The sequence below is a fragment of the Urocitellus parryii genome, chromosome 1, assembly GCF_045843805.1.
Source record: "Urocitellus parryii isolate mUroPar1 chromosome 1, mUroPar1.hap1, whole genome shotgun sequence".
Lineage (NCBI taxonomy): Eukaryota > Metazoa > Chordata > Mammalia > Rodentia > Sciuridae > Urocitellus > Urocitellus parryii.
The window spans coordinates 75,554,555-75,626,643 of record NC_135531.1 but is presented as its reverse complement, the minus strand read 5'-3'; the positions used below and the strand labels follow the sequence as shown (position 1 = coordinate 75,626,643).

At 40.9% G+C, this 72,089-nt stretch overlaps 1 protein-coding gene across 1 annotated transcript; it reads right to left on the bottom strand.

Annotated features, from left to right (window-relative positions):
• Positions 1-23,022: 23,022 nt before the first annotated feature.
• On the bottom strand, positions 23,023-32,555 carry Nr2f1 (nuclear receptor subfamily 2 group F member 1). Its single transcript, XM_026385902.2, has 3 exons — positions 32,090-32,555; positions 29,125-29,652; positions 23,023-24,029 (listed from the first exon to the last, which is right to left on the bottom strand). Exons 1-3 carry the CDS (start codon positions 32,553-32,555, stop codon positions 23,749-23,751), a joined length of 1,275 nt encoding a protein of 424 aa, XP_026241687.1. The 3' UTR covers positions 23,023-23,748.
• Positions 32,556-72,089: the final 39,534 nt, after the last annotated feature.

Genomic DNA, 72,089 nt, shown 5'->3' with positions numbered 1-72,089 from the left:
AAGATATGTTAACTATGTTATCACTGCTAATAAGTTAGAATTTATTTTATGTTTCTCTGGATTATGTGGACACATGTATGTGTGTGTCTTGTTATAATTGTAGTTTTTACTGTAAACTGATAGGTTCCTGTTGGTAGCTGCACTCCTAATTCATTTAAGAAATATTACTATTACAGCAAGTGTAAAATTTTCTCAAAAACTTTCCCCATGACACTGGGGGAAAATGTCTTTAAATAAATGTGAGATAGTCTCATCTTTGAAATATGGGTGGCGGGGGGTGGGGGGGGTAATGTGATTTTATGATTACTTATTAGGGGCTGTAATAATATAAAATAAAAGACTCCAGGAGGTACTCCCTTTCAAAAATTGAATACTTTCCTTCCTTCCTTCCTTGTATAGAATGACTGAGTGGGAGTCTCTTGAATTGTTCGTCTTCCTTTTATCTAATATTCTATTAATCTCCAAAAAGATCAGTTTGAGTCTGGGAAAGGGTTTTTAATCAACACTTCACAAAGCTTAAAGCTACCCTACCTAAAGTATCAGCTTTGTTAGGCGGTTTTAGATTTAAAGCATTGCAACTGTCATGCACTGTACTAAAGTAAAGAATGTACACCAAGTGGAAGATGTTGAAAAGAGGGAAATAGCACAAAGTCGATTAGTGGAGATTCAAGAACAGAAGTAGTCATCAAAGCATTCCAGCATTTATCTCAAAATCTATGTACGGTTAAAAAAAAGCAACAATGATAGTTTTAAACCTCACACTTAGGAAGGATGAATGTTGATTTAATTGATTCATTTGGATCGATGTTTTTAAAGTTTCACACCACTGATCTTTCATGTAGTGATGTCTTTAGCAGTCAGTGGTCTGACATGAGCCTTCTCAGATTTCATCAGTGGAACTCTCCATGACATCTAAAATTATGCAACAGCCTGTTCAATGTTAACTTTGGAATTGAGAGACCTCAATGCCAAAGTGCATATTACATTGAAGAACTCTAATTCTTAGAACAAAGGTTTTATAGGAGTAATAACTGTAAATGAGCCACAGAGGTTAAAGAATTGCTAGATAGAAGAAAGCTGTCCTAAAAGTTTGACCATTAAGTGGACATCACAGTGTGACCAATATTTTCCCCTTGAATGTAAAAAGGTTCAAAATGGAAATTTGGCTTAATCCATGAGACCTTCCAGGCAACTTTTCCCAATCATTTGCTTTGAGATTTGTGGAAAACCTTTCACTATATTCTCTGTATTGTTGGGATTGGGTTCTGTTTAAAACACATGAAATATGTTTTAGAAAGAAATCTAAAGAAGTCCTGCATTTTTCCCCCAGATGATTCAGCTTTTTCTTTGGCAATTACATTGGATGATATGGAAAACTATCATAGGTAAAATAATGTTGAACTGTACTTTGTGACCAGCCTGCAGTACCAATACAAAGAATCTGAAATGAAAAGACAACCAACACCCCAAGAATGATATGTCTCTTTTTAAAGTTTACAATTTGAATAATGAACTTGGATAGAAACTTGGCAGGAAAACAAACCATGGCACCATCACATCACCAACCATTTTCACTTTTCTGTCCAATTTCAGAGTGCATGTGTTTGTGAGTATTTCACTAGATCAGTGACAGCTCTTTATTTGCATAATTATATGCTCTGGTCTGAAGAGAAAACTAACCCCCAAATTTCATGGGTCACCAAACTGCAACAATCAATGTTTTATCACGTATGCTAAGCAAAATCTAAGAAGCTATATGAAGTTTCTTGGGGAGTTTTTACTCCTCAGAAAATTAAAGAGTTTTCCTCTCCTGAATAGATTCAAAATCTTTCCAAGTTCTTTGTAACTGAATTCTGTTTGAAGGCAAAACTAGAGATTAACATGTAGATCTGGATCGTAGACTCACTAGCATTACTTCAAAGTGGCTTAAGAGGAACATTTTTTGGTGCACTAAACTTTTAAATTCTTAATATTGCCCTTCATGCTTTCAGGAAAAGTTATTGGTCAAATTATGATTAGCCAAAATGGAAGTCCAAGCAACTATCATTGACTATAAAGTTCACTTTATAAAACAGCTCAGGGTTTTTTAAAAACACATAATAAAAAATATGTCTATAGGTACATATATGTATATGTCTCACATACATAGATATCCATCCATGGAATGCAGACATCTTTTCCTACACTCCACCTGAAATATACAGACAGCATAAACTGTATGTGTATGGTATGTCTATTCGGTGCCTGTAACACAGTATGTGTTGGTCACCATGAATGTTTGTAAACATATTTTCCGTTAAATAAGTCTTTCATGTTCAAAATCTGCAAGGCATTGTATTCAATATTTTTAAATATCTCAAGTTCATTTGCATGTATAAATACTCTTTGTATGTAAGCTCTATTTGTATGTAAGGTTGGCTTTATTTCATTAAAGGAAAAAAATTGATTTAAACTGTTGATGTCTTTAGTTTGTAGGCAGTCTGCCAAATCTGAAATACAATAGAGCACAGAGACACAGACAGTGACTTTTCATGGAGTTATTAAAATCCTAGAAACTATGTCTTCACCTACATTCTTGAGAAATACACTACAAGTATGATTTAATTCTTCAAAAGTACTTAGATGTGAATTTCATTTAAGAGCATATACTGCAAGTGCCTTTTATTTGAAGGGATTTGTCAGTTTTTTCATCAGGCAGTTTACTGTCATCCAACAGAACAGGAAAAAGAAACATTTGAGGGAAAATTTAAGAATCACATAGTTTTGAAGTATTTTATTCTCTAAAAATGAATGAAAAGTCTTTTAGATCAGATACCAGAAATTTCCTTAAATGATACTGTTATTTCAAGTGAAAAGGAAAAGAATTTCTCCCAAGTTTTAATAAAGTTGAATTACAAATTAGACATTTACTTGGTTTTATAATCTAAAAATCCTCTACTTGTCAGGATCACCACCCCTCACCTTTGTTACTGTTATTATTGAAACGTTCACCTAATTACATTCTCTCTGACACTCTCCCCCCATCCTCTACCTGCCCAGAAATGCTGTTGGAACTGAAGGTCTTGGATTCCTCTAGGTGAAAATTCCTCAAAATTGAATCTGTAAAAACAAATAAGTAAATCAAAGTTCAGCATTTTTATCAAAATGACTTGGTAAGCAAATGAATCAAAGTTTAACTATAGGTTTAGAAACTATGTGTCTCTGAGTTAGATGGATTGCATTTTATTTTTTAAAGCATAAATTCTTCTAAGGAAAATAATAGACAACAGTCATGCCTATTTACTTTTTTTGCCTCTATTTGACCTTTGGGAATATTGCTTAGAGTTTCAGAAAGAGCTCTCAGTTTTTGACTCTGCCAGAAATGAAAAAAAAAAAAAATCTGTTATTTTCCACTGAATTCTACAGATGAGGGGATTGACCCTATACCTAAAAGGCCTAGGTTTCCCTTTTATCATTTTCATTTCTTATTGCTCAAGTACCACCTAATTCCATTGTTTCTGAAAAAGACAACTCTGATCCAGTTCATCTTCATGTTCCTCCAAATAATTTTCCAAGGTTTATTTTCTTCTCCCTTTTTAAAACCACAATCAAATAAATGGCTTTTTTCCAATAAATGTTCACACCTTTTCTGGGTACTTAGATAATCAGGATTTACCAACTGAAGAAATATTGATGGTTGTTGTGGCGGTTTTGTTGTGGATTTTTGTTCGTGGGTTTGTTTTTTGCTTTTGTTTTTGCTTTTGCTTCAGTAAATTACTTAATATCATCCCCTGGAATAACCAGCTCTAAAAATAACCCTAGCACAGAGTGTCACAATTTGGCTTTCATACAGTTTTGAAAGAAAACCATTAAAATTGCATTGATCTTACAAATATTGATCTAGTGCTTGATATCAAATATCAGATGAAATGCTGTCAGTTGCTGCTGATCATTGTGTCAGCTGTTTGAATTTACATCCTCTTCTTTCTTCATTGTCACATGGATTCAAATTGTTGAGGCTAAGTAAGATTTTCATGATTAAAACAATTAAAATCAACTCTTTTCCTATTTTTCTCATTTCTGGTTTGACCATAGCTAATAGTCTACTTGTTTGTCACATGATGTGTGTGTGTGTGTGTGTGTGTGTGTTTCACAAAAGTATGACTGCTTACTAAGTAGGTTATGTTTCTCTGTAGTCCCATACCTAGCTTTCAAAAAAATTTTTTTAAATCTGTATCCTGCTTTCTTTCTGGTTACTGGTCTTTTAAAGAATCAAATGTGTGTGTGTTTGTGTGTGTGTGTGTGTTTTAATGCAGTTGTTAGAGTACTGTTTTAGAACTCACAATGAAGTCATAGCCATTTCTAATGTATATACACACACTACAATAGGTAAATTGCTCATTTCATTCTTGGTGACAGATATACAACTATAGCCTTTAGCAAATGTGGACTTTACAGAATTATTAAGGTGAAATACAATATATAACATACTATATGTATATTCATAAGTTTCTCAATAAACTCATGTTATCTAGCAGGTTAAGTCACACTCGGCTTTTATTTCCTATTAAATCTGGGGAAAAAAACTAATTGGGAGTACGTTTCGAGTCTCAAAACATCTTTTTGTTTCCTCTTTCCACTTTGTGTTGTATATCAGCGATTGCTGATTGAATTACTTTGAAATATGGAACACTTTAAGGATCAGTTAACATTGCTGTTTAAGCTGAAATGACTAAGAAAGAGCAGAACCCTCCTAAAGCACTGTTTAAATTGTACGGCTACATTCGTATTTCTACTTTTACGGAGAGAAGAAACAACCTAGCCGCACGAGTCCCTTTCCCCTTTTTACACCTGAGCTACAATGAGGACAGAGAAGTGAAGCGAGTTGAAGCCGCGCTCTTCCCAGCACCATGGACAGCGCCCAGCGCGCCCCCTTCCCTCTCCCCTTGGCCAGAACCCCAAAGTTCAGGCCTCGCCAGATTCCTCTCTGCGACCACTCCCCCCTTATAGGAAACTGGCTGCTAAAATCTTAGGATCAGAGCCTAAAACGACAGTAGGTTTAAAGAAGATGCATTTGTGAGTGGAGAGTCTTGCACGCTTCATGCCCCGTGTTAATCAGAGCGCCCAGAATTGACACACAATTTGCCTGCGTATTTCCCCAAATTAGCATCTAAGTCTACCCTGAAATGAGCGCCGCTCTCAGTCATTTCTCTGGTAAGGGTCTTCCCTTCCCTAACCCTAACTTTTCTTCCACAAACTTTTCACCACCACCCCTTAGCTGTCCAGATCTGTGCCGACTCTGATTTCTGTAACCAAGAGCTCACTCTCCCCTGGCTCTTGATCTCGGTCGCGACAGATCTGCGTTCCAGAAGATGTGCGTCCAGACCTACCCGGCCCTTGGTGCCATGGTTCTGCCTGTGGCTGGAGCTGTCGAACTAGCTCCGTGAGCCCAGGCACTGGTTAATTACCGCCCCGAGAGAGGCGGCTCGGCAGCAGGCGCCCTGCCGGCCGCGCGCTAAAAAGCCTGACAGCAACTTATTTGACAGCACCAAAAAGGGGGCGCGACTGGCTCAGTATCCATCACCTCTTCTCCTGTGCAGACCTCAACTCCTAGCTGTGCTTTTCCGCACATCTCCCTGTTTGACTTTCTCTTTTACTGTCGCCTTAAGCAAAGTACAATAAAGGAAGATCACTTTCGCGTGGTATCTTTTCCATTGCGTGGTCTCCCTAGCAACATTGAAGTCGCCACTCCTAAGACAGGACGAGTTTTTAAAGATTTCGAATTGCACCTTGCTGTATTGAATATCGCCTCATTTGTTCGGCTTTAAGTGAAATCTCTCCTCCTACCAGGACCTTGTTCTGGCCACCCTTCCCCTCTCGAATCACTTTAGGAACGAAAATCCTACGTTTAGAACAGGTTCCAACCAAATTTCTATTAAAGATCGATTGTACAAAAATAGTTTCGAACAACTTAATCCAAACTTTTCTAGAAAGGGTGAAGAATAAATGAAAAGGGGAAGACCCTCGTGTCTTAAAAGTGTTTCTTTCCTGTGAGACACACTCGATAAACTGATTTCAAAATTGTTTCTGTATAATAACATGGATTGTGATTCATTTCAGGATAAAACTATTTTCTATTTGGCATGGTATTACAGTAAAAAATTTTCAATGAGTTTCTCTGTTTAGCAGCAATTTAGCAGCAATTTAGTTCTCCCATCTCTTAAGACATACAAATATTTAAGTAAGTCCTTCACTGGTCCAATTTAATTTGTTTTCTTTGAACAGCCATAAACATATTTTCTCATACAGCACCACTTACACAAACTTTTGGCCCTTTCCTAGTTTGCAAGTCACTGCTGAGCTCTTTCTCCCCTAAGATAATTTTCCCTCATGATTTGATCATTCTTTCAGCATCAAGAGTCGTTTTGTTCAAATACTAACACAAATCCATACTACCAGAGAAATTCGGCCACACCAGAAGCTATTTAAAAGAGCGACAGGACCCTCCTAGGAAAACTGGGGGAAACTCAACTTGGGGTAATGCAATTTGGCAGCTTAAGTGTTCAGGGTTGCAAAGGGGACCTGTTGAATAATAGTGGCTTGGAGGTAGTCATATTCTAAGCTAGGGTGCACCTCCCACTTTCTGAACCCGCAGCTGAAATATCTCCATATGCTGGCTTGTGCTTGGTTTGTGTATTTTTTCAGGAACCCACTCCATAAACTGAACTTTCATTTTTTAAATAAATATTTTATTCTAACCTTCTGGAGTTCAAGAGTCAGAAAAGGGAATCAGGTGCAGTGAAGGACAGGAGTGTGGTGTCATCTCTGTCAAGTGGCAGGGGAATCGTGCGGATCTGAGTAGACAGCATTTACTGAACTCCTGGACACCTAGATTTTGTTCTCAATCTGGGTTTTGGGGGATCTCTTTCTCTCATATCTGGGGGAGGGAAGGAGTAGTTAAGATCTTTATTTGATTAATCGGGAATTTCTTACTTTAAAGAAAAGTGTATTTCCGATGTAGTTTCAGGATGACTTAGATTATTTTAAATTAGAAACTCGTAGACCTGAATTGATATTTCAGGACCATTTTTTTTTTTTTTGCCAGAGAAAAGTATTAAGAAGTTTGAAAAGCTCACTTTAGGTATACTAAGTCAAAAATGGTCAGATCTCTCAAGAGGACCTTCTCTAGCGTCGTTTACTCACTACCTGCATGGGTTGCCTGGAGCTTTAAATCATCCTAAAACATAGAAGCATAGAAGACCATTTTTTAAAATTATCCAAGTTTCTTTTAACTCCAACCCTACTTTTCTCTAAGATTGATGCTGTTCTATCCATTTTCCCCTTCAAATCCTTTAAAAATAAGTTTCTTTGTCTCTTGTCTATATGTCTATATCAGATGTACACTGCCTATTTAGTTAAAGTGTGTACTTCATACATTATAAAAGAACTTCTTTATTTAGCTTCTTAGAAATTAGTAACTTCTAAACATTTTCCAAGATCCCTTGAGGAAGGGAGAGGTGAAACCCCTAACTACCAAATTTCAACAAGGACAGTTTTGGTTAAATTCTGCAGAATGATCATTTGAATGCGAGGTTAAGGAAATGACTTCAAACTCCCCCTGAATGTTCTCGCATAGGAAAGCACCAGAGGTGTCTGACACCTGGCTCCCTCTTCTGCTACTTGCCCCAGGAGCTATCTATCTTGAGGAGTGGGGAGTTAACTCTAAACTTCTTTGCCTGACATCTTAGTAGCCAAATTGGTCTTCAAATAATCGAGTTGGGACAAGGCTGGATGACCACAGAGAGGTGGCAAAAGACAGTTACCCCCATTAAAAGAAACACCATGATTTCAGTCTTTCCTGACATAATTAAAGACTTTGGTAACACTTCTTTATTTTGTCTCATGCTGTAAAAAAAATCACCTACTCCTCCAGTGAATGAAACTTTAAAAGAAATTTAGAATAAATTCTGCAGTTTAATATCTGCCCTTTAAATTTACTAGGTGTGCAAAGAAAAAGGCAAACCATTACAACAACTGAATTACACTTTAGCTATTTAGTAGTTTAACATGAGAGAGAATGAACCCAGTTTTCAGTTTAGTCAACTTTTAAAGCTACAAGTATTCCTGGAAAGTAATATCTAACTGGATTCAGTTTGTAGAGGATTCTAAACTAGAATCTCAACAAGGTAAAATATATCAAATCTCTTGAACAAATGATGGGGGGCGGGCTTTAAGCATTTAAGAATCTGTGATCCACTGGAAGCACAGCACAGAACACACTTCAAATTTTTATGATCAACTTTCAACCCTTAACAATAGAGGAGAGAGAGGAGAGAGAGGAGAGGAGAGGAGAGGAGAGGAGAGGAGAGGAGAGGAGAGGAGAGGAGAGGAGAGAGAGAGAGAGAGAGAGAGAGAGAGAGAGAGAGAGAGAGAGAGAGAGAGAGAGAGAGAGAGAGAGAAGCCATTTGCTTAACTTAATCTGGAACATATGTTTGCACCAGTAGCAGGTTTTTTGGTGTGTGGCTGGGGCTGATCAAGTTGTAAATTTTCCTCTTTAGGTTTTCAGCGCCTGCTAGTTTCAGCCTAACACCTAGAGAGAAACTTTGCGGGGTTCTTCACTGAAACAGCCAAGATTTAACAAAAGGTTTCCAAGCCACCCAGCTGAGTGTTCCCACAGGTAGAACATTTCTATACAGTTAGTTCCCAAAATCCTAAAAACAACTAACAAGTTTAACTCCCCTTTGTTAAAGTGTTGTTAAAATGTCTATAAAGAGAATTTTGTCTTTCATTTGCAATCATTGCCTTCCCTCACCTGCAACCCATTCTTTAAAGGACAATGATATGAGAGTAGTGTGTGCTGTGAAAATGACATCTTCATTCCACAAAACAATGTTCAGGTCCTTTTGATTCATCTTAATTTTTCCCATCAGAAACTTAGAACTATTGATTTTCCTTCTTTGTGTTTCAACACAAAGGAGTTTTTAAAAAGTGTCTTAACTATCTGAAGAGAATCATTTAGTGGTTAAAATAAATGCATATTTGAATTCACAAATCACCCTTCATGTTAAACAAAACTTGTGGTGACTTTTATTAAAATACTAAAACATGGACATGAATTTTTAGTATTTGGTGCATAGATAAATCACAACACTCTTTAAATCAACTAATGATATCCCATAATGACAAATGAAAGTAAAAAATTTCCCTAAGATCAGCTTACTTCATCCTGAAATGGAAATGAGGAGTAGTGATAGGAGTGGGTGGTGGACACTGTTGGTAAATCTCCAGGATTGTAAATATTCATCTGGACCTGATGATTTATCTTTTTCCTAAAAACCTCAGTCAGATTAATGGAGGAAAAGTTAACATGTCTTTTGAAATGTATCACAACGAGTAATTGAGCCATAAATGTGCCCTACATTCAGGTGCACAATTTCCTTGAATTTTTTTATTATATTGATTAAGATGGGCAGCTCACTCCTGGATATTACCTGAGTCAAAAGAAAGCAAGGGCAATAAAATTACCAGCACTGTGCTAATCAAATGCTCACAAACTACTTCAGAACAACAGTGCTAAAAAGCCACTTTAATTCTGAAATGAAAGGTCCTGAGACACCGAGCGCCATCTAGCAAGCAAAGTTAGAATCAAAATGTGCCTGAGTGAAGCACTGTGCACCGAGAGACCAGCGGATAGGGAGGCAAACAGGGATTTGCAGATGCACTTGCTGCGATTTAACAACCAGACCAATCTCACCTAAGCCCAGTGCTACCCGAAAGTTCCTGCTCTTGGACCCAATGGCCAATTCAAACAAACTTAACTACTAAGGTGAGAAGGACTGTTTCTGCCTCAAGCAAAGGCTAAAGGACAGCTCCTCACAGGATTGCTTATTGTTTTTAATTAGAACAGGCGGCCTCTCCATCTTCTCCCTCCCTCTTCCCCAAAATCAGCCCTTTGTCTAACTAGCCCTGCACCTCCTATCCAGATGAGGAAAAGATCGGAGACTGAAAAGCTCACCTTGGGCTGATATAGCTCCCAGGGCTTCAGCGCAGAGGAAAGCGCATTGCCGGGAAAACCTAGCAGGGGTTGAGAAGTCATTCTGAGTTTATAAGGCTGCCCAGACTGCTCCCGACAGGCACTCTGAGCTATCTCTGAGTGGCATAAGACAGAGATTTACTTAACAAGCCATGAATGGTCATGGAAACTGAAAGCTGTCTCCTAAATATAAACAGTATAACTTTATTCTTCTCCAGGCAACCTAGTCTTTGATATTTCTTTTGGCTGAAAGAAAGTCAAAGGTAGTTAGGATGCTGCCAAATACCCCTGTTAGTTTATAGCTCAAGGGGCTAAACAACACTTTTTCCATTTTTAAAGTTTTAATGATGTTACCTAATTAAATGAATATTCTTTGGAAGTGGGTTAACAATATAACTACAAAATAAAGCTTCTGGGTTTCGATATGAAGAAAGTAAAGAATAATCTGCTTTCTGTATAGGCAAGTGCCCCACATTTTTCTTTTAAATCAGTCAATGTGAATTCAAAAGAATAAGAAAGTTGATCTCAATAATATTTCTGTTTTCTAAAGAACTATTAATCTTACTGGAATTTCATTTTAAAGCTGGAAAAATGCATTGTATGTATGTGTTAGTCTTAAATTACTCCTATTTTCCTGCTATTGAATATTGCCTCTGTAATAGCTCATTGATTCACATTGTTTTTAGAACAGAGCCAGAGCTTGGGTTTTCTATTGTTCTCTCTCCCTCCTCTGCCCTCATCTACTACAATTTTTTCCTGTAAAGAACTATGTTTAAAAAAAAACTTTAAAAATAAAATATTAAAATATTTCAATTAGCTTTAAATGCTGCTCAATCTCAGGTATGTTTCTCAATGAGAATATTTATAATAGATATGAAATAACATTTCTCTTTATTTTTTTACTATGTTATTTACTGTCCAAAACAACCACATGAAGAACAAAAGAACCATCAGATAAGAATATACTCAATACGCTCATTAAAGTATCTTCACAGGTTATAGTATTTACAGAAAAAAAATCAACGAAAATCACAACCCACCCAACAAACCTTAGTCAATAAATAAAGGACTCTGGATCTTAACTGACAATTTAGAAAACATCTAAAACATTTCTATAAAATCTTCTCTCCATGTGCCTGAAAACAAGTACAAAAACCTCAGGATGGACAGTAGATAAAATTCTCACTTCCTCTCCTTGCCCTCTTCCTGTCTAAAGTTCAGAGGAAAAGTTTCCAGGTTAGTCTTGCTTCTGAATTGCAATAAAAATCTAACTTTGGATGTATATGTGAGTCTTGTTAAGTAGCTCATTTCTCCCATCAAGGTCTTCTTTAACATGGAATCTTCTCCTAGACAGGGTACCCAGCTGTTTAATTTAACATTGATTTATTGCTTTTAAAAGTAAATTTACACACATGCCAGCAGCGCTCCGTTTTGTTTCCCCAGACTCTGAGATTTATTTTCTACTTAGCGCTTGTCTGACAAAACAATGTCCTTTAACTTTATTACACATCGATGAGGAAATCTGTCTTATTTTTGTTCAGATTTATTGCTGTGTTACTTGTGGGGACTTCTGTGATCCAAAAGGACTGAGGTCTAAAAATAAATTAAAAATTAACCAGAGTTGATCACAAAATAATAGTAAAAACCATAGAATATGGCCCAGCATATACCGACCTGCTGAGTTGCGGGCTGGTGAGGTGGGACACAGGATGAGCTCCCCTAGTAAGCAAAGTGACCAAGGAATGGGAAAAATTAATGGGCAGGTAGTGTTGGGGATGGGTAACTAAATCTGGGTTCTGTAGCATCTCCAAGTTCTCAGTTAAAATGTTATCTGGAACTACACGACAGGGCATCGCTGTGTAACTCCTCACCCTGTGGCTGCCTTACCTCCCTGCAGAACCCCCAATTATCACATGTTCATGAAGACTGAGCCCAAGGGAATTAAGATGGACTTTGAAGCAGCTTTTACGGTACACTTCATCTACATTTGGGTTTTCTTTAGTTCCCATTAAAAGGGCCACTTTCTTCTTTTCATTGATATATTGTCTTTGTATCCTTCATTTCACACTCTTTAAAAAAAAGTTCTCTCATCAGATCAAGTGCAAAAAGGAGGGGATGACATAATATCCATCATAATCATGATAACAACAACAACAACAAACAACTGGTACTGTGGGTTTACATCTGTTCTACGAGAAGGTTTTCTCCTAAGGCATGATCCTTCAATTTAAAAAAAAAAAAAAACAGTCGAGAATGGAGATGATAAAAGTGTTTCTAAGGTTAAATTATATGAAAGCAGGCTTAAAACACACACACACACACACACACACACACACAACTATGTGAGACAAGCTCTCCCCTCTTGTTTTCTCACAGAGGCACTTAATATTAATCTAGAAACTTTTGAATGAGGAAATGAGGACACTGTATCTTTACTAGTAAGAGGTAAAAATGTGATGGGTTTTATTGGTAAGAGGGAGAACTTTCTAAGATATTCACTTCCTTTCCTCTATAAGCATACCATCTTTAAAGATTTTTATCTGAAAGCTTGATTCTCTGTTGCCTTATCCACTCTGATCAGTGAGTCCACAAAACACGTTAATATGATTCAATAATTTTTCCAACACCAAAATGATTTTTTTGGAAGTTAAGGGATCACTCTCTTGAAAACACATCAACACATGCTTGCGCACGCACTTCAAATCTAACCAAAAAGGAAAGAAAAGGGGGGGGGGGAGATGAAAGAAAAGAAAAGGAAAAAAAATGAGAAAAAAAAAAGAAAGGAAAATATCTACAAGGGGGAGGGGAAGTAACTGGGAAACACTGAAAATTCTCCTATTCATATTAGGAGTTCCCCCCTCCCCGTTTGCCCTTTGAAAAGGGGTCCTGTCATTCAGAAAGGAGCCGTTTCTTCAACCTCCTCCCCATCCACCCACAAGCCGGCCCCCCTCAGCCTCGCAGCCCGGCCCCGGCCCACCCTGCGGCCCTCCCCGCACACACACAGTTTCTTCCGAGAGCTTTTTCAAGTAAGAGCTGGAGAGATGAGAGGTGCGGCTTCTCCAACGCGGAGCCAGACAAGTACTTCTCATCCCGGCAGAGCGCTGCCCGGCGCGGCCCGCCCGAGGCCGGGCACTTCTTTTTATGTCAAGAAGCCACCCGGTATCCTGGGCTGGCCGCCCCTCCCCACTGCGGGACCGCGACGCAGCGCTCGGGCCCGTCACGTGGCCGCGCCCGGAGCCCCCGCGGAGCCCTTTGTTAAGCCCCTCGAGCCCCACGCGCGGCCGCAGAGGTGGGGGCGGTGCGGCGGGAGGGGTGCGCCAAGGTGATGACCCGGCTACCTCGGCTTTGCCTCTGCTCACCGGACGGCCCCGAAACACTTTGGGAGGATGCCCCCAAGCATTTGGCAAACCAAGATTCTCAGCTCTTTTGGAGGAAACGAACCTGGGCCACCTCCAATGTTTCAAACCAAAAGCACAAAGGGCGAGGGCTAGGGGCCCAGTGGAGGGCGCGCCTCAGCACAGGAGTGTAACCACTGAGCTGACTTCCCCCCTCCTTTCCATTCCGCCTCACTAGTTTCTCTCTCTCTCTCTCTCTCTCTCTCTCTCTCTCTCTCTCTCTCTCTCTCTCTCTCTCTCTCTCTCTCTCTCTCTCTCTCCTCTCTTCTCTCTTCTCTCTCTCTCTCCCCCCCCATCTTCTGCCACGCTCAGAGGCTCAGTGGGTGGGAATGTGTGTGTGTAAAGTGATTGTGTGTGTGTGAGCGTACGTAGTTAGGTGGAAATTTCTAAAGAATATGTCCTACACTTATAAACTTGCTAGGGTGGGGGAGGATGCTCTCCAGAAAATGGACTGGTGGGAGAGTTTAAGGGACTTATTCGGGAGGAAATAGGGGGTCAGATTTGGTCTAAGTGGAACATCTGCAAAACATTCAAGCAGCTTATTCAACAAAGAATCTAGCCATTTATTGTAGAAATAATAAAAAGCCACTAATGATTATGGTTCCCACCCCTTCCCCCAAAAGGCCAAATCCTAATGAAATAATTCAAAGGTAGGCCTCATTTCCTAATAGTGGAATTAAACAACAACAAAAAAGAGCCCAACTAAACTTTCCAGCTCTGCCTTCTTAAGGGCCTGGGAACCTTGCTGAGAAATTAGGTAAATAAAAGGCGAGTTGGAATTTCTCTTGAGCTGAAGCTGCAGTGCCCCGATTTCACATACTTCTGCCTTGATATGCAATTAAATTACAGTAAATTCCTCTTTAAATAATAAAATTTGGAAGCCTCTTCAGGATTCAAAGATGTCTAGGGTTAAGGAGCTTTTAAAACGTCAGTTTTTAAATGGCTTGTGCAATGAATAGCTACCTTTAAATCCTAAGACCATTATAAATATGCTATACATCTGGGTGTCAGTTTATCTGTCCATATTTCTTTTTAAAATGAGAAAAGCATTCATAAAAAGCTACTTGGCACACTTTATTTTAGGAAAGCAGATGTTAATTTTTTCACGTATCATTTTATGACCAAGTACATGTGTAACGTTGGAAAGCATCCAGAATGCCTCTATTATTTGCTAAATGACTGTTAGTTGAGGCATATTATTCTCAGCCTAACCATGGTATAGGTTATATCAATAAAGTAAACATCTGTGGGTTTTTTTTTTTTTGAAACCAGGGGAGGGGGATATAAAGAGTCGCTATGAGAGAAAGAGGTGTGTGTGTTTGTGTGTATGTGTGTGTGTGCGTAAGCGCGCGTGCGTGCGTGTGTGTGTGTGTGTGTGTGTGTGTGTAGAGCACACCTGCATTGTAGCAAATAGGATATTTATATTGTTCAGTGCAAAACAAAGTCCCTCAGTCGGGCACTCGGGGATATTTACATGGCGGGAGATAAAGTTGAAAGCCTTTCCCGGCGTGCCAAATGCGATTCTCCCTGTGGCCTTCTGCGTAGCAAGATAACAGGTACTGAGCGCTCCTGGAGGCGTCAGGCCTTCTCCGCCGCCCCTCCTTCCTAGCAGCCGGCCCCAGGCCCAGCCCGGGTTGAGCCAGGCGTTCAGGCTCTAGGAATTCCCAAGCACCGCGGTGATTTCAGCGGGGTTCCCAGCCTAGAAATATGCTCAGGAAGCGTCCTCATTTGCCCTGTGTCGCTCGAGGAGCCGGCGCCCAGGATAAGCCAGTGGCGTGATAATTAATGGAATACAATATTTATGGTCCGATGTATTGACTCTGAGGCAAGCGCGCCGTGTAGACAGTCCGTGGGGGTCTGACAAACAGGGGGTGAGTGAACAAACATAATGACCAAAGTACTTATGTCTATCGGGTTTACTCACTTAAACCCGAGGTATGTAACATCGTGATAAATATTAATATCTACCTAGACAGCCCCACAGCACCGCTGTCCTCCTAAGCTCTCCCTTCCTGAGCGCTGCCCTTTTACAGAAAGGCCAGAGAGGAGGTTTTTAACATAAAATGCTGCAAATATGAAAAATAGGTCACCAATAAAATTGGTCTCAGCATGGAGCGTAATTGCAACAAAGTGCCGCCGAGTAAAATCGAGAAGTGAGCTGGCTGAGGCGGCACAGTCGCGAACCATCTGGTGTGTATTAAAAGTGGTGCTGTAAATATTGCTGAGAGCTAATGCATTATCGGCTTCTATAAGTGCACAGGGCCTGTAAGCTTTCCATATGTTAGAATATGTAGATCGAGTGAGAGTAGGGAAAGGTGTCCTATCAATCACTGGCTTCTAAATCATTGTTTTGCCCACTCTTTGTGGAATTTTGGCCCAAAACGTAGGATATTCATCCTCATTCCCCCACCCCTCATTTCCTTCTCTCAGCTCCTCTTTCTCTTTTTCTCTAGCTTTTTCTTCCAGCTCCCTTGTTCCATCCCCTCCTCCTCTCTCCCTTCTCTCCAAGGGGATAGGGCAGGCATCGCTGACGTCACTTCACATCAGTAAAAGAGAGTAACTGTTTCAGAGAGAGGGAGAAAAATTCATCTGTTTTTCATCAGTGCTAAAGTTTGCCTTTTTAATAGAAATGAGCTGCCCAGCCTGAGCTGTACCCCTTCTGTTTTGAAACTTATAACCACCTTTTGGGGGGTGGTCCAAGAGGTTGGGAGGTGTTCTTCATCCTGGGAGCCAAATTGTCCTATAAGTGGTTCTAATGCCAGAATCAGCTCTTATAGATAAAACTAATTAAAATAAGGTGCAAAGATGATGTCTCCTAGAGTAGATGTCACATACACACTTCCTAGGCAAGTTTTGCCAAAGAGAGTGGATGACTCCTGGCTCCCTGACATTTTCTCTTTGAGTCCTGGAACTTCTTTCCTTCTCCCTCCATAATTCCACCCCCCACACACCGATTTGCCACACACAGCACAGCTAATAATTTTCCTGCTGTCACATTACTTTTCTAGTGAAAATAGTCCTCTTTTTAAATTGATGATACCCCCACATTTAAGGGTTTACTATAATTATCCCTCATCACCTCTGAGCCCCCACCCCATATCCTTAGCTACAAGTTTTTACCAGGGCTAGGAAATTTCTCTACATTGTCCCACAGAGATCATTTTCTCTGTCCCAAAGTTGGCCTGGTCTTTTTTATTCTTCCTATTCCATGTCATCCTCCCCTTCCCCTTCCTTTTCTCCCCTTTTCTCCCTCCTGTACATGCATAGTACAAGCCTCCAGCACTTGCCAGTGTGGATAAACCTGCTGGTCATGACAACCCAAGTTCAATCAGCAAATAAATAAAGCTCTTACTTTTTTTTGGCTGCCGGCTGCATTCCCCCTCTGGCCGTTGCCTCCTTTAATTATAGGAGCTATATTTCTTCCCTGGGAGACATTCGAGGGGATTTTTTGTTGGAAACTTGTTTCTGCTGAGTTATTTTGGAGCCAGAACCAGTGAGTGAGTGGCCGGTACCCAGAGGCTTTGAGTGAAGTGCAGATTGAGACATATCGAGTTCCCTCTAAAAGGATCATTTCATGTGGGAGGTTGGACACAAAGTTTGCACTCGTGACTGGCATTCCAGTGAGAGACATGCATATTTTAAAACAACAAAGCAAGCTGGAAAGAAGGCTTAGGGGAGGGGGAGAAAACTTGGAAAGAAGTTACTAAGTGACAAACATCTGTCAACATGGGATAATTTGTACACTCCAGTGTAAAACTATCTGCCTAGTTTAATGGAGTTCAAGGAACAGTATCTAGGAGAGCAAAGGGCTTATATATTTACCCTGTGAGAAAAGGTGGAAAGACACCCCCAAAATAGGTATGAAGATGATTAAAACTACATGAGTGAGTATAATTTGAAAATGTTTCTTAGAATAGTGAGTGTATCTTAAAATTAACTTTTTCTGATGGTTAATACAAAATTAGATCCTATGTGATTTTGAAAGACATACTTTATTTGAAAACAATGAAAAGTGATAAAGTAATAATCAGGATGTTAATTTTATCTTATAGTAAAACAAAAGAAAATAGAAGAGAAATAAAAGCTTAAGCAACCTCTGGTTGCCATGTTCCAGAAATTTCTAGAAGTACCAGCTTTACATGTGTATGTGAGCCAAACATAAACATCTACCTCTCTTTGCACCACAAGAAGAAATGGCAAAATGTTTTCAGAGTATTTTCTCTCATTTAAGCTTGGAGTTTCAACAAGCATAGTACACTTTGAGAGAGAAAAGAAAAAAAAAGAGTTCCCTCTTTCGGAGGGAAGTTTTAAAAAGCAGTGTGAAAGATCAGGCCAAATGCTGATTATTTTTTTTTTTTTTTTTAAATAACCTGACTCTCCAACAATCACATGGAAGTTCAGGCTCCAGCTTCCATGGAGAAATCTTTTTCTTTTCCAGATCTGAAGACAAAAGGAGAGGAGGCCTGGTGGTGAGCGGGATATCTCTGTTAGTTGTCAGCACAGGTCCATGGGTTAGGAATGCTAATGAGCCTCTTGGCCAGCTGAAGACTTGGTGTCTCTCTCTCTCTCTCTCTCTCTCTCTCTCTCTCTCTCTCTCTCTCTCTCTGTGTGTGTGTGTGTGTGTGTGTGTGTGTCTGTGTCTGACGCTCAGCTCACACACACATTCGAGCTGAGCTCCTGCCTGCCGACTGACAAGCACACAGACCTACCCTCGTGCACGACCCTGTCTCTCTCCTTTTTCCTCTGAGCCCAGAGATCGATCGCTGACCCCACGATTGGGCCAACGCTTTATTTATCTGGCTGCGCAATGATATTATCAGCCTTAAACGTTATATACAGCAAATGTCTTCCTAAATCAACACAATAGGCTAGCTTGCAGAGACCAGCCTGGTCTGTCTTAAAGAAATCCTCGCTCTTTTTCTTTTTCTCCCTCTGTCCCCCAGGTACTCCTTCTCCTTTCTTTCCTTACATTTGGGAATATTTTACACTCTGGACTAGGAGATTTGATCCTTTGCTTTCAGCTTGGTTAGGGGAGGCCTTAGCAGTCCAGGAGATGGATAGACACCATTATCCAGCTATCACTGAGATTCCCATCAGGGGTTCCCTTGCCAGCGGGATCTAACTACTCAGACCCACTCTATTCACATGATCCGGATTTCTCAAAATTGGGGTAGGAGGGAAAGCGAGGGGTGGGGAACCGAGTTGCAACCTTGCACCGTGTTAATTGTTTTCTTTCCTCTCAATTACATTCATAAACCTATTTTCTGCATTGCATGTTATTTCTTTGTGCTTCAAAATTGAAACCACGTGCAGCGCCTTCTCTCCTCCACACACACAATAAATGCACTGCCCCCTCCCCCAACCCATCACGTAACTATTTACATCTTGGTTACTCACTCTATGCTCAGACCCTGGGAGAAGAAATTGGCCCCGTGGGACTAGGTGAGGCTTTGTGAACAGCATATCTCAAATCAGAATCTCGGGCCCCCATCTCGGGAAAAGGCTCCTGGGTTCACCTCTCGCTCCCCCCACTGCCCCCCTCAAGGCCCACTCTTCGCACAGGTGGTTTAAGTTTTCACTGGGAGAGAGCGAGCAGGGGGGACATCCAAGGAGAAAGAAAGTTCTGCAGTGTTCGGCCAGGCCCAGCCGCCACCTACGCCACACCCTTGTTTGCCTGCCAGTCGGGGCCAGTCCGGGTCAGCTCTGGCAGCGTACAAACTTCTATTGCTCACAGACCCCTGCGCCCTGACGCAGCGGACCCCGCACAGGGAGCCACAACTCCCCGGGGAGTATTCCAGTCCCGGGTCTTCCCAGGCAAAGAAATCCCACAATAAATAAATAAATAAACTCCAAAGGGGGGAGGGGAAGCTGGAAAATGGATTCGCTGACAAGGAGAGATAATAAATGAGAGGCGCTTTCAGATAGATATCTCAGACGTGAAATTGCGCCCAGCTGGTTGTGTAAGCAAACAAATAGTTTCATGTTAGGAACTCTCAACTTGTGGCTTGATGAATAGAACACGACAGAGGTAAATGGGTCTTTAACTCATTTAGGAATACAACTCTTTGGCTTCGCAAGTAAAAGGCCCAGTGACGCCATAGATCCTGAGCAGGCCCTTTAACAAGAGTTTTATTAGTTCCCACTTGTGTCCCCCTCCACTCCCTCCTCATGCTCCTCATGGTCTGCTATTTGCAGAGACATTGATGATTTGTTCTGAGGAATCCAGGAACTGACGGGAGGCGATTCAGTCACTGTAGGAGATAAAAAAAAAAAAAAAAAATGCCTACCGGTGGAATAAGAGGAGAAAGAATATTTTTTAAAAATAACTTTATTTTTTGCACATCTAGAGTGTGCAAAATCTCAGGTGGGTCGGGAACCTCGGGGATCCAGTTCCCAGCAGCCCTGAGGGCAAAGCTGAATGATGAGGTCTCCCAGACCCTACAAAGACCCGTTGCTGTTGCCAGAGACCAAGAGTCTGCCACAACCGGAGGGGTGGAGTCCCGGAAACATGACAGGGACCGCATCTTCCTCTCTAGTATTCCTTTCACCTAGCCTGGTCCCAGATTGGAACGTGGAGCAAGGGGGACAGCAGAGGTCTTTTCATCCTCAGAGCCATACCTTATACCCCCGTGCAGAAAAGGCGCGATCTTCTTCCCTAGAGATTCCCTGAGGAGAGCACATCCTGGGATATAGCTTTTCAGATGTTTTAGGCAAAGATTATGGCTAAAAGTAGTTTAAACTAACTTCAAAGTTGATAAAGTTCTCAGCTGTCCAGCAAGTGTTTGGATTAGAAAAGAAAAAAAAAGTTAACTTTTCCTAGATAAAAGTTAATTTCACGAGGGAAATCACCTTATGTGAGCTGCGGTCCAACTGATAAGATGTATTTCCTCTGGACCTGGGGAACCTCTTGGTCCTACTTGGACAAGTTAGCTCAGCTCTACTCTTCTGATCTTTTAGGACTTGAGACAGCTTTGACAGGCTGAGGTAAGGCTACATGCCCCATGACAACCGTCTAGTCTACACCTGCCTGCAGCCTTACACCAGAGTTCCATGGCTCCCCCTGGCGCATGGCATGAAGGCGGGCTCAGTACTCAGGAGCCTCCTGGCGGCCACCCAGGCGGAGGAAGCCTGCTTCTGCTCCACCTCACCTCCTCTTAGGGTCTGAGACGTCGCGGCAACCAAGGCCTGAGAAATCGCTGTATGTGGAACCGGGGGAGCCCGGTCGCAACTGGAGCCTGCCGCTTCGCTTCGCACTCTCTGAGACCTCGGGCTGCTTGGCCGCTCAACCCTCATCCCTCATCCCCTGAGACGCAGTAAAGAGGAGGAGGGATATTTTAGATTGCCCGGAACAGAAGGACCTTTTCGGCTGTCACAAGGTTCAACCCACGGTTTAGATGCTGCCGTCTTGGTTTCTAAACTGTCCCTTAGCGCAAGTTGATTCTTGAGTTCTTTCTACACTGTGAGAATGGAAAGCCTTTGGGCAGCCTGTTGGTCCCAGCAGGATTAACCAATGACTCCGGAGTCCCTGGAAGCTCTGATTGTGCAAAGACGACTCTCTGTGCAGGCCAGGGCCACCCTAGCCACCCAGGAGATCACAGGAGAAACCCACAGCCCCAGCCTCCAAATAGGTGAGGAGTATGTGGAAACTCCTTTCTCTTGGTTTCCCCACAACCCCAAGGCACCCTGGCTCCTCCAGGAACCCAAGGGAGTCTATGAGGCCATAGGAAACCCTGCTTCTCCCTGGGCTGTGCCGGTTGATTCTAATCTCAGCTTGGGCCCAGCCTTAGAAAGGTGGCCAGGATTTCCCAGGCCAAGAGTAACTCTGGACCCTGTGAGCAAAAGTCAAGTCACCACTGTTACCTCTGAACACTGGAACAAAATCCTAGCACAACGCACTGGGTACCTTGTCCTTGGGCCTCGATGTTGAAATTAATTGTAAAGTACGTTTCTGACCTATGAAATTGTTTATCTGTTTTCATTAGAGGGATCACATTGTAATGAATATATTTACATCTCATTTCAAGAAACACAGGAAAGATCGTGAGCTCTCTGAGGCTGCTGGCTTCCCCAACACCTGGGCACCCTAACTGCAGCTTACCCCATCCCTATCCCCACAAGCTGCTCTTAGGCAGCAGGAGTGGGTTCCTAATACCTCCTGGAAGGTGATCAGGAATTATATTAGCTCTCCTCATTCCCTCCTGCCTTAGGTGTCCAACCTGCAAGGAATTCAGCTTGGCCCAAAGAAGTTCTTGGGTGTGGTGCAGAGGATCTCTCCAGGGAGTAATTCTGGCTGCTCCAGTGCTCTGCACCCTGCTGTCCTACCTCGAGTGGTCCCCAGGCAGCCTGGTTTCTGATCTTGAACCTACAGTGGTTTCTCCACAGTGAGCTAGGCACTGCCCATGCTGTGTTGCACTCAGAATATTAAAAACCTCAAGTGGGTTGGAGTACAGGAGCTTGTTAATGCATTTTGGGGGGTAGCACCTGGAGACTTCTAGATAGCAAATTGAAAGCAAAACATTGCCAGTGATTTCTGAAAGTGAGGCTCTTGCCTCATACGGGCCTGTCTGGGGCTGGGGGGAAGGGGAGGGTGAGAGGTGTTATTTTTGAAGATCTGGCTTTATTAATACGCTAAGAAAGAGCTCCCTTGGCAGTATGTGTTCTCACAGCTCCAGCTCAGATCCTATAAAACATTCATGCTCCGAAAGCTGTTACAGAGAGCTGCCCCCCACGCACACCCAACTAGAGGCCTCAAGGGGAGGCTTCTGCCCTCAAAGAGCCATAAGGGTCCAAATGCTTTCTGGGAAGAACTCCTCCAGTTCAACTCCCAACTCCTAGGTTTTGGGTCAGCACCCTACTAAAAGCCACAGGAGCAGAGTACCCTTCAGTCCACCCACCAGATTTCCAGACCATCTTAGGAGCCCTCATCATAGGGTATGGAAGGAAAGGGTAATCACCGTCAGATCTTCAGAGGTTCAAAGTCAGAACCCTGATGTAGAGGGCCTGACAATATCCTAGAGCTGGGGAGAAGTGGACCCCCCCCAGCCACTTGCCTGCACATATAAGCCCAGGGCTCGCAGAGGTATCTGGTTATATATTACCCCGCATGTTTCTTGCAAACCTCTCCAACTCCCACCAAGTTCCCACCTTCAGTGAGAACCCAGGTGCTGCCACTGGGTCACTGAAGCAGACTGTGCCTGGTTCTTGGTGCCTACAGACTTAGCCCCAGTGCCTAACTCAGACCCAGTTTGCTCCACTTCTCTACCCAGATGCATACAGGGCTACCTTCAGATCACACAGTCGCAACCACTCTTGTCCTTCGTCCTCCACCAAGGCACCCTATGCTGCTTGAGGACTCCAGCCTTTATAGAGCCCAGACCTTCACATTTACAAAACCGAGACAGTGGCTAGTTTTAGGAAATGAATGTAGTCAACTTGGTATTGGACCATAAATTTTCCTACTTCCCCAATTCTGGTAATAATTGAGCTGGAAATTAACCAGGGGTTCTCTTGTACTGATGACATTGGCCAAACAACCACACACATGGGTTTTGCTAAATTCTTTTATTTTTGTTTAAATTTTCACTTCAATTTTAATTCTTGAAGAACAGCCTCGACAACATATATCGCACTCATTATAAGAAGCAAAGGGTTATATCAAAAATTATTAGTATAGAATCACAGGAAATCTGGTTTGGAACCAGAAAAAAATACAAAACAGATATAGATACATAGACACAGGACAAATTTTTTATAATTATTTGGAAAATGTTATTTTCCCCTAATTCTTGTTTCCTTTTTTCTTTATGCGCATACGATGTTTAAATTTTACAAAAAAATGAAAATAAAGACTAGTATTTTACAAAATGAATAACAATGTTCAGTGTGTGTGTGTGTGTGTGTGTGTGTGTGTGTGGTGTGTTTCTACATAGGATTCAGTCCATTTCCATATGTGTTGTTTTTCTGTACAGAATATATCCACATCCGTCCACAATAAATCCTGGAAGGTCCATTGGTCTCCTTCTGTTTTATTAAAATTCTTATGGTCCTCTCTTCCAAAAAATGTTTTCATTTTCTCACCAGACATAAGATCCTTTTTTCTTTCCTTTGCAACGTGCTTATAGATCTGATCCTAAAAGAGTTTCTTTTTCTCCTGGTTTGCAGCTCCAGTTGCATTTCTGCAGGGTGGGCTGCTCCTGTCCCCAGCATTCTTTCCCCTGCCTGGTCTGCCTGGCCTGCCTGGTCCTCCACACCCGGAGAGTCCCCGAGGCGTTGGAGTCCTTGGCCCGGATGAGTCCTCTGAGTTTCTAGTGGGGGCAGGGGCAGGCAGGAAGCACCCAAGGTCTAGGAGCACTGGATGGACATGTAAGGCCAGTTGAAGCTGCTCCCAGACAATAACATATCTCGGATGAGAGTTTCAATAGGGGTTTTACCTACCAAACGGACGAAGAAGAGCTGCTCGATGACAGAGGAGGACACGGTGCGCAGCGAGGGCAGTCGCAGCAGCAGTTTGCCGAAGCGGCTGGGCTGGTTGGGGTACTGGCTCCTCACATATTCCTCCAGTGCGCATTGTGATTTCTCCTGCAGGCTTTCGATGTGGGCGGCATCCGACAGGCCACAGGCATCTGCCAGAGCAGCCACAGGAGGGAGAGACAGGGAGAGGGGGCACATGGTTAGCTGGAGAGCAGCAAAGGCACAAACAACAAGCCATTAATTTTTTTAAAGAGAATGAAATAAGGAAGAAAAAGAAAAAAAAAAGAGAAATCTTCCCCTCATACCTCCCCCCTCTCTTCTTCACCATTCCTTTCCAGATACAAATAAAAATAAATCATAATCCCACTGTAGCAGAGGGGTGTTGGGGAGAGATGCACACTCATGCAGAGGCAGCAACCTCTCTAGACTCTTTGTTTTTCCCCTTTCACTTTGGATTAAATAATGTACGATGCTGGAGCCATGTTTGCTGTATGTAGCAACCTGTCCTCGCCTGCAGGGGAGCATCCTTCTGGCTGTGCTCATTAAAGGGAAGACTTTCCCCATTTTGCCCCTAATTTGGGGGTGTTCAGGACTTCTGAAAAAGTATATAGCCTGGAGGCAGTTCTCAAAGGCTTCTTAGAGTCCCCTCTCAAAACCAAATGACCCCAACTAAAAAGCTCAAGGAGAACCTAGATTATGTACTGAATGTGTGTGTAGGGGGGCAGGTAAGGAATCATGGGCTGGCAGTGCCTAGAATCAGATCAAGCTCATGCTTTAGCAATATAGGATTTGAGATCCACTATCTATGCAAGCAAAGACTCTGCAGCAAATCCTCCATGAGAGTGTACACTTCTATCTATGCCTTAGATCAAGTAATTGAAAATTGGTCACATCTCTAAGCTGTATACTAATCAGAGGAATATGGCTCAGTTATACTAGGCTGCAGAAGAGACATCTTTGGTGAGCAGACACAAAGCTGGGCTAGAGGCAGTAGCAGCTGCTGCCGGTTCAGAATCAGGGAATAGGGAGTTAAGGGGAAACTTGGGGGAGATAGGTTTTCTGTGGTAAGACCTAAGGAGAAAAAGGTACCTCTGCAAAATGATGACATTTCAAGATCTGTGTGCTTATTTCATACCAACCAAGGCCCTTATTGGTCTTCTAAAGACATTTCAAGACAGCAGATCATACTTTATCAACAAACTTGAGGCAAGGAAATGGAGGGTTTAGGTGGAATCAGAGGAATAAAGACTTCCATCTTAGTTCAAATACTCATGTTGTTTCTCACATTAATAATAAATATTTTAGAAATAGGAGGATCACAGAGGAGCACTTAGCTAGTCAGGTTGACTAGAGATCAAAGACATAGTTTGCTAATATATAGACCTGTAAGAAATACATGCATGGCAATGCCCCCAAAAGGATACCATATGATTGTGAATGGGCAAGTGTGACCCTAAAGAAGACATCACAAATGATTCAAAGAGAAACCTGCATCCACTGAGTTCCTAAGCTTTATGTCCTTATATTTCAAGAACTAGGATTTACAAAGCATTCTAATACCTTCTTCTACAAGGCTATGGCCTCAAGCAAAAATACAAATAAAACTAGCAATAATTCAAGACCTTCTGAGGCAAGTCCCCTTTGACCTCAGATTCAGACTGGGTTCCTTTCAGATGTCTAATTACTCCAGCCACCTGGTTGGATGTATCCACAGTGGCTTGAATTGGGAAGTCTGTGAGATTTTATGGCCAGCAGGACCAGGACAGAAGCTCTTTGGGGTTTCACTATTTAGAGAGGTCTGCCCTTGGTTCTACTTGCTTACCTGATCCAGCTGAATGGCCATCCTGCAGACCCATATTTACATATATCTTGCTTTACATGTATTATCTTTCATTGTGCCATGAATCCCTTTTAGCCCAAGACAATATGGAAAGAAACCATTGCTACCCAGAAAAAAAATTAATGATCCATATGGCAACCCCTCAGATCAGTAAAATAGTTATCTAATATTTGCAAGTAGGGTTCCCAGAGTGCAAGGTCATTCTCCTACTCCCAGATAGGTCACTTCAAGAGAGAAGCTCAGGAAAGTTAAGCTTGAGTTCTGTGCTTTCTGTTTCCATTTCTTTCCTTCTTTGGGAATGCGGTGCTTCTAGCTGGGCCTGTGGTCTCCCTACAGCAGGAGCCCTAATTCTGGACCTGGCTTCTCACCCTGGGTATTCATTAACCCCATTGCAACAGAATTTTCCCAAGTGTGGGCTGAGGATATGCACTCTCACATCAATTGGGGGATTGTGGTGGAAAAGTTAGGTAAGCAGGAGGTGAAATGCAGTACATATTTACACTCCATGAGTTATACTTCAGATAAGAAAAGGAGATGGATTGTGCAAAATTCATGTCTCACTTTTTATATGGTAGTGTCAATGTGGGAACCCTCAATATTTCTTCTACAGTGTATGGAAAAGAAATTATGTAAATAAATAACCATTACTGCTCAGGCCCTCCCGGCTTAGCCTTTGTAGTGCAGAGAATGTATTTCATGTTGTGCATTCAGAAGAGTTTAGTGTTCAGGAAATATAGATGTAATCAGCTGCCATAACTAGAAATCAAAGTTATTATTGTGCTGAAAATGGATTTATTGTATTTATGTTAACTAGATGACTCCTTTCAGAGATGGTCTCATTTATTTGAAGGAATATTTAGGTGTATGAATTAATGAATTTTTTTTAAAAAAGTAAGTTTAGGTCACGACCTAGTCCTTGGATGCTGTCCAGAATATTAAGGATTAAACATACCATCCGGAGGCCAAATGTGAAAACCACCACAGGGGACCCCCCCGTGCCAACTTCAAATACTTGCCAGAGCAAACCGCGTTGGACAATATGTCTAAAACTGTCTTTTCCATCATTCAAAGTTTGCTTAAAAGTTGGATGACTTTGAGAAGGCTACCCATGAATTCCCTTCTGGCTGGCAATCAAAACAAGTTTAGTCAAAAGTGGAAATGTTTTGTATGGGGGGTGGGTGGGTGAATTACTACTGACAGCTCTATTTCCATTTTCAGATATTTTTCCTTGCAGTTTTCCAACAAAATATTGTTAATTGTTCACTTTTAGGCATCCCTTGCACCTTGAAGACTTGGTTCAAGAAACTTCTTTGGAAAACTTTTTTTTTTTTTTTTAAATGGTACACTTTTCACAGGAATATTTTAGGATGGAAAGTTAAAAGAAAAGCATGAATAATTCCACAATGTTCCCAGCAGCCGGCACAGTCCTTGCCTCTCTCTGGGAAAGGGCATAAGATCAGTAGAGTCAAGGGGAGTCAAAGAATCTTGGGGGAACAAGGAAAAGGGAGGGAAGACCTTTCTTGAGAAGACCTCTGTCCAGCTCCAAGTCACATTTATGCTTCAAGACACCTCGCTGGATAAGATTTTAAAATCCTAGCTTCCCTGACACTGGCTTGCTTCCTGATGAATTTGGCTAAAGAATCGGGTAGTAGAGAGCCAGCCAGGCCCCATGCCTGCCAGAGCTAAAGCAGCCTGGTCGCTGCTTCCCAGGCTCTTTGTCACTTTTGAAAAACACGTTTCCATCAGGAAGACTTATTAAGATAAAATGCATTCAAACACCAAGGAGGCTATTCAATAAATCTTCCATTTGTTTTAAGGTTTGCACTTTATCCTCTTGCAAAGAATACTCCTTCTCTCACTAGCAGACCTGCATTTTCACTGAAAGTAAAAGGGGGGCAGTCCAAGTCCATGGCTCTGGCCACCCTGCATACAAATGAGATACTCTTGTCTAAATAAATTATCTGCTGTTCAGATCGATATTAATACTACATTTGCTACATTACAATATTGTGCAAATTTAAGAGTCATTTTAATACAATGTAAATACGATTCTTCACGCATGAAAGCCAAGAAATATTGATAGATTTTACCACTGCTTACTGTTCAACAAGGCCTTGGGAAAGTGGTTTTGCCATCTCTGCTCAAGAATGTTTTTAATTTGGCTTTTGGAGGGCCCGACTCTAGGATAGATTCATTAGAATGGTTTATTTGTTCCCGAATGGAGGAATTAAAAAACAATAGTGCCAACAATGGTGATAAAACTGCAGCTACTCCTACTCACAGTGGGCAGGGCCCAAGACCTAGTCTAAGCAGCACTGTTCCCCACCAGCCTCCTTTCTGGCTTTGTTTATATTTCCCCCCATTACCTGCTGTACAGGGTGTTTATATGTTTCCCTCTTACAGGTTACAATAATAAAAGGCGGGCAGTGTTCTCAGAGGCTCAGACCAGAGCCCTTCAAAGAAAACGTTAATGCACTTTCCTGGAAGTTAATTTGAACCATCTATCATAAGAGAAATTGTTAACATCCATGTTACCACCACCTACACTCAATTTGATATTTTCAAGGCACTACTTTAAATTTTCAATATTCAGTATATTTTGCATAGCTATGAAATTTATCTGCAGGCCCGGAATCCTCTCTTATTTGCGGATTCTACAGTATTGCTTTTGTTTTTTATCTTTCTTGTTTAGATCGAATCCGTTTTTTATGACCCTCAATAACCTCAGCAACTGCAAACATGAATGGTTTCCGATAAGGGAAAATCAGGCAGCAATAAAGTAGGATTATTTATGATTTATTTGCGTGTATTCTTCTCTTTCCACCTCTGAGTGTCTCTTTCTGTCGGGAAACTCATCCAGGGAACGTGCCACACAGAGTAGGAAGCCACATTCCCACGTTCTCTTCCTCCCCTCTCCTCCCACAGAAACGCTGAGCCCTGGCTCTCTCTCTCACACATACACACACACACACACACACACACACACACACACGCACACACACACACACACTCACACGCACACCGCATACACACACGCACACTTACACACCGTACACACGCGCAGCCAGAGCGACCCACAGCACAGCCTCCCCTCCTCCCTAGGTGCACACCCACCGCAGTCGCGGATCCACGCGGGGGTCTCGGCCTCTAGGCCTGGCTGCCGGCGGGCCGCAGCCGCGCAGCATCGGCTCCCCGCACCGCCGCGCTCCCAAGATGGCAGCGGCGCGGCCGGCCGAGTTCCCGCGCCAGGGCCGCCGACCTACGCCAGGCCCAAGGTCCGGCGAGCGATCGGTCTCACGCCGCGGCCTCGGCGGCGCGGGAGACGCGGGAAGCCAGGCCTCGGCAGCGAGGTGCTGGCCCTGGCTCCCGGCGCGGCCTGCCCTCCCGGCGACCGACCGCAGCCTCACCTGACGTGAACAGCACGATGGCTTTGAGGCAGCTGTACTCTGCGGAATCGACGTGCAGAGCCTTGAGCTTCTCCACCTGCTCCTGAAAGATGCGGATGTGGTCCATGAAGGCCACGACGCGGTCGGCGGACATGGGCGAGGCGTGCAGGCCGGCGGCGGCCAGCAGCGGCGCCACGTGCAGCGGCATGGAGCACTGGGCCGCGTTGAGCACGAACAACTCGCTCCAGGTGAGGCGGAGTAGGGACACCTGGTCGGTGATCTGCAGATCCGGGAAGAAGGGGATGTTGCGGGCCCACTCGACGGCGCTGAAGAGCAGGCGCGCGGCCAGCTCGCAGATGTTCTCGATGCCCATGATGTTGTTGGGCTGCATGCACTGGCTGCCATAGCGCGACGTGGGGTAGGGTTCGGCGCGCAGCAGCAGCGAGATGTAGCCAGACAGGTAGCAGTGGCCATTGAGGGGGTCCCCGTTGGTGAGTGCGTACTGGCCTGGATTGGGCTGGGTTGGAGGCATTCTTCCTCGCTGAACCGCTGACAAAAGAAAGAGAGAAAAGAGGCAATGTGCATCCAGGGGGCTTGCGAACATCGCGCGCCGCAGCGCACCCGACACAATGCAGCAGCTTTTCCCCGCAGCCACACACTCCCGGGCATATCTAAACCGCTGGTTCTCACAGCCCACACCTCGAGGAGATCTGGGATGAGGCCCTCCAGCTCTGCAACTCGATGGGTCCAGCCATAGCCTGCTGCCCCTGATCATCTCAGCTCCAGCGGAGCTAGGCCTGACTTCAGGGACCCAGCTCCGCAAGGCGAAGAAAGTACCATCCACCCCACGGCTTTCAAAGAGGAACATCCAGATAAATGAAACCCCATTCACCCCTCCAGAATGAAGCAAATCAGGGTTAAGAAGAAAAAAATAAAAAAGGCGAAACCTGAGAAAGGTTGTGGTTGGAGGCAAATGCCTAGCGGCCTCCTCATTTGCAAACAAGCAGCGTTTTGCTCATAAAATGTTTCCATATTCTCTTAAAATGCTATAGTATTATCCTTAAAATAGATACAAGTTACATATCCTACTAACCACTTACAACTTTTGAGTAGAGAACAAGTATCCTGTAAACCTCCCTTCTCCCCTCCTCCCGATCGCCCCATACAAAGTTCTCACTATTAAAAGCAACAGAAAATTGAAAATTTTCAAGAAAAAGTTGAACTTACAGTAGCCAAACATTATTGAAAAAAGTGGGAAATATAATTAATGTCTGTTCTGCTCCGTGCCACTGCAACCTGCAGCCAGCTTTTGCCCAGTGAATGCACGAGCTTGCAACTGCAAAAACACTGGATTCATTAACCATCTGAATGCAAAACGTAAGCATGCTTTGAGTTCTTAAAGCTGACCAAAGTTTTTTTTTTAAATGTGTATGTTTTACTTCAACAGTGCCAACGTTTTAAATTGCCAAGTAAACAAAGACAACTTTAGGAAAAGTTAGGGCTACTGAACTCTCCCCCCCCAACAAATTAATATAGATATGTCCATGTACATGTAGCTGCCTTATTTCAGGTTGTGCACTATTTTCTTAAGTTTGCTTTGATTCTAATTTCAATGCAAGTTCCAGTGCAATTTAAGACTTGAAACATAATGGCTCGAATACTTTTTTTCTAATTATAGTTTTGAACTTGGCAGTTATTTTTCAATTAAATGAGAGCACAATTCAAAGTTTTTTTTTTTTTCTCCAAATGCCTACAAAATCTCCCTGGAGCTAGAAATGAAGTCGTCATATTTGCCTGCTCCTTGAAATCTGAAGGAATTCAATTTCTTTTCTTGTGGCATATAAAATATAATTTTAAAGTCAATTACAAGAAGGAGTAATCTGCATTCTGCAAAATTGACTGGTTCACTAATTTGACTATAAGACATCTTTAATGATTGTCAGGAGATAAACTTTAACTATAAACAGCTAAATATATTTATAAGAAAAGTGCTGCATCTCTTGCCACATGAACATGAAGCATATCCAAATACAACATCAAAAGTTGTGTGTGTGTTTTTTTAAAAAAACAAACCCATACAACAGGGATTAAATGATGTGGAAGCTCATGCCAGCTGCAGTCTATGCATTATGGCCAAATCAGAAGGATCGGTAAATGCCGTTGTAAATTGTAATTTGTATGCAGTATTTAAGCAGAGGGTGGAGTTTGATGAAGAAATAAAATGAGTATCATGCTTTAAAAAAAATGACACTACTATGAAAGCACAGTTCAGTCACAAACTTTCCTTTCAAAGTAGAGGGGTGAAAACAAGGCCATAGCTCTGGAGGAGGCGGCCCCAGCTCCATGAAGAGGAGAGGGAACCAGTGAACAGGCCAGAAGCCCCCCTTCCCCCCTAATTAGACCTACAAGTGCAATAAATCTCACTCCTCTTTTTCCAAGCTAAGCTTCCAAAAGGATGATGGCAGCAATGAATCTACTGCTCATGGTACTCCAGCCCCCAGCCCTCTCCTTTTTAAAATAAAGGGTATAAAGAGGTGAAGGGGAAAGTGGAATGAAAAAACACAGGAACTGTTTCCTGGGGGAAAATAGGCACCCCTGCCCAAGTTCATGCCAGCACATCCCCAAGCATCCTCACGCACACGCGGGAAAGAGACACACACCAAGCACATCCAACAGAGGAAGGGAGGGGATTTTAAGCCACAGCTCATGATCCCAGGGACACAATCCTGAGCAGGCAGCGGGCGGGGTGGGGGAGCCGGGGAGAGGAGCGCAGGCTGGGAGGGGGAGGCAGCGGCAGCGAGCTGAGCGCGGGGAGGGGGGGACGCTGGGGGAGGAATGCAGCGGGGACCACGGAAGCTGGGACGGGCCGGGACCACAGGAACCCCAGGAACCCCAGCCCCACACAGCAGCCACCCCGGTGAGACAGAAAGAGAGAGCCAGGAAAGCGGGCTAAGCGCGGGGAGAGAAGCAGAGAAGAAATATTCACCTTCCCGCCTCATGCCCACTTTGAGGCACTTCTTGAGGCGGCAGTATTGGCACTGGTTGCGGTGGTGCTGGTCGATGGGACAGTTCCTGTTGGCACGGCATGTGTAAGTTAAGTTCCTGCGGACGCTCCTCTTGAAGAAACTTTTGCAGCCCTCGCAGGTGAATTGGCCGTAGTGCTTGCCGCTCGACTTGTCCCCGCACACCACGCACTCGATATGCTGCTGGCTCTGGCCCGAACCGGGCGGGCCCTGGCCCTTGTCCCCCGCCGTGCCGGGGGTGGCGGGCGCTCCAGGCTGGCCCGGGGTCTGCGGCGTGTGCGGAGCGCCCGAGCCCGCCTGCTGCTGCTGCTCGCCGGCGCCGCCGCCGCCGCCGCCGCGGGCCGCCTGCGCTGCGGGGTTGGGGCCGCCGGGGTTGCCCCCGGCCACGTCGTCCTGCGGATCTCGCCAGCTGCTAACTACCATTGCCATATCTTTGGGCCCTGGGAGCGCTGGGGGGAGCCGAGCTGCTCGCCGAGGGCCGAGGGGCGCGCGGGCGCGCTGGGAGGGGAAGGGGAAGGGGAAGGGGGGAGGGGGAGGGGGCGGGGGGCCCACCGGGCGCCCCGGGGTCGCGGGAGCCGAGCCCGAGCCGGGCACCGGCCGCTGCCTCCGCCGCTGCCGCCGCTGCCGCCGTTACTGCCTCGGCCGCCCCGCTGCTGCTGCGCGCCCGCCCGCCCTGCTGGCGTTTTGTTGTGGTTCCTGCTGTTTTCTTTCTCTCTTTTTGCAGCCCCCCCAGGCTCTCAGGCTCCCCCCCCAACACCCCTGCTCCCCTCGCCCGCTCCCCCCGCGCTCCGTTCCTGGGGGGGCCGTGCTCTCCTTCCCCCCTCCCCACCCCCCGGCGAGCAAGCTCCCTTCTCTCGCTTTTTTCTTCTTCCCCAAGTTGCAAAATCAGAAATGGCACAGGCGGCAGCCGGGAGCGGCGCGGGGCGCAGCGCCGGGGGCGGCGGGCATGGGCCACGGCGCGCGCACACACTCGCCCTCCGCCTTGCCCGCACCCCCGCGCACACACACACTCGCACACACACTCGCTCACCCGCGCCGGGCGCCCGCCCGCCCGCTGTCCGCTCGGGCTACGCGCAGCGCGCGGGCTGAGCCGACATAGAGGAAGCCGGCGAGGGCGGAGGCGGCGGCGGCAAAGGAGGAGGTCGCGGCTGCAGGCGCCGCTGGAGCTACCGCCTCAGCTGCTGCGGCGATCGCCGCTGGAGAAGCCCGGGCCCGGGCGGGAGTCCGAGCTGGAGTCGGGGCCGTAGCCGGAGCGGGAGCCGAGGCCGGGACCGCCCTCGCCGCCGCTGCTGTCCCAGTGGGAGCCCTCGTGGGGCTCGGGAGTGCTGGGAACGGGCTGAGCCGAGCAGGACGCCGGGCGAGGCTGCCGGTGGCGATCAGGGAGCGCGGGTGTCGGGGGGCCAGGTCCAGGGCCGGACGCAGCCAGCCATTCAGGAAGGCAGCGCTGGAGAGCGGGAGGCAGCCGGCGAGGAAGATCACACACTTTGCTCTTTTTGTTGTGCCGGTGGCGCCGGGCTCTCGCTGCCTTCTTCTTTCAAGAGGTGACGGAAGGGGGAGAAAAATACAAGATAATTCACGCCGGCGACGAATTCACAGCGAAATAGAAAAAAATAAAAATCAGAAGAAAACAATTGCAAAAAAAGGAAAAAGAAAAAGCAAGAGAGACATCCAAAGTAGGTCGAATAAATAATCTTCTTTTCCTCTTTCTTGCTCCTTCTTCTGCTTCTTCTGCTATAACACACAGAGCTAGTTAAAAAAACCCTGGAGATCGCCCAAAAATGTTCTTTTTTTAGTATTTTAAATAAGTGCTCTTCAGCCGGGAACCAACACCCTCCCTCCAAAAAAAATCATATATGTATAAAATAAAGATAAGAAGAATACGAAGGGGGTGCCTCCTCCTCCTCTTCCTTTTTTTTTTTTTTTAAGTTTAGCCCTCTCTCTTCTGCAGGAATGGAGTAAAAGAGACAAGGAGGAGGGAGAAAAATGAGAAAAAGAAGGAGAAGAAGGGGGAAACAACTAGTAGAATATGTTAGAAAAGAGAAAGGGGAGAGAGGAGAGAGGAGAAAAAAGAGGGCGATAGGAGAGACAGAAAGAGACAGAGAGAGAGAGCAAGAGAGAAAAGGGAGAGGGGGGAGAGAGAGAGAGAGAGAGAGAGAGAGAGAGAGAGAGAGAGAGAGAGAGAGAGAGAGAGAGAGAGAACCCAAAAATTGAATGCGTTTAAACGGGAGGACTCGCAGAGCAATGTTTCCGAAAGGGGGATCTGCGCGAATGTCTGTATATAGTGAACTTTGACACTACTATTGAAACTGACACGTTTCTATGGAGATCGCTGCCTTATATGGAGCTCGTGTCAAGGAGCCAAGAGAAGGGCTGCTGGCAACTGATAATCAAAGGCGACTGACTGGTCAGAGCCCCGAATCGGGGGGGAGAGAAAATGGGAGGCTAAGGTTAGCCAAGCCTCCTGCACGCCATTGGCTAGAGAGCCCCTCCCCCTCCTCTTTTTTCTTTCTTTCTTTTTTTTTTTTCTCTTTCTCTCCCCTCCCTCTTAGCTACCTACAGTCTGGGATAGCGAGGGGAGGAGGAGAGAAAGTGAGGGAGGGGGTGTGCTTCTGACAAGCGCAATTTACATTGAGATCACCCTGCGCTGCTATTTACTCTGAGACCTGATTAGTATGGGTCGTCTATGGTCACACACACACACACACACACACACACACACACACACACACACACACAGAGAGGGGGAAGGGATGAAGGGGGAGAATGTCTTATGATGGGAAAAAAACGAGAATGAGGATATTATTTTTATCTCTTCTGAAAAGTTTTTAGAATTAGATTTCATGAACGTGAAGAGAAAAATCATTCAAAGTGTTAGGAAAAAAATTTAATGGGAATAAAACTTCATCATTTTAATAATTTCTGAAATATACTGGATTTAGTTTGTTTTCTTCTTTTACATATAACCAAAATCCTAGTCTGGGTTTTGCTCATTTTATGCACTTTTTTTTTTTTAAGAAAAAAGGTAGGGTCATCCTACTTTTTGATCCAAAGTATATCTTGGTTTTAAAGATTTAATTATGACCAAGCACACTCGTGAAATTTACAGCTATGGCCACAAATTCGATCCGAATCAACGGTTCCTATTCATCCCAAAGATGATTTTAAAATAAACTTTCCAATCAAACCGTTGTTTCCATCTTCATCCTTTTTTTTTTTTTTAATCCCAGGCTGTTTCAAACTCCAAACAATGCGTCAATAATTATTAATAAAACAGTAGTAAGTCATCATATTGTTGGGGGTGGTGGTGTTAGAGCGGCCAGGAGTCCCAGGAAAAGAGCAAACGAACGAGGAGAGGGGGAGGAGAAGGGAGAGCAAGAAGGAGAGGGAGGCAGGGGTGGGGGTGTGTGTGGGGGGCAGATACTAAGACCCTGATTCCCGAAGGTGATTGGTCGCAAAAGGAGGGGCAGGCGGGAGGAGCGGGTCCCGCCGCGGGGCCTGCAGGAATCGCTGGCTCCGGCTGCCACCTAGCGGACGGGAGCCGTTCCCGGGCGGCACATAGCCGAGTCCCTCCTCCCCTCCCCACAGGCAGCCTGTGCCTTTTCTCCAAACGAAGACAGCACTTTGAAAATTCTTTCAATGGATTTTTTTTCCTTGAAAGATCGTACTGGGAGAAAATGATACTTCTATTAGTTATATATTCTCCAATCCCACACTCGCACCCCCCTCGTTTTGAGATCGCTCCCCTAGGCAGGCTCAGGCGGGCGCGGAGCGGAGCGGAGTGACAAAGCCGCCGTTGCTGCCGCCAGGGGTGGGAGCCGCGCTTTCCCGCCCACCCCTCGACTGGGGAGAGCGTAAAAGTTTGACTCAGCTCGAGCGTTCCGAGTTCCAACAGGCCCTCAGGTAAAGGTGGAAGTAAATGACCACGCTGTGTTGACAGAGGTAGGGTTTGTTTTTTAATACTCGTTCTCACTTTAAATTTCACCAGGGAGGGGTTTGGGAAGCACTGCGCGTTTGGGGTACGTTTTGCGCTTCTCGGTCTCTCTAGTCTGTGAAGTCGCGAGTCGTAGACCGTTTAGTGACGAGTGATGATTTTAAAGAGCAGAATAAAGGCTTTCTCCAGTCTGCCCCGCAGCCCCTCCAGCTCGAATAATGGAGAGACTGCCAAGGCGCTCCGCTTGCGGCAGCCCATTGTACGAAGCTGATGAAGAGGAGGCGACCGGGGGTGGCAGGGGCTCCTTGCCCTAGCCCCTTTGCCCAAATAAATGTGTTCCTGCTCCTGGCCAGTTAAAAGATGAAACGAACCTGATTCAAATAGACCGAAAAAAAGGAAAGAAAGAAGGAAAAAAAGGAGGAAATAAAGGAAGAGTGAAAAAAAAAGAAAGAAAAAAATCATGTAGAAATTTAAATTAAATCCCCATCCAGTTAGAGGCAGGGAGTTCGAGAGCAGAGAGAGCAGGCATAGAGAGGGAGACTGTGAGAGGGAAAGAGAACGCGGAGAAAAGGAGAAAGTGGGAGAGGAAGCGGGAGTCAGCGCCAGGGAAGCGGAGGCCTGCTGGACGCCGGGTCCGCAGGCCCAGTCGCGCTCGAACCCTGGACTGTGCGTCGTGGGCACCAGAAGCGAGATTCGGCCAAGTCCTACCCCATCAGGCAAGTAACGCAATGATTATCATTTCTTTTGAATTTGGGATTGGTAACACGGTCAGGCAGGGAGGCAGTCTTGGTTCTCACGCAGGCGGGGGACAGGAGTCGAGGCAGCCAGGGCTGGTAAAGGAGAACTTTCCTCCGGGCCTGTTCCGGAGTTGCCCTTGCCTGGCCTCTGTCCCGCCGCGTCGCCTCCTAGGAGGTAAGAATCCTGCCAGTCCACCGTCAGTTCAAATTCAAAACAGGTTTCTCCCATTTGGATCAGCTATTCCCAAACTACCCCGCCCCCGCTACGGCGGGAAACGGCTGCCGGCGCTGGGGAAGCGGGACTGTGGACCCTCCAGCTTGGCCGTCCTAGCCGGTGCAGAGCCTTCGCTGCGGTGCAGCGGGCTGGCTCTGGTGCTCGCATCTTGTCTGGCTGAGGCCAGGACCTGGCGAGCTCGGCTCTTGCCGCCCACCTGCGGGCGCCGTTTGTAATGTGATCCCTTAATGTAACGCAATCGATGGCTGCCTGTTTGATGTGGGCGATAGTGTCAGCGGATTAAAAGGGACATCAAACCGTTCTCCCAAGTGGAGAAGCTGCTGCTGCTGCTACGGCGGCGGCGGCAGAGCACCAGGATCTGCAGCCTTGCAGCCCAGCCAGATTCCTGGAGCCGCGGCTAGCGGTCTGGTGGCGGGGAGGGGGTCGCTTCCCAGGGGTGGGGACCAAGGGTGTGTATGTGAAAGGAAGAGCCTCAATTAAAGCCAACAAGAGCGCTTTCCCAGGCGCTGGGCAGGGGAGCGCCGTTTGCGTCAGAGGGCGTGCAGGGCGGGCGCGCAGGGCTGCGGGCGGGGGTGGGGGGCGGGGAGCTGCCACTGGGACCCCGCCCGGGGTACGGGTGGGCTCTGGGATGAGCCAGCCTAGCCTGTCAGGGCTGGATCGGGGTCAGGCCTTGCAGGCGAGGGTTAAGGCTAGGCGGCGGGAGAACCAGCTGAGCCGTGTGTGTGTGGGGGGGGGTGGGGGGGAGTGCAGTGACGCCCACCCATCCTCGGTGTGGACTTTACCCGCTCCCACCAAGCTTCCAAACTTGCAAAGGCCCCTGGGACATGGCATGACCCCGGGGGCGGGGTAAGTCGGGTCCTGGAGGCCTCAGGCGAAGCTGCGGACTCCTCTGGAAAGAAGGGGGAGGGTGCAGTTCCCAGCCACACGTAGTTCAAGGAGTGGGGGTGGGTGGCTGCTGGTAGCCGTGAGCAGAGCTGCGGAAGCCCTTGGTTTTCGGAGGAGAGGAGCCACTAGCACTACTTCGGGGCAAAAGTGACCCCTTTGAGAAGGGTCAGAGAGAAACCGAAGCTTTTCCAGGAGGGCATTGAACCTTCTCTGGGACTCGTTCGGCTTGAGCAGCACTCAGGGCTCACTTTTTCTTCCTGACCCTGTGCTCCCCAACCGCAAATGCTCCACTTGTGTTCACAGCCCCGCCTCCAGCAAAATGGCTTCCGTGGAGGGACCGAGGGGTCAGCCCAGGTCCCAGGGAGCCTTGATTTTCTTTCTTCAAGGCTGTGATTTGATAATGTTCCAACTTAGCACGCTTGTCCTAGGCCTAATGCACCCCACACCCAACCAGGAGATAACGATGATTTCTGTTGTTGTGTAGGTCACCTAATAAAAAAATGATCGTAGTTTCGGAAGGCACCTGGGTCCCCAAACTGTGAAATTCCACACATGTGTCCAGGCACGCTCAGCTGTAGAAGCAGAAAACGCAGTTGCATTTTCCACCCTTCTTTCACCCACCTTCTTTTCCCCAGATTCTCTCCCTCTCTTCTTACCCACTCCCTTTCTCTTCCTGAAACATAAATTGAGTCTGGACTGTGGTTCTTGGACTCAGACCCTTTGTGGCTTTTGCCTCAGCACTCTACCTGAGGCTGTCAACCAGGCCTGCCAGAGGCCCTCTAGTCTCTCTTCCGGTTAGACGGGGCTAGGTACTGTCAGAGCTCCGTGACCTCCTTTCTGGACTCTTCCTTTGACTTGCTGGTCCTCACAGACCTGTTCAATGTATGCGAGGTCTTGTGGGCTGCTAGCATCATGGTTGGGTGTTAATCACTTTTAAAAGACCTATCACATAGCACTTGATGTCTCCCAGTCTGACAGCCAGTAAACGTGATCTGGTGGGAGACAGAAGCAGAGATCTGTGGCAGCACATACAGCGGCGACTTGAGTCCCAGGCTCCAGAATCTAGATCTAAAGGGTCTTTCTAGCCTATTAACACCCCACCCCCATATCTTTCTTACCGTGAGGGCTAAACCATCTTCACTAATCCTGTGGCCTCTTTGATATTGGTATTTTGCTCTCCCAAAAGCCACTGGATGGTTTACTTTGGCTTTTTGGTAAGTCACACTGAACAAAGGTTTTTTTTTTTTTTTTTTTTTTTTTTTTTTTCTTTTTTTTCTTTTGTTTTGTTTGTTTTTTTCTCCTGTTTGGGGGTGATACTGGGGATTGAACCTAGGGGCACTATACACTGAGCTACATCCCCAGCCCTTTTTACTTCTTATTTCAAGACAGTGTTTCCCTAATTTGCTCAGGCTGGCCTAGAACTTTCAGTCCTTCTGTCTCAGCCTTGGAGATTGCTGGGATTACAGGCCTACACCCGACCTGCCAAAGGTGGCTTTGTAAAACCCCTTTTCTAAATCTAGTACAAGAGCCCCATATTCCTACAAATGACCCGATATGTATAGAACACTATCCTGGATACCTCCTTCTTGCCCCTAAGTCATTAAACAAACAAACAAACAGTATTATTCTATTTAAAGATACCAACAGGACAAAAATAACCCTGTTTTATCAAGCTTATCTGAAGTGATGAACATCTTTGAGAGAAAGATCAGTTTCTCTGGTCTTGTTGCAGACCTTTGCCAAAGAGCTTATTTTAAGGGTACTAAATCAATTAGTCTCCATTGGCATGAGATTAAGGCTAGGAAGTATGCAGTTGAAGATGTGTTTAAAATGGTCTTGCACATATTTTTTTGGAGGAAAGGGTGGAGAGAGTCACAGGGATGCTCATCTAATGTTTTTTGATTACTAAAAAATGAAACAAGAACAAAAAGATCAATCCTAGCTCAAAAATCTCTCCCTAGTCCTAAGACTGAAATCAGTCTGTATTATTGTAGCTGCCCAGCTGTAAAACAGTTCTGCCTTTGTCAATATGAAAACCTGGGTAGAAAGGCCAGGTTAAAAGCCATGCTACTTCTTCTGGTCTGTGTATTCTTAGCCTCCCATATAGTTGAGTGAAGCATGGACTCAGCAAGCTTGAGTGCTCACTATCACTCTGGTAGCCCAGGCATTTCTTCTTTGTCACCTTTGGGTTGAAAAGCTCAGAGATAAGTGCTTTACCTTAGTAAGCAGTTTAGTTTTCTATCTCAAACTGGCCATTTAAAGCACGTGTTTTGGAAAAGAGAGATAAGGGAGCACTCCCACTTTTATGCCTGGGTTCCCAGTCATAGGGCCCAGGAGTAGCAGTTGTGGGAGGATGGCTGGAGAGCTAGTGCTGACCTTTGGATGCAAATCAAGCCTTTTCAGAGGAGGAAAAGTGACAATCATTTCTAGCACATCAGTGAAGCCAGAGCCAAATATTTGCTTTTTGTAAAAATACAAAGTCTTGGCTCTCTAAATGCATTTATGCAAAAAGAAAGAAAGAACTAGAGACTTTTATGTTATAAAACACATTTCTTTATTTTAAATGCCCAATTTGAGTGAAGAATAACTGCATGGCTATTCTTCCCAGGGAAAATGGGTTGGGTTTGGATGAAAAGTTGAAGTTTTGAAATGAGTTTGAAGGTTGTTAGAGTACCCTGACAATACAATCAACTGCACTATATAATCATTTCCCTTAATAGTTACCTGTCAGAGCACCTATTTCTTTTACTACAGGATTAGCCCATCAGAAGAATATCTGAGTTGGACATTTCACTGACTAAAGACTACTTGAATATGTTTAAGTCTTTAATGTCACTTTCTCCACTGCCTATGACATAAACTAGTGGAAAAATACTGTCTGGAAAAACCAGCAGATCTGCTGGTAACTGTAGTCAAACTGCAATTGTATTTACCTATCAAAAGGTTGATCTAAATAGTAAGCCTAACATTTCCTTCTAAACTGTCATTGAAAGGATATGTTTATTACAGTGTCCTCCATCACTGAGGAGAGAGAAGGTTTAGGTAAAGTTTAGATGAAAAAGAATGAGCATAGTATACCACTGATACAAACCACATGCAGCAGTACATAATTATAACCTGTGCTATTCTATGTATATTTTATTTGTCCATGTCAGAGGTGAAAAAATAAATGTAGCTCATCTATGGGAGGAGTTAATAAAGTATTCCAAATGCATGATCTAACAAAACTCAGGGATAGTTCTGTGTTTTATTGTTAACCCCTTGCATGAAATCTTCTGAAGCTGAAAAGAGAAAGGAAAGGGCTTTTGTGCTAGTTGATCCTTGGCTATTCTAGGGCTCAGGTTGGTGTGAAAGGGATGAGGAGGTCACTTGAAATCTCCTTTTATCTACTCTTATTTTCTCTCTGGATCAGCAACTTTGAATAGACATCATCTAATCGCTCTTAATGCAAAGAAACTATGGGAGCAACAAAAATGCCTTTTACTTCAGAATTGAATACATGCATGCGGACAGCTAGCTGGGCTCACATTGAACTGCATCTCCGCACACACACACATGTGCTTAGAGATTTTTCCAGGCACACGGGTGTTTATGTAAATATTTCTCATATATTCTGTTGGGGGTATTGGATGACTTATTTTGCTCTTTATGCAAAGTAGGCATATACATCTATATTTAGCTTCTCTACAAAGTCCAGGTTATATTTTCGGCTGATTCTTCCTTTAGTTTTTTCCTTGTTCTCACTTTCTGGACATAGTTGAGTTTAGGGAAAAAAAAAAGTAAATAATTGAGAATACAGACAGCCTTTTAGTTAAGTCATTTTATTTCCTTTCCAGTTTTGACTGGAAGTGACAGTAGGATTTCTCTTATGAGGGTGGAGATGATATGACAGGTGGGAGGTAATGGGGGTAAGACAAGACCTTTACTTTCAATTTCTACCCAAGATTTTTTTTTCTTTTTGGTCTTGCTTGGAATTAAATTGGTTAAATCACAATAAATAAGTGGAAAATAAGAGCCCAGCATGAGGCAGTTAAAAAGTTTTTTTCTTCTATACATACATATCTGCAAATACTTAAAGCTGAGCAATTCATTACAACTTCCATTGAACTTAATTTTATTTAGTCTTATATTGACTAAAAAATCATTCAAGTTGTCTCCCTTAGATAGTGGTACATTAATTTCAAAAATAAATATGGGTGTTTAATATGAATGGTTACCCAGAAAAGGATATTTAATTTCTAGAAGAAAGCATCAGGCTTTACCTCCCCCAAAGTCATATTTTAAGCAAATTCACATTGCTTCCAGAGCATGGGACACTTTGCTGTAAATTCCTTTAAGGGAATACTAATAAGTTACCAGGGCTACAAGTTCTCATCTCAACCTGCCAGCACCTCTTCCCCTGTATCCATATACCAGGGACACTTGGTTGTCAGGGTTAGGACCTTGAGTTTGCCTTCTCCTGTCACCAACCTGCTAGAGATCGCAGTTCCAAAGTTAGAGGTTGAGTGGGGGAGGATTAATCCCTCTTTAATTCCTCTTTTTTCTGCCCTCAATTCTGAACCCCAACTGATACATTTCCTTGGGTTTCCTGATGAATAGGAGCATAGAACTGTCCTGCCCAATAAAGATTAAATTAAGTAGAAGAATCCCAGCCGCTGGATATTTGGAAGCTCCGGTGGGGCGTCAAACCAACGTTAAACACATTTTTTCCACTCATTGTGCACAAATCCTGGATCTGTTGGCTTAACTTTAGGAAGAAAGGAAAAGAAAAAGAAGAAGGGAGGTAGGAAAAAAAGTCATGGAGAAAACCCAGTTTCAAGGGGAAGTGGATTTATGCTTAGAGCGGCTGAAGGCAGAAATAGGGCTTCCTGACCTTTCTAATCTTTTCTTTCCTGGAACTACTCTGAGCATTGGAGGCTCCCTCTTTCTCGCGGAGGGCTCAGAACTTCTGCTTTGGCAGGCCTGATTAACATTTATCTTTTAGGAATAGTGCAGTGGCCGGGTCATAATGGGGTATGCAGGTGAAGGGCATGTTCAGAATTCAGTCGCTTCCTCTATGGTGATTTTTTTTTTTAAATAAAGGTTTGGTAGCATAAACTGAGCAGTTTCCTCTGCTTACCACTCAATAGGAGAAACAATAGTTTTCTCTGTTGGTGTTCAGCAAGCTGGACACTGAACTTGAACCTGAGGCGGGGTAGGGCGCCCCCGGATGGCTCCAAAATATCAGTTGTTAACTCCCACCTGCTCCTGTAATCCCTGGGAGCAGTCCGGAGGGGCAAAAGGCAAGTCCCTTCGTGGCAAAGACTTGTCCATGCAAATACAACACCGAATAAATTAACCTCAAACCAGCTAGTTGGGGTGTAGTAGTTTAGCAGGACTAATTGCAGACAATGTAGTTGAAATGACTTTTCCAATTAGCTGCTGGTTGGAGTTTAGTTGGAAGAACTGTCAGCTCCAACGATGGGTAATTGCTTTATTGCTCACAAAACTATCATCTATTTAGAACATATGTGCTAATTACTCTGGATGGGCGTCGGAAAAGGAGACCATAAATCTAATAGCACTTAAAAAAGTCTATGGTGCTTGTAAGCAATCCCAGTCCCTTACACATTCTCTCCTGCTCAGGTTCTCGTGATAGATGGCTGTCTTTCAGGAAAGCGAAGGTTTGGATTGGAGATGCGGACCGGATGCTCTGGTCAATTGCGTGCAGGAGAGCAAGCGTCCGGTGCGTGCTGTGCTGAGGCGATAAATCACTGTCATCAAAACCAGTCCTCTCTTTAGCCGCGCACTTAAAATTTTTTTTCGCAAAAAGATTACTTTAAAAATCTTTTAATTGGATTATACTGGGAAATTAATCTCCTTTAGTCTTGGCTAAATTTATTGTGGCCACTATCGGGAGGAAAGCTCTGTAACCGCAGTGAGGGCTATGTCCCGTTACTCCCTTTCCTCAGCTCTCCAGGGTCTCCCAACTGCGTGTGACAGTGGTGCCTCAAGTCCTCAAGAGTGACTGAAGTGAGAAAACGTGGAAAGACACATCTGGTCGGAAGGCCCCGGAGATCTCAAGTGAACCTCCTTTGTCCTAAATGTCACGTTTCTATCCCGGATTCTTTAGTTCCACAGCACCGCGCCTTTATCCACATGAAATTCTGGGGTTTTGAGGGTCAGCTGCCAGGGAAAGAGGCTGGAAGAGGAAGTAGGGTGGGATGGAGGAGGACTGCCAGCCAAACTCGCTAGTTTGCCCTCTCCCCCTCATCCCTCCTTCTGGGTTTTCTGCCGGGAGTTGGGGCCCTAAGGACACTTTCCAATTTTCTGCGCAAAAACGCACGGCTTTTTTTTTTTTTTTTTTTTTTTTTTTTTTTTTGCGTTCTTCCTGGCACAGCTCTGGAAAAAGTTCCCACTGATATGTATGGCGGGGGCAAGGACCCTCTCCACTCCATCTAGCTCCTCTACACCAGTATTGTCAGGCGGTCAGCCAGGTCCTGAGCGGCTCCGGACGCGGGAAGTTGATGGTTGGGCCCCGGCGGCCTCGCCTCTCAGCGGGAGATAACAACATCTGCCTGAAACGGGATACCTACTTTTGCAGCTCAATTTAGCTCTTAATAGCAATCCTCTGAGGTGTGGTTAATTGATGGGGATAAAGGCGTAATGACTTGACGGGGAGACGCCAATGATCCTTTAATATACTTTTAAAAGAACAACAACCACTCCAAACACTGGCGAGTCATTGCTCCGTGACTGGAGCAAGGCAGGGATCTGGAGGCTGGAAAAGGGGCGCTGGTGCTGTTTTCAAGAGGCGTCAGTGCCTTCAAGGGTGAGCACCTGAAAGCCACCAGGGAGCGCAGGTCGGGTTGGCAGGGAGTTTTGCCAGGCTGCTGGAAGGGACTGAGTCTGGAGAACTTGGGTTGACAAGTGACCCAGCCGACTGGCGGGGTGGAGCCCCTAACCAGGAAAGATGCTGCCCCATCCTGGTTTCCACCACTCTATTAGTCTTCTACCTGCATGGGATTGGCGGCTATACTCCCGGTGCCTTCGCCTGCCAGCTTTCCGGGGCTAAAGCGACCCCCCTTCCAGTGTGAGTGACCGTGCTTTGTAGGAACTCCGGGAGTTAGGCTATCTGGACAAACTCTGAGGGGTTCCAGCGCCACCACAGAGACGCACGCATCCGTGTGCATGCGCGCGAAGACCGCCCCCCCCCCCAAAGCAGAGTTGGAACACAGCAGACCTGAGCACGTGGTGGTATTTAGGCCGGGTCTGCCCAGAACCCTGGGGCGGAGAGTCCTGGGATTACCTGCTCTAGAGCTGGGTCCTGGCTGTCGGGTCATAGCAACCTTTGTGCAGCATCCATTCACACCTCTGTTCACTGCTCTTTCTTCAGCAGCTTCCCTTTCTCTTGCTTGGTTTCCCTTAGCTCAGTTCTAGTTGAGTCTTTAGAGTATGAATGGAGTGTTTTACTCAAGCCCAGAATTTAGGTTTAAGCAAGCACTAAAATGAAAAGAACAAAAATCTATTCGCGTTCGCGTCTCCCCCCCCCCCCCCAGGGAGGGACGAAAGATAACCTTAACGCTTCAGGTTTTACCTTTCTTTGGAAGGGGAAGGAGAAATGACTTTCTAATCATCATCTATGTTTTATTGCATTGAGAGACTGTAGTTGTTTTAGACTGCAGCGATTGACCATCTTCCCTCCTAAGCCAACGTAACAGGAATGAAAGTATCTCAAGAAACTTAATTTCCCCAAATCTTCATGATGAGAAGTATGTGTCTCCGGGTGAGAAAACGTCAAGGTCAAGAGTTTGAAAATAAGCAATTATGATTCTGAACTAGAAGAGTGTTCTTGTCTTGGTGTGGTTCCGTCCATTCCATCACTGTCTAACCTCACCAGTGCGGTTCTGCGCTCTGTGTAACTTTAGGAAATCAACATTCACTGTCTAGCTCCTGATTCCTCCATGGCCCCAAGCCAGGAAGGATGGCGAACTGGGCTCCCAGGCCATAGTATTGATCTTTTGGCGCCTAAGAGTCAGGGACAAGGTCCCAGGTCTAAATGCTAGCCCTGGCTAGTGACTCCTGAGAAGCTCTCCGCCTTGGATGGAATTCAGGATCTGGCTTCAGGTCCCCTCTGAAGAGGTAACCCAGGCTTTCCAGATTGGGCCGCCGGAGGTCCTGCGTTGCCTCTAGCGGTCTGCCTGAGCCCTTGATCACCGTGGCCCTCGGCTCTGTAGATCCCTAGGATCGCACTTGCCCCAAGTCCAGCAGCATCCCCACCTCATTCAAGGGCCTTTAATTCCGGTTTGTCTCACATTCCTCACACCACAAAGGCGCTAGCTACCAGAGAACAAATTCGTCATTCTGCAAACGACGCTCCCTGGTAGGGGACCCCTTTTCACCCTTCTCCCCAGGGGCTCCTGAACTTCAAACTCGATCTCAACCACGACGGGAACAGCTCCCGGAAGCGAGGCCCACATCCGGGCACCGTGCCTCGCTCTCAGAGTTGGTGGCGGGTCCTTCGACGCAAGTACGAGCGTCCCCAGCAGAGGTGCCCGAGACACGGGATCAGTACATTGGGGTGTCGCCCTGACAGTGACTGGCCGCAATCTTGCCTGCGTCCAAGGCCACCACCCCGAGAACAAAGCCCAGAACCTGCGCATGGGGATTCAAGAAGAAAGCCAGGCCCGGCCGGGGGGTGGCGCAGGTTTTCCTAACCCCAGGTCAAAGCTGGCAGGTAGCGTCCCCTCGAGTCAGCCCGGCAAACCTCTTAGGAATGGGCCCCGAGGGAATGTGAGCCGGCCCCGCCCAACCTTGTACTGTTTAGAGATCCAACATCGAATGAGGCAGCTTTTGCGAGTCTTCAGTACGCTTCTTTGCAGAGGCTGCTCGGGGCGCTGAGCCTTGACGCTCTCGCGGGCTGCCTGACAATTTGCCCTATTTGAGGCAGTCAGTCTTCTTCAAGTGTTGGTCTGGGAGAGGTAGGAACCAAGCCCCGATTTTCTATGTTAAGGAAGAACTTGGTTTTAAGAAGCTGGGAAGCCAGTGAGAGTAACTTTGTGGCCTTCGATGTTTTTGAAAACATCCATATACAAGGCAGAAACAGCCCAGGAAAAACTCTTGTGTGATTCATTAAAAAGATATTGGAAGACCATATCTCAAAAGAGTTTTTTTTTTTTTTTTGCAGAGACTGCTTTATGATCTCTCAAATTAGAGAGTTGGTATGTACTGTGCCACCAATACACTGAATAGTATCTTCCTTCAGGCAGGGATTGAGAAACGGAAATACCATCACCTTCCAGCCAAACTGTTGTGAGGACCGATTGCAGGGGAATTGGGGCTCCAGATGTTGCACCAGAGTCGCTGCAAGTGTGAGCAGGTAATGTGGAGAAGAATGACATTGTTAACAGAAAGCATCTAATTAACAATGACTTCATTTGATTGGAAGGATGAAGAAGGCTTTTTAAATCAATCCAGATTCACTGGACTAACCTTGGCCAATTTATGAATATGGAGCCCTACTGGGGTCTGCTTTCTTTCAAAGATGTCATCTTAGAGGTAATAGCTTAGGTGAAGTCATTTGGTTACACTGTGGAAACTTTTGTAGTGCCTTCCTTGGGAGTTTAATTCAGTGCTTCTTCATTTTATTAGGAACAGACTGACTCCATCAACTGTGCTCTCCCTGTTTAGAGGCAGGACTGCTTGAAACAATTAGGTTCACCAATTAGCATACTTTTACTGACCCCAGCAGCAACACCGATCCTTAGATTATCCATTTCTTCAAAGTCAGGGAAAAGCTGGAGCACAACATGCTTCCCAGGTGTCCGTGTTGGGGAAATAAGCCCACAAGCAGGGCAGCACAGCAGTACAAAAAACTTTCTAAAGTCCTACAAATGTTTGTTTCAGTAACTCTGATGTTTTTTGTTTTGTTTTTGTTTTGTTTTGGCCCCATTCTGATCCTGGATCCTATGATACCATCTTACTTTGACATAGCATTGAAAACCTCTCCCCTTTGGTTGTATTTTGGCAGAATTGCTTTTAAGAAAGTAAATTTTCTCCCTTCTGTTCTCCTGTGTTCTAATGATGGTATGAATGTGGAAAACCTTAAGGTCCATTGAGCAGGAGTCACTGAAGGGCTCCTTAATACATTTTTAGGTAATAAGAGCTCGGGATTGTGTGTGTGTGTGTGTCCATGTCCATGGTCATGCATGCATGCATGTGCCTACCCACCTGTGTCTCAAAATCAGAGGCAGAGGGTGAATATGGGGTAATACATTATTTTTCTTAATTTGAAGGTGCACCTGCAAGACTGTATTAAAATCCTTTCACTGTAAACTCAATCAGCTGGTGGCCAATATCTTTAGTAAAATAAAAATCTCAGGAGCCTAAAGCAGTCTGGGAAAGAAGATGTTTTGCTCTTGTCACTTGTCATGGGTAGTGAAGGGATTAAATTTGCATGGCTATTGTCCCTCTCTCTCTTCCCTCAGATATATATTCCTCTGTAAATTTTCAGTAGATTAAATTGCTGACAATTTATCAGTAACAGTAACAATGTAATTCTCCTAACCTTATTAAATCAATAAATACTAGATTCCATGCATTGAATTCAAAATGCATCAGTATGGCCAGGAATTGAGATCATATGGCCACAGACGTTTGGATTGAAGATGCCACTCAAAAATTGGTTGTTTAACATGTATTTAGTTTCTTTTTCTAATTTGGATCTGTGAGTAGATGTTCTTTTTTTTTTTAACATTTCAGGGACAATTTTTGATAGTTTAATTTTTTTTGAGTTTGTGTATTCTTAAAAAACCTTTTACTAATTCCTTACATTCCACCATGAAAATGATACATGAATTTTTAACAATAGTAATATACTGGTATATAGTTCTTGTCATTAATTTTCATCTAGGGAATATATTTCTACTCAGAATACATTATTTTGGTAAAACACATTCAAAGTGAATAAATTTCTACATAAGCATAAGTAAATTTAGATGTGTATATTCTTGTATAAGTAAATATACTTTGTGTGAATATATTGCTGTACATTGATTATTACAGTCTTTTTTTTTCTTTTTGGTATTAGGGATTGAACCTAGGGATGCCTTACTGTTAAGCTACATTCTCAGCCCTTTTTATTTTTTATTTTGATACAGAGTCTCAGTTGATAAGGCTGGCCTTGATTTCGCAATCCTTCTACCTTGGCCTCTTGAGTTGCTGGGATCACAGGCATGTACCACCGTGCCCAGTTACAACAGTGTGTTTTAAAAAGGAAACCACACATATCTTTCAACACTGTCTACTATATTACAAACTAAATAATTATTTATAATTTTAAAACAAGTTATTTATAATCTGATTTGCTTGTTGAAATTTGCACTACAAAAGGTGAAATTAAATATTTCAAGTCTTAAAACTTAACACAGCACTTAGGGATTACAAATATCTCAAGTGTTATATTTTGTAGATGAAGAAATACCTGAATTGTGGTTTGCCAGGAATTGTCTAGTTATATTGTAGATATTAGTGGGTAAATTTATAGTTAGTTGCTACTGAAAACAGGGAACATTTGGGCTGGAGATGTGGCTCAGCGGTAGCGCGCTCGCCTGGCATGCGTGCGGCCCGGGTTCGATCCTCAGCACCACATACCAACAAAGATGTTGTGTCCGCAGAGAACTAAAAAATAAATATTAAAAAAAAAAACTCTCTCTCTCTCTCTCTCTCTCCTCTCTCACTCTCTCTTTAAAAAAAAAAAAAAAAAAAAAAAAAAAAAAAAAAAAAAAAAAAACAGGGAACATTTAAGGTACCAGAAAGTGAGATGGAAAAAGTAACATTACTCTATTCATATATTTTACTGTATTAATTAATGATGCTAATTATTTAAAAATACCCCCTATTTGTGTCAGCTGACATGTTACTGAATTCTGAAGATATAGTCATTGGCCCTTGGGTTCACTGCACTGTGGAAGAAAAATCTTTATTTGACGAAATAGGCAATCAACTGAAATCTATCCTCTTTAAATAAACTGATTCTTCAGTATTTTCCCAGTGTTGGTGTAGGTTGTTGTCTGTGATGTCCCCTAGGGCTCTTTCCTCTGCTCTCTGATTTGGTATATAAAAGCAGCCCTGAATGATGGATTACTGTGTCATTGCAGCTAGCAAAGGATTAATTTGTTTCATTGATTTCTCTTTAGGCAGATTGCCAGAATTTGCTGCTTCCCACCTTTCCTCAAGACTTCTACAAGTAATAGACAGTAATAGCCTAAGACAAATCAGCTCCTTCTTGTAAAAATAGAATCAGAAAGAGTCCTAGGAAAACTATGGCAAACTTTTTTTTTAATTGATATGCTGGGGAGAGTAATTTGTTTTAGAAATATTTTTAATTTAAAAAATTTCTGGAATTAATAACATATAATAAAACATGTCAATAGATATAAGTAAGAATTTATAATGTTTTAGTCCATAAAAATGTTTCCCAATTTGTAAGGATCCTGCTTGACAAAGGAAAAAAAAACTGTTTTTCCTTTCCATGCCGGATTTCAGAATCAAATAATGTGTCAATACAGCTTTATGTAAGTTTACTTATATGTTTTTATAATGTTATTTGAATTTTTTGAAACTTTGGACATTGACTAAGAGTATCAAAGCATAGAAATGTAATTGTCTGAAAAAATAACTTTTTCTAATTAAAAAAGAGTATCTGCTCTTAATAGAAAATTTGTAAAAATTACAAATGACATTTTGAGTATTTTCCTAAATCTTTCCTCTGAGCATTTAATGTAATATGATTTTAATTATCATTAAAGTAATTTATATAGTCTGTATAGTGTTTTCTTTCTTTCCTTCCTTTTTTTTTTTTTCAGTGCTGGGACTCAAACTCAGGACCTCATGCACACTGGCAAGCACTCTACCACTAAGCCATATCTGGAGTCCCAACTGTATAATGTTTTAAAATATATACTTTAATGAATCATTGCTCTACTTTTGAAGAAATTAGATTTCTGATTTTTCACTAGTATAAATAAAGCTGTGATGAAGAACATTTTAAATCTTTGATCATTCCTATTCCTATGGTTATTTCCTTATAATGTGTTACTAGAAAAGGAATTGCTTGGATTGAAGGAATAGATTTAAAAAAATTATTTAGTTGTAGATGAACACACTCTATCTTTATTTATTTTTATGTGGTGCTGAGGATTGAACCCAGTGTCTCACACATACAAGCAAGCACTTTACCACTGAGCTACAGCCTCAGCCCCAGAATAGACTGTTTCTGAAGATTCTTTATAACAATTGCCAAATTATTGTCCAGAAAGAGTCTACCAATTTATACTGATACTTAATTTTTTTTCTGTAGAAGATGCCTTCTAATTTATGTTACCCAAGCAAAGAAAACAGAACAAGTCTTTTCCTTGTGTTCTGAAAGCAGTGGTAGAATTTTGCATGTACTTAGTCTTTTAGAAGTATTTCCCCAACTGCAGATGTGAAATAGGCTGGTTATACAAATCTATTTGTTTCCCTTCTGTAGTGCTGAAAATTATATTGATTTAATGATCTCAAGTTATACTTTTTATGCAATTAGTTGTGTAGTAAAAACTAATATTGTCATGTGCTAATGTCTTTTTTTTGCCTCTATTGTGCTATGGTAGTAGTCCATGCATTATCAGCAAGTTTGTGCTTTTCCTGTGCTTTGCTGAATGGAAAAAGGAACATCTGTTTCCATTATATATCTGCATCATAATGATAACAATTAAATAGCTATTATGGTAGTATACAGTAAATATATTTTGTTGAATGACCTATACTTCCTTTTTGGAAAATTTCAGAGATACCAGAGTCACTGTTTTTACATGTAAGATCCATGTAGGGGTTGAGAAAGGTCTTTGCTTACTTTAGGTAAGTTATTACAGTTATTATTGTCTCAATAAAATCAACCAACCAAATTCATGTTTGTACACAGGATTTTCAGATGTCACTCTTCAATATATTTTTCTTAAACGTATGTTTAGAGTACAAATTATTTGGTATCTCTCTTAATGCTCTTGGATGGGTATATCATGCTACTAATCATACAGGTCATTTTTTTGGTGCCATTTGTGTAGTTTTTATTTTACTAAGTTGGAAAATTGAAAATAGCTACAGCATATTTCACTTTCCTTCTTATATTTGGGGCACATAGTTATAGTTACCTTTTAAAATATTTGGTGCAAGGATTGAACCCAGGGTCTTGCATATTCTAAGCACATATTTTATTGCTGAGCTATATTCTCAGCCCCCATATTTACCTTTAAAGTTTAGCAGGAAAATGTTTGAAACCACACAAAACTCTTTCCATTGACCTTTCAAATTCCAGAGGAATATTTTCATTTATTTTAGTTTTTGATTAAAGATGTTTTGGTGGTTATATTAAAAAATGATTAAAAGTATTTCAGATGAAAAGTAATTATACATAAAGAAATATAAGCACTTATGTATCATAAATCCAGTTTGAGAAATACAGTATTACCAGTATTACCAGAGCAATTGAATGTGCCATTGAATATACTTTTTGGAATATATTCCCCTATGGCTTCTTAAATTTGATGGTAATTATCCTTTTAGGTACTTTTTTTTTTTACATGATCTAAAAATTTGACCTAAGTGGCCTCTACTTTTAAATAAGAGAATTTTAAAATGTTTGAGCTGTAACTGTTGTTAGAACCCTTTTAGTCTAATTACCTGTAACTGGGCATGTTTTATATTGTACTGTCTTTGTTTTCCCCTACTGGTCTCTGATGTCTTTCTAACCATCATTAAAAAAAATATTATATTATGTCTTGTTTTCCATGTGTGAAAAAATGAAAATAATCTGAAAGAGAGGTCTAGAGAGTTTAAATAATGTCAAAAGACCATATAGTAAGTCAGGGAGCAGGGAATAAAACCCAGTTCTCCTGACATCAATTCAGGCATCCTCTCTTCACTTTGCCTATCATTTTGGGGGGTTGTTCTTAAGTGAAAGGAGAGGGAGAGAGAGAGAGAGAGTTTAGGAAGAAGAGCAAGAGAAGAAAGAAAGAGAGAGAGAGAGAGACTTTCCCCTCTGACTTTTTTTTTTTTCCTTATAGGGAAAAACAGTGAAGCCACGTCAGCCTGGAAGCTCCTCATACATCGATAAGACAGTGTGTCTTCTAGAGCCTGTGAGTCCCTTCTATATTTTTTGGACTTTCCTGGAAACAGTGATAGTTTGGATATAATGAGACGTTCACTAAGCTCTTTACCTTACAGTTAATTTTTTGCCCTCTTCAATCTAATCAGAGCAGGAAAATAGAGACAGGCACAAACATAATTGTCTCTTTTTATGTACATGTACCTATTTTCAATATATTTTGCAGTCAGGACTTTAAGGAATTATTTTCTCCTCTTTGGTGTAGTTTATGCTATGTTTACATCACAAATGGCTTTTTATGTGAAAATGAGTTTGTTTCTTGTTTCTGTTTCGTGACCAACTTGCCAGTCCTAAAGTGAAAATAGCACAAATAGAATAATGTGGAAAGACATTTTAAAAATCCCTTTGGAGAAAAAACCCATTCTAAAACTTAGAATTATATGCATGTGCTTTCTTTTTCAGGTTTTTATTCTAACAAATTTAATTCATTCTTAGTTGAGATGATTAAGCTTGAATGAACATTTACACAGTGCCACGCATCTATGAAAAAATAGTTGTAAAATTGGAGGTTGGAGTTATATATCCTATTGTAAAATCATTTTTTCCCAAAATTCGTTGCTTCAAAATCAAATGGTTGGTTGAGGAAATTATTTGCTTTCTTCTGTAAATACATACTGGAAACTTATAATACCAGTAATCATATTCTTTAGGGTGGATGAAGCTACTAATAGCAATTTTGTCAATGCTATAAATATTCCCAAGATAGTTGTATTTAATAAGTAAACCAGATAGCACATTTGTCTTTGACTATTTTAGGTCAAATTATCTTATGGGTTTAGCATCTTCTATTGGAAAATTTCACCATCATATTAGTGTAAGGAGAGATCTGTATTCAGATACAAGTATTCAGTACCCCTTTTATTTAGGTATTATTTTAGTCACCCTTACAAAATATGATTTATTTAATTTCTGTCTAAGAAGGCTTTCTTTTTGGAGAAGCACATGTATGAGAATATTTTAAAAGACTGTTTTTAGTCTAATTGTAATTTATGGAGAACATCTGTAATGTAAATAATTTTCTATACTGGTTTAATTACCCCATATTATTCTACTCTACTAGGTAGATAAAACTGAATAATATGGACTTTTTTCATATAGCAGCTTAAATACAGTACTGTTCTCAGTGTCTTCATTTTAGTACAAGTTGAAATTATTTCAAAGCTAGCAGCATTGGCTGTATATTTTCCATTGACATAGCCAGTACACAATTTTTTTTGTGGGCAAAAAAGGGTGGAATTTTTTTCAGCCAACTATAGATTTGCATGTTGTAAAAATTTCTTTGTGTCCTGTCTTGAATTCTCAGATATTTAGGATTTTCCCAGTATTTTATTCTTAGGAATATTATGTAAATTTTGTCTAGTGTTTTTAAGATATAGTCAACACATACTTATTGAGTTTTTTCCATACTTCAGGCATATGGCATAGTTAAAGTTATAGTCCTTGCCCTCAGGAAGATAATAATTGATATGATCTTTTACCAAAAATGTAACAGGTTATATTTTCTTAATATAATACCTCATGTGATTTTATATTAATATTACTATAGTGGGACTTTAAAAAAAAAGAAAATATATTTTACTTTCTCTTGCTATTCACCTTTTGAAAGAAATCTTGGAATTATAGTTTGGGGTTGCCAAAATTAAAGTGTTCTTAATATTTATCTTGAATAAATAGAGTATGGCATTTTAAAATTTTAGATCAATTCTTTAAAATAAGATCTTAAGATTTTTTTCTCAATACTCTATTTTGTTTAAATTAAATATATTAATTTATTTTTTAACTGTGCCTTCTTTTTTAAGAATATATTTTTTAGTTGTAAATGGATCTTTTATTTATTCAGCAAACAAAAAACTGTTACATAACAGTATTCTCTGAAAAGAGGCATTTATTTTACTTAATTTACTAAGAAGCAAGTTCATTTTTCTTCTTTTTCTTTTTTCGTAGTAAGGATTAAATCCAGGGGTGCTCTACCACTACATCTCCAGCCCTTTTTATTTAATTTTTTATCTTGAGACAGGGTTTCACTAGTTTGCCGAGGCTAGCCTCTGCCTTTTGATCTTCCTGCCTTAGCTTCCCAAGTAGCTGGGATTATAGGCCTGTACCATCACACCTAGTTCCTTTTTCTAAAACTCAACTAACAAAGCCTAGCTGAGTTCAAGTTACAACCACACTAAATATAAAGGTAAAATATGTTTTTATAAAGATTTTTCAAAACCCCTATATTTGATCTTGATCACACATTAGCTTGGATGCTGCTATTGAATTTATTATAGCATTGAACATATTCTTATAACTCACCAATGATTTATTAAATGATGCTAAGAATAATTACCATTTAGCTGTCTCACAAGAAGTGGGTTGCTGATATTCGTTTTCTGGAAAATTTGACCAATGCAGATAACTGTTTTGGATGAAAAGGTTGACAAAATTACCATTTTTTTCTATAATAATTGTGGTCTTTCTGGGATTAATTGTGCAATAACCTCTTCTTTTTTAAAATATGAAGATATAAATATAAGTTTCAGTTTGTATGTATGATAATTAGCAGTAGAAGTAAAATTTGTATGTGGTGTAGAGTGTTTGCATGAGGTACCAGGTCCTTTGGATTTTAGTGATATATTGGGTTTTGCATTACTTACATATTTCTCAAAATAAGTATTTGAATTCCAAAATAAGCTCTTTTTCAACTTGTTGTTGTTATCTGCAGTGCAAGGGATAGAAACCTGGGACTTTTGTACTGTACCATTGAGCTATTCCCCTAGTTCTAGTTAATTTTGGAGATATATATTTTAAAAGATTTATATTTATGAAGAGGCACACACATTTAGTGATACTTGGAAGATGGTTACAGTAGATTTAACCATACTACTAGGGTTATCCGGGTAGTTTTTTGAACTGGTTAATGCTTAGTGATCAGAGGGAAGAAGAGAGTGATATTGTGGAACTTTGAAAGCCAACTGATGTCTATTGACAGAGCCCCAAATCACCAAGATCCTATTTGTATTGCAGTTCAGAAATTAAGTTCAAATGTGTTTTGAGTTGTATGTTGGTCAGCTTTGTGTTGCTGTGACCAAAATAACTAGGAATAACCTAGAGGAGGAAAAGTTTATTTTGGCTCATGGTTTTAAAGCTTTCAGTCCATGATTGGCTGGCTCCAAAGTAGAAAAACATCATGGCAGAAAGACATGGTGGAGGAAGGCTGCTTAGCTCAGGAAGCCCCAAATCTGAACCTTCTGCACTGGGGACAAAGATTTAAGCACATGAGCTTTTTGAGGGACATTCTAGTTTCAAACCACAGCAAGTTGTGACAAATAATTTTAAAATTTGAAAAGTCCTGAATTTTATAATAAGGAATTAGCTGAAGGCAATATTTTTATATGTAGTATGTATGTTCAAGACTTTTGCTCTTACATAACCTTGTCTAATTATTTTTCCTATCCAAGAGAAGTATATAAAACCCCTTAAGTTATAAATTTTTCTGTTCTGTAAACAGCAAAATTCTATTATCATCATTATATGCTAAGTAAATTTCATATATTATTTAATTTAATCCATTCATGTAAAATGTAAAATTCCTATTTTACTGATAAAGAGTTTAAGGCTTAAACATGTTTAATTTGCTAGAGTCATATAGTTAGTAAATGACACATCAAGGATTTCATTGAAATATGTGTTACTCTATAGCCCTTTCCTGTTATATGCCAATGCCATTGTTTCTTGTCAAGTAATTCATTATGCTGTCTTTTGATTATGGTTCAAATTATATTCTTACAGGTATATAAAACACATGAAGCAACTCTGTTAAGAAACAAAAAGGAAAAATTAAATAACTTCCTGGTATTCGTTTTTCAAACTAAACTCTTTTTAAAATAGCTTTATTTTATTTATTTTTCATTTTTGTGTGGTGGTAAGGATTGAACCCAGTGCCTCATGAGTGCTAGGCATATGCTCTACTGCTGAGCCACAATCCCAGCCATCCTGGTATTATTATATACCAGTCAATAGGATGTTTACATTCTCCAATGTTAATTTAAATGATGATATCTGTTCCAATTGTGCTACATTGAATGAAGAAAGACTTATGTTTAAAACGTAAATTTATTTTGGCATTAGGTTGACTTGGCTATTAAAAAGTGTATTTGCTACCAGATTGAAAAATAAATAGCAAGAAATTTTTAAATTTATGATTTGTAACCTTTAGAATATTTTTGCTTTTAGTGACTCTCAAGGGGTAAAAATCATGGTTTCCCTTAGTAAGTGTATTATTTTGCTTGGGCTGCTATAACAAAGTACCACAAAACTGGGTGGCTTAAAAAAACAGAATGGTTTGTTGTCAAGTTCTGGGAAATGGAAGTCCAATATTAAGGTGTCATCTGGTTGCTTCCTTTTGAGGGCTGTAGGGTAGGATCTATTCCATGCCTTTCTTCTATCTTCTGGATATTTGCTGGAAGTCTTTCCTGTTTCTTTTTTTAAAAAAATCTTTATTTTATTTGCTCATTTATTTTTATGTGGTGCTGGGGATTGAACCCAGGGCCTCACATATGTGAGGCAAGTTCTCTACCCCTGAGCTACAACCCCAGCCCCTCTTTCTTGTTTCTTGGCTTGGAGATGTACCATACTGATCTCTTGTCTTCATGTTTACTTGGTGTCCTTTTTGTGTGCATGTTTGTCTTTGTGTCCAAATTTCCCTCTTTATAAGGACACCAGTAATATTGGATTAAGGTCCACCCTAATGATTTCATCTTAATTTGATCATTTGCAAAGACCCTATTTCCAAATAGGGTCACATTCATAGGAACTAGAGATTAGGACTGCACGTTCTCTTTGGGGGATACAATTTAGTACATACCTACAGGCAATTTTTCTGAGATAGTATATTTGAAAACTCTCTAGTAGTAGTTATACACATAAGTTTGAAGTTTATCAAAACATTGGTATGAACATATGTCCATAAATGAGTCATGTGTGACTATTTGTTTTGGAATAGGATTGCTTTGGGGCTTGCTTTGTTTTTATAAAAAAATTGTAGGAAGAACAATTTGTAGAACTATTGGGGATAGTTTTGGATAAATTAAATATGATTAGATATCAAAATATATAGGACTGTATAAGATAACAGAGTTTAAAGTTAACAGTAGCTAATGGTATGATGAAGTTTGGATTTCCATAGGCATTTTGGGCAAGAGAATGTTGCAGAGGAAGGCAATATGAGTTAAAGTCCTGATGCAGGAATAGTTATTTTATGTATGGTGAGTTGTGGTTATGAAGAGAGAAAGTGTTGTTAGACCATTTTAAATATTTAGTGCTGATTTTAGCTATTAAACTTCAAGAAAGGTTTATTTTAATTTTATTCTGTAGAATATTTGGAATATATCAATAACAAGAAAAACATGACCCATAACTCTAATACTCAGAGTTAGTTATTATTAACATTTTGGCATTTGATAAAATCCCAGTCAAGTTCCTGCCATCTTTTTCATTCAGATTATGTCATATAGTTTTCTAAGATAATTCTGTATTGTTCTCTGAGTCTATATCTGAGTTCAAGACTCAATGGATAACACACCTGAGAGTCTAGTGATGAGTCGAATCACCATATTTCCCTATACCATCTAGTCAAGCCAGCTTTGTCTTATATGATTGAGTCCTATGCCTTGTCCCCTACCCACCTCCTTTTGTACTGCTGCCAAGGTCTTTTAAATAATTATATCACTCTCTTGGCTTAACTCCTTTAGTAAGGGTAGAAGTCCAGTTTTTTTTTTTATCATTTCTGTGATCTTCCTCATGCCTTTTTCTTCTCATCTTTAGTGTTCCCAAAGCTACTTGACAATCTCAGAATATTGTATACCTTTTTGCACCTCCATAATTTTCACCTCTTCTCTCCACTAAGAATGTCCTTTATCTATGTGTCCCTCTTTCTAGCAGCTATTCATTCTTTAGTATTCATTGCAAATGACATTTCCTCTTTGAAGTTTTTATTCTAAGCCTAGTTTTCCTTCTTCTTAGTCATAGCACTTTCTTTAAAACTTGTCATAGAATTGATAACAGGGTTTCATTGTGGTCAGTTTTCACCTTTTCCTCTCTTACTAAACTCTTGGTGTTTTTGTTGTTATTATTATATGTGGTACTTGGGATTGAACCTGGGAGTGTTCTCCCACTGAGCTTCATCCTCAGCCCCCATTCTTGTTTTAATTTTACAGGCAGGTACCATTACGCTGGACACCAAACTATTATTTAAATGCTGTGCTAGGTATTGTAGAAATTGGAAACCTAAATGAAGAGGAACTTTCGGAGTTTGTGGCCTAGTGGAGGATTCCCAGTTTTAGTGAGTTTGTGCAGGATAGTGGTAAGGAATATAATGGAGAATTGTTAAAGAAAATATACCTGAATGGCCCCTTAAAAGGGCATTGTGTACAGTGTGTACAGTGCTTTAAAGTTAACAGAGTTTATTGTTACAGGTGGCAGTGAACCTGCATTGCAGGTTGTAGCAGATGTTTTCTTGTAAAAAAAATTTTTTTTAGGTTGTAGATGGTCACAATGCCTTTATTTTGTTTATTTGGTTTTATGGGTGCTGAGGATCGAACCCAGTGCCTCACATGTGCTAGGCAAGCACTCTACCACAGAGCCACAACCTCAGTCCCTGTAGCATGTTTTCAGTAGTTGTGTTGAAATTTCCTGATCTCTACCTGCAAGAGGAGCCCCAGAGCTTCAGCTCTGTGGGTGCAGCCTTGCCCTGATATGAGGCTGTTACTTTCCCACTTCATCTTTTCTGCTCTAATAGGGGAGATGGGTGAGAATTTAGATGTTTGTTTTGTAAATAGCCACAGAAAACTGAAAGAAAAAATGTTTGAATAATATCAATACTTTTTGTATTATGCCTTATTATTTTTATATTGGTTTATAGAATCCTTAAAGAATGCTTTTCTCATTTTGGGCATTTAGCATTGTGATGTTGTTTAGTTGTATCTGGTTGTTAATGGCTTCTTATTGATTTTTAAGTTTTTAGTCTAATTTCTTATTCTCTTAAATAATAAAAAGGCACATAACATTAATTTTACTTATTTAAAATGTGCTCCAGTAATATGTAATAAGCTCCTCACTCTTAAGGAAGAAATTCAACTAGAAATTGATAAAATTCCACATCAAGAAGCAGTAGAAATATTGTATTATAAAACTTCTGTATTAATAAGAATGAACACTGTAGTTAGTAACCAAAGTATTTTTTTCTTCATAAAAAGTGGGAGTATTTTTCAGAATTCTGGGAAATGTCAAAGTAATTTTGGCTCTAGTCATGCTGCATTTAATGCTATTGAGAATATTGCTAGCATTAACAAAAATATTCTGTAATTTCCTCAGATATTGCTACTGGTGATGAGGGATGTAAAGTTGGCATGCTTTCATGTTTTGAGCATTATCATTACGCACTTCTGATTTTACATGTCAGAAGCAATATTTTTGTTAAGACTGCTGAGAATATTTTTAGTTAGGGGTAGAGGTTAGGCTCTTATTATTTGTATAGTAGTGACATAGAGAATAAAATAAACGTGTCAGAGTAAATACATATATAATTTCATATAAGTATTTAAAAGTATTTATACATTTGTCAGTTTTTTGCTCTATCAGAATATAGTGGTTGTTCAAGGAAGACAGTTTTATTTTTATATCGATTATTTTATTTTATAATTTTCTGTGACCGTTGTGAATACTCATCTTGCAGATATAAGCTATTGTTCACCAGGGAGCTTTGGCAAAATTGGCTAGATGAGCCAATCTGTCTTCACTAAGGAGAAACAACTTGAAGCTCATCCCTATTTATGGTGAGTCAGTATCATCTTCATATATGAAAGATCCAGATTAATGTTATTTTGTGTTTGTAGTGTTATAAAACAATAATTTAAGTTAAACTTTGTTTTATGAGATATTATCTGAATGTTGTACTATGATGCTTTATTACTTGAATCTAAAGGATAGCACAGAAATAACCCAGACACAGAAAAAGAATGGAAGTAATCATTGTTGTTTCTGAATGTACTTAAAAGCAGTTTTTTTTTTTTTTCTCCCTGAGCCTGGATCTGGCTGTGTTGTCCAGGCTGGCTTCAAACTCCTAGGCTCCAACTATCTTCCTGCTTCAGCCTCCCAGGTACCTGGGACTATAGGCATGTGCCACCACACCAAGCTAAGAGCAGTTTGATTAGTTCCTCTCACTTCTGTTCTTATTTCCATATGACATGCTAGCTAACTAATAATCCATAACTCTTATTTGAATGAATGTTTAATACATACATTAAAATACATATATGGTATATTTATTTTAAAATGTATTATTTATTTCTGAAATTCCTGGATAAGTGCAATATCAATGTAAAAGTTCTCTTCTATTTTCTTTTTTAAAAATATTTTATTTTTTTTGTTTCAGTTGGACACAATACCTTTATTTTATTTATAATTATATGGTGCTGAGGATTGAACCCAGGGCCTCACATGTGCTAGGCGAGTGCTCTACTGCTGGGCCACAACCCCAACCCTCTTCCATTTTCAAGTAGATTATTTGGTCTTTCAACTGGCAGTCATTGTTTATGCTTGTCTCAGACTGCTATGCCAGAGGTATAGTGAATGACCACATATGTTTACTATTATTACAAGAATCAGTAGTATATTTACATAACAATCTTCAGTTTAGGACAATATAATTTAATGCATATTTAATAATCATAATTTCATTTTGCTGTAGTAATCACATTTGTGATTTGACACAATCTTACCTTACCATGAAATATATGTATATGTGAATGTGAATGTATGTATATAATTATGTATATAAGTATATTTAACTAACTTGATACAGGTATTAATGTTGCTTTGGCCCTTTTTATTCTACCTGTTTTCACTTGATTCATCTTAATTGTCAGATCATCAAAATAAGGTTTTTTTAATAGTCTTGCTTTACTAGTGTTCTTTTGTTTTTTTTCAGAGAATAAATTTTATTGTGTATATTTAAGATTCACACCATGATATTAAGGAATATTATTAAGGAATATAATACAGGTAGCAAAATAGTTACTACAGGGAGGCAAATTAGTATATCTATCATCTCACATAATTACTTTTTGTTGTAAGAGCAGCTAAAATCTCCTTATTTAAAAATCCTAAATACAATGTACTTTTATTAACTGTAGTCTCATGTTGTGTATTAGATATCTGGAATTTTTCATCCTGCTACATTGTATCCTTTGACTTACATCTTCCCATTCCTCCCTATAACCATAGTTTTATTCTCTGTATATTTGAGCTTTCTATAAAAGATTCTACATATAAGTGAGATCATGCATTATTGTTTTCCTATGTCTGGCTTATTTTATTAGTTTAATATGTTTCAGATCCATTCATTCATTTTGTGACAAATGGCAGAATCTCCTTTTTAAGGCTGAATGATAGTCTCTCTTTATGTGTGTGTGTGTATATATGTGTGCATATATATATATATATACACTCATATATGTGCACATATATACATATATGTACATATGCACACATACATACATGTGCCTATGCGCACACACATGTATAGCCATATGTAAATATGTATACATATATATGTATACACATGTGTGTATATATTTATTGTGTGTGTATATGTGAGTGTATGTGTATCTATATCTTTATATATCACACATTTTCTTTGTCCATTTGTCTGTTGATGGACCCTTATTTCTGGATCTTGTCTATATAATGCATATGGGAATGGGGAGTGAAGATATATTCATAAGGTGGTGATTTCATATTCTTTGTGAATATACCCAGAAGAGGGATTCCTGAGTATACAGTAGTTCTTTAGGAACCTCTGTGCTATTTTCCCTAATGATTGTTTCTTCTTTTTTATTGTTATTATCCTTTAACTTTTTTTCTTTAAGAGTATAAATAAATATCAAGGTTAAAGACTGGTAAAACAGATGCTCACTAAAGTAAAAATCTACTAGATATGGACTTCTATTTTTCCATTCCTGCTTTATTGTAACATAAGCTTACATGAATATGGCCAGCCCAAGCATCTATATGAAATGTTATGAATAGGCCATGGAGTGAAAAAAGAGTAGCATAGAGAAGAGATTTGAATTTTTTTTTTTAATTTGGAGAAAAGGTTGTTATTGTACAACTTTCTTTTCCTCAAAAAGACTCCCAGTATCTCTGTAGTAAAATAGAACTCTCCTATTCTATGCTTTACAGATAACTATTAAATATAACTTGATGCATTTTTCATAATCTTATTCCTTGAAAACATTAGTTTCAGATGATATTTCTCAGTACTGTTATTATTATTTTCACAGCGTCTACTCCAAACCTTTTCAGTAGAGCTAGGCTTTGGAAATGTCTTTAGTATTACAATGCAAGCAAATAAAAAATTAATGTATAAGTTTAAGTTCATAAATAGATAGAATAATTCTTTTGTAGTTATGACAATAAAATGCTATTATTGAATAAAATTTGCTCAGCTTCATGTTTGTACTTTCCATATCTCATTCTGTCTTCATAGTAGTCATATTAAGGAGAAATAATAATCCCAGGATTCTATATGAGGAAACTTAAGAGTTTGATTACATAAGGTCAGTGGCTAACCCGGGATTCTGGACTACTAACCTCTGAACTTCTACTTTAAATTCCAAGTGCTGTATAATACTTCAAGAACCTTTTCCTCCTGGTGCAGGGGATCAAACTCAGGGCCTTGTCCATGCTCAGCAAGTTCTCTACCATTTAGCTATACCTACAGCCCACTAAACTGCACAAAGCTTTCATGTATAAAACTAGAGATGGGGCTGCTTCATTCTCAAAGTCTAGTCTGTCTAGTTCATAATGATAATGTATAAAAGTTTTGATTGTGGTACACCAAAATGTATCTGGCCAACACATTTGCTTTTGTGATTTTACATAGATATAACTTTTGACAATCTTTTAGTATATTAGGTACTAAACTTATTGTTATGTATATATATATATATATATATATGCATATGTCACATGTATTCTTTAAGTAGAATATTGGTAGTATTCCTTGAAGAATTTATGTGGTACATCTTGAGTGTCGGCTTTACTTTTCAGGTAGTGCATCTTGAGTGTTGGCTCTACTTTTCAGGTAGTGGAATTACCGTTTAATTCATATGTTTGCTAGAAGTCGAGACCTTGGTTCTGGAACATTATTTACATATAAATATAAAATAGGTCTTCTAAAATGGTGGTATTAGTTGTCTAATGGATACACCATGAAATGTGAAATGATAGTTTGACCATTGTTGAGGAAAACCAAATCCATAAATTGTTTAGACATTATGGAAACTTATGGTTCTATGATTTTTATATCTAAAATCCTTCAGTGGTTTATTTGTTTTTAAAATATAAGTATTATTATTTTTAGTGTATATACAAGGTATCCTGTTATTGGATAATTGAAGACTGCTTTAGGCAGCTCCAACAACTTTTCCTGTTACCCACCCAGACATCATAGGCACTCCTTACATGCTAAAATCTCAATTAAATGGAATGAGCTTGTAGTCATGTTATCATGGTAAGCTTTTTTTTTTTTTTTTTGTATTTTGTCCTCAGCATATTTTCTTTCTGACCATTATGGTCTTTCTTCTTTGCTTCATTGGCAAGTACCAACTTTTTATTCTAGATTCAGCTTTTTTAACTCCTTGAAATCTTTCTTAGTGATCATCTTTTGTGTCTGAGCCTTTCCAGTCTATGATTCTACACTAGAACCTGTATTTTATTGCTCTTATTTGCGTGCATTTTTCTTACTAGATTGTGGACTTCTTAAGGGCAAGTACAAATGCTGCATATATAATGCATATTTATATTCCAAATTTTTAACATAATGCATGGTGTAGAGTTGATGCTTGATAAGAACTTGTTGAATAAATGGTTAGTCTTTCCAGAAAGGAAAAGGTGATACTGGCCATTAATGTGATAATGGTGGTAAAGTGAATTCCAAGGTGGAGTGCTACTGTGCTCTGCAGGGAGCATTCAGTGTATAAAAGGGGATCTTTCTCAAAGTTTCACCATAATCATATTAGTTTCTCAAAATGTGTAGTGTATATCCAGAATTTTGTTATTGTGAACCATCAAAAATTTGTTATTGGAAATTTACTTATAAAATTTAGAAAGCTGATTTTTTAAAACAAATATTAGATTTCAATAATGAGTCCAGTAAATTTTAACTCTGTTATTTTCCTTAAGGAGATCCATGTGTGCTCTGGTGTTATAATCAGTCTAAAGTTGGAAACGAATATTTGTGTTTAAAAATTATGCAGAGAAAAACTAAAGAGGGTCCTTTTGTTATCACATTTAAAGTTTCATTTACTCTAAATTTGTAATTTTTATGCTCTGTAATCCCAGTCAAAGTGTTATATTATGGCTAGTATCATTACTATAATGATAAATTCTGACATGGTTCAGTAGTTTTACGTTTGAAAAACACTCATATTACCCCTTTAGTAATATGCTAAGATTTAAGTTGGTGTTATATTTTGTCTTTTTATGGTTTAATTTTTATAAATAATTTATATTAATTAGAGGTTGTATGTTCTTTCACTATCATATTATAATTTTAACTGAGGAAATACTATACAATGAAGATATTTAAAGGAAGCTTAAGTGCCAAATGCCAATGTCTCGGCTTGGCACAAGATCACAAGCCAACACACAACTTTGTAGGTTCAAACAACAATTCTTTTTTTTTTTTTTTAGAAGAACATTTATTTATTTATGAAAGGTACAAAATAATTTATATGCAAGATTATATGAATTCATTGACCAGCAAATATTTAAGAATGTATGATACTGCCACATTTGCTGTATTTTACCATATTATAAAGATGTGATTTCTGGCTTTGAAGATCTAGGTAATTTTTTTAAAACAAAGCATTTTAATAAAGAAACAATGAGAAAAATAAAAGAACAAACTAGCAATAAGAACAGTGAAAAATGTTAAAAAAGTGTATGGTGCAAGTAAATACAATAAATTATGCAAGCATCAGGATTATTGGAGAAACATCATGGAAAAATGCAGTTTAAGCCCATTTTTAGTAAGGGTAAGTAAGACAAGCAAGTAAGGGTAAGTTACTCAAGAGGACAGTTTAGAAAGCTCAAAATATGATAAATTAGTAATTACCAATAAAAAAATAGTAAGGATTTAGGAATTCATCTGGTTAAAACCTCTGATCTGGTCTATTTAAGGAAGGTTGAGCAAATGTAATTCAATTAATTGGGATAAATTCTTTGGCAGATAAATCGTTTTTTTTTTATTGTTGGTCGTTCAAAACGTTATATAGTTCTTAATACATCATATTTCACAGTTTGATTCAAGTGGGTTATGAACTCCCAATTTTACCCCGTATACAGATTGCTGTATCACATCAGTTACCCTTCCATTTATTGACATAATGCCTTTCTAGTGTCTGATGTATTCTGCTGTCTGTCCTATTCTCTACTATCCCCCCTCCCCTCCCCTCCCCTCCCCTCCCCTTTTCTCTCTCTACCCCTTCTACTATAAATCATTTCTTCCATTTGTATTGTCTTGTCTTACCCCTCCTTTCCTCTTATATGTCTTTTTGTATAACCCTGAGGATCGCCTTCCATTTCCATGCGATTTCCCTTCTCACTTCCTTTCCCTCCCATCTCTCAACCCTGTTAATGTAAATCTTCTTCTCAAGCTCTTCGTCCCTACCCTGTCCTTGTTTACTCCCCTTATATCAAAGGAGTCATTTGGTATTTGTTTTTTAAAGATTGACTAGCTTCACTTAGCATAATCTGCTCTAATGCCATCCATTTCCCTCCAAATTCTATGATTTTGTCATTTTTTAGTGCAGAGTAATACTCCATTGTGTATAAATGCCACATTTTTTTTATCCATTCATCTATTGAAGGGCATCTAGGCTGATTCCACAATCTTGCTATCGTGAATTGTGCTGCTATGAACATCGATGTAGCAGTGTCCCTGTAGCATGCTCTTATTAGGTCTTTAGGGAATAGACCGAGAAGGGGGATAGCTGGGTCAAATGGTGGTTCCATTCCAGCTTTCCAAGAAATCTCCATACTGCTTTCCAAATTGGCTGCACCAGTTTGCAGTCCCACCAGCAATGAACAAGAGTGCCCTTTTCCCCGCATCCTCTCCAGCACTTATTGTTGTTTGACTTCCTAATGGCTGCCAATCTTACTGGAGTGAGATGGTATCTTAGGGTAGTTTTGATTTGCATTTCTCTGACTGCTAGCGATGGTGAGCATTTTTTCATGTACTTATTGATTGATTGTATGTCCTCCTCTGAGAAGTGTCTGTTCAGGTCCTTTGCCCATTTATTGATTGGGTTATTTGTTATCTTATTGTCTAATTTTTTGAGTTCTTTATATATTCTGGTTATTAGGGCTCTATCTGAAGTGTGTGGAGTAAAGATTTGTTCCCAGGATGTAGGCTCCCTATTTATCTCTCTTATTGTTTCTTTTGCTGAGAAAAAACTTTTTAGTTTGAGTAAGTCCCATTTGTTGATTCTAGTTGTTAACTCTTGCGCTATGGGTGTCCTATTGAGGAATTTGGAGCCTGATCCCACAGTATGTAGATCATAACCAACTTTTTCTTCTATCAGATGCCATGTCTCTGATTTAATATCAAGCTCCTTGATCCATTTTGAGTTAACTTTTGTGCATGGCGAGAGATAGGGATTCAGATTCATTTTGATGCAAATGGATTTCCAGTTTTCCCAGCACCATTTGTTGAAGATGCTATCCTTCCTCCATTGCATGCTTTTAGCCCCTTTATCAAATATAAGATAGTTGTAGTTTTGTGGATTGGTTACTGTGTCCTCTATTCTGTACATTGGTCCACCCGCCTGTTTTGGTACCAGTACCATGCTGTTTTTGTTACTATTGCTCTGTAGTATAGTTTGAAGTCTGGTATCGCTATACCGCCTGATTCACACTTCCTGCTTAGTATTGTTTTTGCTATTCTGGGTCTTTTATTATTCCATATGGATTTTATGATTTTTTTATCTATTTCTACAAGAAATGCTAAAACAGCAATTCTTTATTCTCGATCTCACACCAGCCTCCACACACACTCAGGGGAAATTCTCCATCTACCGCACAATACACATCCTAAATACTTTTTTTCCAGGAGAACTCAGCGGAAACTCAGGCAGCAGGCACGCCCTACTCCCAGCAGCAATAATCTTCAACCTCTAACTTCCCTAAAACTCCTTTTGTCTTAAACCGGGAACACCCTAAGGAGCCGGATACTTCCTCAAACCTGATCAGCTCTAAACCCGGATCCACCTTGGTCCTTGAGCAAAGTCACCTTACATGCAATGTCAACAGCGAAATCCATTTAACATGGGGTATGCTGGCAAGGAAATTTTGAAGCGTCATTCCTACTTGACAATGGCCCTCAGCACTTAAGTTTTCTGATATCAACTGGTTTCTATTAAATGTCTTGTTTTAGGAGATATAGAAAGAACTTCATACAACATACTGAAATAGAATGAACTATGCTGAACAGCATATTCACTAAATAAGTAAAATAGGGAGAGAGTTTTGGGATTAGAAGGAATGACATTTTCGTTTCTTTTTTTCAAGCTAAAAATACTTAAGACTTAATTTTGTAGGAAGACATTACATGTGCTGGTCATCCAATGTATACATTCTTTAGCCTATTTAATAGTTGAAAACTTTTAAATAAATATATATGATTTAATTTGTGCTGCTCAGAAACAGTGATCAAAAATGGGAATAAAAGTCAAATAATGAAATAAGAATATAAAAATAAATAAACTAAGGATTTTACTGTGGCCCATTCTTCATTCAATTTCTGGCAACATTTATGATTACAAGTCACTTGTTTGACTGACTAGACTTTATCAATGAGAATTATGAATCAGGTTCATTTTTCCTGGTTGATATTTGGCACATTGCTGTAACTCTTACATTTTGTGAGTATCAGATTCTTGAACAGTAATAAGATACAATCAACTCTGTATTTCAGGCAAACAAAAATGTCTTTTCAAAAAGCGAAATGTTGCTAATATTTTAACAACACATTGTGATTCCTGCCTTTGAAATTCAGAATGGAATCCACAGTGGCATTTTTGGTTGAAAGGTGAAGCCAGCAAGCCATTGAGATGATATGATTATGTTAAGATCTGCATTCATATGGATATTAGACCCCTGCTGTCCACCTGGGCCTGCTATGGGATTCCTGGAGAGTTCCCATTGGTTGGGGAAGTGCGGAAGGAGGGAATTCCGGAGGAGGGATTTCCTGTTGGAGTGTGAACCGGGGAGAATGCTGCATGTGTGGGTCGGCATATTTCCCGAGAGCATACAGGGCATTAGCAGGAGTTTAAAAATAAAGTTTGTTCCTGTTTGAGTGGCTTGTGATTTTGTGCCTAGCCAGACTTCAGCAATTTTTAATTGCAAATAACTTAAATTTATTTTTTTATGTGGTGCTGAGGATGAAATCCAGTACCTCTGCCACTAAGCCACGATCCCAGACTCCTCTGCTTGCTTTTAACAATTTTATTTTTGTTTTAAAATAGGCTTATAATGATAGTTGGGCAGGGATTTTCTTTAATTTATAGTGCTTGGGAGTTTGGAGCTTCTTGAATATGTGGATTGATGTCTTTAATCATTTCTGGAAATTTTCTCTTTAAATACCATTTTTTTTCTTCAAATTTGAATTGTAAGATGCACTGTTATATACCACTAAAAATAGCATAAAAGTCTTATTAATAGTACTGTGTTATTTTTTTCCCCTCCAGTTCTGGGAATCAAACTCACGACCTTGAGCTACCACTGAGCTATACCCCACTCAATAATAGTACTATGTGATATATGAAATGATCACACTGACTTTGGTTGCTTTGATATTTGTCCTTTTCCCAAAGGAAATGGTAAATGTTTTCTCAATGGCATTGCTTGAACATAATCTTTTATATTTTTATCTCTATAAGAAATAATGCACAATATCATATGCTTATAGTTTTCTCTTTTCCTGTAAATATTTAGTTGTTTTACAAGAATCTAATAACCACTTAATTATTGCTATAATTTCAGTTGTGAGTATTTGCCTCACGAATATCAGACTGTGTGCCCTTTTATATACACTTTAAAAAAACTTTTCTGAAGTACAATACATATCCCAAAAACTACTGTGGTTTGAGTGTGCACCCGAAGTTCATGTTGGAAACTTAATCCCCAAGGCAACTGCATTAAGATCTGTAGGGCATCATAGTTCTGCACTCATGAAAGTATTAATGTTGTTACCTTGGAGTAGGTTAGTTATTTAGAAACTAAGACTTATTATAAAAATCAAGTTTAACCCCTTCTTGCTTTCTCTCCTGCCTCTCTTCCCCTTCTACTTTTACCATGGGGTGACATAACAAGAAGTCCTAACCAGATGCAGGCTCCTTGACCTTGGACTTCCCAGTCTCCAGAACTGTAAGAAATAAATTTCCTTCTTTATAAATGACCAAATCTGTGGTATTCTGTTGTACCAACACTAAATGGACTAAAACTATAGCTTCTCAATGCTAATGTAGAATTTTTAATAATATTTAATTAGTAATTAAAAAAATTATTTATTGTTGACAGTGCACAAAGGTGAAGTAAGGACAACATGAATAGCACAACACATTATTATTGCCAACTGGAGAATAGTAGTCCTAAAAAACCACCAATTTTGAGATGTATCTTGATTTTCAAGATATTTGAAGTTTGTAAGTTGCCATTAATGAATACGGGATTGCTTCTGCCTATATTTTTGGTCATTCTGGAACTGAGAGTAAACACATTTAAGATTTTCTCAGCCTTCTGTGCATACTAATTCCTAGGTAGTTTTCTGAATTGTTCTTCTTATCTATCTTCCAATCCTCTACTTTTCTGGCTTTGATATGCTGCTAAAACAATGCATTGAATTTTAAATTTCAGTAACTGAATTTTTCAATTTTAGAAATTTAATTAGGCTTTTTTTTTCAAATTACTTTTATAATTTTTATAGTTTTCTATCCCTGCAGATATTTTCAAGCATGCCATTTAAAAGTATAGTAAGCATTGTTTTATATTCTGTATTTGGTAATTCTAATATCTGAAGTCTTATTAGGTTGCTGTCAGTTGTCCTATCTTTTTGCAGGTTTTTGCCCATGGTGCTTTGTTTCCTTGTCTGCATGGTTATCTTTCTCATTCCTCTTGAAAACTTATTGAAGAGTCTTGGAGGCTTAGAATGAAGATACTTTCTTTTTGTAAGAATTTGAATTTGCTTTTGCTAAGGAACCTAGGATCATTTATCAAAATCATAGCTTTAAGTCCCTTATCAATCAAAGTGATGAGAGCAAATCCCCAGGAAGTCCAGCCTGTAGCTGAAGATTTTTCAAGACAGAAGTTTTTCCCTTCTTTTTTCTTTTCCTTTCCTCTCCTGTTTCTCTTAGTGTCTAAGCAATCTTTGCTAATGTCTTGGGGGTGTGGTGAGGAACAGGGAGGATATGTTTCATCTTAGTTCCATTTTGGGGTCTAACTTAATGTGGAGAGGGTTTTTTTTTTTTTTTTAATTAGACACCTCATGTTAGGTGAGCCTCAATTTCTAAATCCCTTGCCTTCAGTGTTTCAGAATTAAAGTTTATATATGCTTACTGGAAAATGTCCTGAAAGCAAAATTGGCTCAGATGTCTAATGTTATGCCCATTAGAGACGTAAACACTGTTTTTATTTTTTTATTTTTATTTTTTTTAACTTTGCCCAGATCGATCTATTTATTTAGTGGTGCTGGGGATTGAACCCAAGGCCTTGTATATGCAAAGAAAGCACTCTACCAATTGAGCTATATCTCCAGCCCCTACCCAGAATTTGACTAACAGTTCCTCATTATCTTGTGAGCTCACCACTTTTATTTATTTATTCATTTTTTCCTTTAATTTTTATTGTTGGTTGTTCAAAACATTACATAGTTCTTGACATATCATAT

Excerpts from the sequence above, each read along its gene's own strand:
- Nr2f1 (XM_026385902.2), bottom strand. The coding sequence starts at position 32,555 with ATGGCAATGGTAGTTAGCAGCTGGCGAGATCCGCAGGACGACGTGGCC. Across the intron at positions 29,653-32,089 it reads AGTGGGCATGAGGCGGGAAG|CGGTTCAGCGAGGAAGAATG; the intron begins GTGAATATTTCT and ends TTCTTTTGTCAG. Across the intron at positions 24,030-29,124 it reads CATCGTGCTGTTCACGTCAG|ATGCCTGTGGCCTGTCGGAT; the intron begins GTGAGGCTGCGG and ends CTGCTCTGGCAG.